Here is a 72,089-nt window from a genome sequence, read left to right as displayed (position 1 = left end):
TAGTGCAACAGTATCATTCCATGATTAAGGATATTTAGTATCAGGAGTGTTATGGCAACTAAAAAATAGCTACATTTATTCTTTAAAAAAATCAAACTGCCACACTTATTTACATTAATGGGGGCTGTACCAGCAGTCGACCTTGCCCTCCAGGATCTACAGCGGAGGCAGCAAGAAGACGAACATGTGGCCAGAGGGAGGAGGAGGGCCATCAGGGCTCTCAACAGGCCTTACCCTCTGAGGGTATTCCAAGAGCACTTCTCCTACCTCCAATTAAGCGATGAGCAGTGTATTAGAAGGTTCTGCTTCACCAAGGGGGTGGTCACAGAACTCTGCCACCTCCTGCAACCAGCCTCAGATCAGGGCGACCACGGCTCTCTCAGTGGCAGTCGAGGTCGCCGTCGCCCTCAATGTCTCCACCAGTGGATCCTTTCACTCTACAACAGGAGACATAGCTAACATCTCACAGTTCACCATCGATCGCTACATCCGGGAGGTCACTGAGGCTCTCTACAGTAGGAGAAGGGACCTTCCTCATCACCAGAGAGAAGCAGGTCGAGCGTGCATGTGGCTTTGCCAGGATAGCGGGATTCCCCATGGTGCAGGGCGCCATTGACTGCACCCATGTGGCTTTGCGGGCACTGCATAACAACCCTGGGATCCTCTGTAACTGCAAATGTGCAGTTGGTGTGCGACCACGGACAGCTAATCGTCAATGTCAATGCCCGCTATCCTGTCAGCAGCCACGATGCCTTCATCCTGCACTAGACCAGAGTGCCAACACTCTTCCAACCACCACGACAAGCTCGCGGCTGGCTGGACGGATACAAGGGCTATCCGCTCTCCACCTGGCTCATGACTCCCCTCCGCAACCCCAACACTCCTGCCCAACACTCATATAATGAGAGCCATGCTGCCACCAGGAACATCATCGAGCAGACCATCGGCCTGCTGAAGCAACAGTTCCACTGCCTTGACCGCTCAGGAGGAGCCCTCCAGTACTTGGCTGAGTGGGTGTCCCATTTCGTAGTGGTCTGCTGCATGCTCCACAACTTGGCCATTATGAGGGCTCAGCCCTTGCCACCAGGGATTGCGGGACCACCTCAGGAGGAGGAAGAGGGAGAAGAGGAGGAAGAAGATGAGGAGGAGGAAAAGGAACGAGGGAGGAGGCAGCCACTCAATCGGTCTTCCGGAAGGTTGGTCTGTGATCGCCTCATCAGACTGTGGTTCGAATAAATTAAACTCCAGATCCCCGTTGCTCACCACATCCCCATCATTCCATCCCTCTCACAGGCCATATCACAGTGCAAAGCTGAAATGAGAGACACCACAAAAGAATCCAAACTGAATTAATAAACTTATTAATAATCAGTGAATACATATTTACAACAAAAATATTAACTATTTACCCTTGTGCAATCCCTTAGTGCCTCTTGTTACTGTGCCTTTGCCTACTCTAGTGCTCCTATGAAGTGTTGGCCCAGTGGCTGCAGCAGGGCGGGTGGAAGGCTGCTGAGACTTCAGATGGCCTTGCAGGATGCCCTCGACCAGCTCTGGGCCTGGAAGGCCCAGCTGTAGACTACACCACCTCAGCATGGGCGGCAGCAGTTTAGGCTGGCTGGATGACAGGCAGTGACAAGGGCAATGACGGAGTGGCAGTGGTGGGAGCAAGAATGCTGTCATCCTGAGAGAGGACAGCAGGTTGCTGCTCCACTGACCCACTGCCACTCCCCCAGGGCAGCACCTCAGCATCCTTATCAATCTGTTGGATCATAGATTGCTGGCCTGCTGAGACATCGTGAAAGCCCCGGTCAATGGTGGTAGACCCAGCCACGATGGCAGCAGTCAGAGCTTGTGTGGCATCAAGCTGAGACTGCATGAGAGCAGTCTAAGATTGGATGCCACCAAGCATAGACTGCACTACAGCACTAAGATGTTGCATCACTTCCACCTGTGCTGCAATGGAAGCTGCCAGATCACCCATCACACGCAGCATCAGGTCTGGGTCGCCACGGTCTCTCTGGGAGTCTACCATCCTTTGCAGACTGGAAATGATGGGCTCCATGGTGTGTGCAGAGCATTGTGCAATGTTGGAGGCGGACTCCTCCATGCTCCTTATCTTTGTTGAGAGGCTCTCCGGCACCCTTGCCATTGTAACTATCATCCCCGTGTGCATGCCCATCACCCTTCTTCTAAACACCTCCCCATCGAGATCCTCATCTGCGTCCTGTGCAGCAGAACACGCGCGTGAACTTGCCCTCTGGGGAGCTGGCCTCCGAGCTACCCTTTCCCCCGGCCTTGCTGCAGCCCGCTCGTTCCTGGTGCATCACCCTGTGTAGATCCCGCTACTATACCAGCCTCTAAAAAAGGCGTAGTGCCAGTATCTGAGCTGGCGCCTGTGGGTGAGACACACAGTGACACAGTGTGATCTTCCTCCTCTTCTCTCACCTCACTCTCTACGGTGCCTTCAGGGACAGGCTGCTCAGGTACTTGCTTATTATCTGAAAGCATAAAGGCACAAGAGTCGGGTTAAGGTGAGGGGAGGGGGGCAGGAAAGGAGAAATGCATGCATACAGCATGATTAGCTGGAAAGTGCAAAACGCTTGTGGGGTGAGGGGAAGTGGGATGTGAGAAGAAGGAGTAGGGATGAACATACTGTTGTTGTCCCCAAGGGGGTCAACGTTGCCGGTGGCCAGGGCGCCTACCACCTGGCACCCAATAATCTGCAGCACTCTATTTTCCAGCGCAGACTGTGGTTGGATGTCAACTTGTCCCCTGCCTGTGCGCTCCTGCTCCCTCCTGTTGTGATCCACCTTGGCCTGCAAGAGATAGGAAAGTGTGTGAGTGAATGTGGAGCAATGTGATTGGGTGATGTGCCTGCCATAGTTGAATAGCTATCATTGTGTGCAAGGTGTGAGTTGTGGGTGTGAGTGTTGGTAGGTAGAGATTGTTGGTGGATGAATGCTGGGGGTGTGGTGCATTGAACAGTGTGTGAAGACTATGGTTCAGATAGTAGTATGTCGCATTTGTAGAAGCATTCACTCACTCTGACCACCGAATGAGGTCGTTAAATTTCTTCTGCACTGTTTTTGGGTCCCGGGGGCCATAGTGCTGCCCAAGATGTGCTGCACTACCTCTCTCCACATGGTGTGGAAGACTTGCGGCGAGGGCCTCCTGCCACTTGTCGGGTAGAGCACCACCCTCTGTCTCTCTACAGCGAACACCAACGCCTCCAGTGCTTGGTCGCAGAATCTGCAGGTTCTCTCCCTGGGGCATTGATCTGCCATGAGTACAGCTGCTTCACTCCTCTGGCTTCTTCGCATTGACCTGCTGCTGCTTGCTGATGCAGCTGCACAGCCAGCAATGCTGAGAATGAGGTTCTGCAGCATCAATGAACCTCCCCTTTAAGAACTGGAAAAAGCCTGTGCAATCATGACTTGCGATTAGACTGCACCTGATATTGGTCCACCCTAACGCCAATGAGCTTGGGCTTAAAGACTTGAATTAGGACTCCAATCATTTCTTTGAGCAGTGAGCATGAATTTTGCATGCAGGCTAAAGCATTAGTGCCTGGCGCTAATTCTCCAACTTTTCTAATTATACCGCCCATTCCTGGGCTATAAGAATGTCTAGCCCAGGGTTTCAAAAACTTCATTGCTGCCTAAAGATCTGCTCCCAAGTAGATCAGTGGGCATGCTGATGGAGTGCCCAGCAGTAGGGGCCTGTTTGGAGTAGACATGGATGGGGCTCCTGTCTCTCACAGGACACATCACTGGTCATCTTCCCTTTCTGACAGCCACCCTCCTCCCCCCCCCCACCCCTCACACTGCCCTATCCATTCAAATGGCAGAAGACGTGATAAAAAGTGGCAGCCAGCTACCACAACATTGCACATGGCTGGACCAGTTCCAGGGCCAGCTCATGACCCAGAACGAAGAGGTACAAGGCCACCTCAAATCCAATGGCAGCAAGCATGTTGCCATGTCACTTATGCCTCCCACTGATGCAGCACCTAGAAGGACCATTAGGATACATTCTAGAAAATCCCCAGTTCTGCTGGTGTCCAGACCAACATTAATCCCGCAACCAACCACCAAACACAGATTAACTGGTTATCATCTCATTGCTGTTTGTGAGACCTTGTTGCGTGCAAATTGGCTGCTGCTAATTTGCACACAACAAAACAACAGTGGCCACACTTCAAAAAGTGATTCAATGGCTCTAAAGCACTTTGGGATGGCCTAAGGAAATGAAAGTCAATATATAATTACAAGTTCTTTCTTTCTCTGAGTTCAAACAGTTCATGCTTACAGTACTCCGTTTGCATGGTAAAAAGCAGTAAGATAACAATATAAAATTAGTAAAAAGAATTTAACATTAGGCAGGGTTAATGCTCTGTCTCATCTTCTCTAACACTTTGGTGTGTTAGTGAAGGTCACAGAGATGGCCAATTACAGCTTTGGCAAAGCAAACCCTTCTGGCACAGAGCTCCGAAGTGAGGCTCTCATTGGACCTGTGCTGCCTGTAGATTCTTCAAGGGGTGGCGGGAGGGAGGAGATCTAGTAGGCTGCAGTTTTCTGCCATGCTACCTGATATGCCTTCTCTCCAAATACTGCTGCTCTTCTTCCTCCATAATAACAATAACATGGAGAGGTATGCTGATGGGGAAAGCTATACCTGCTCCTGAGTTGATCTGACGGGGGTGGTGAGGGGGGTTGGTGGGGGCAGAGATGAAAACATTGGGGACTCTTCAAAGCTCTCAAACTCCTTATTTCTTTCTGGATCAGGTGACAGGTGAAGCTGCTGCATTTCTTTTATCTGGGTGTAAGTTACCCATAGTACAATAGGCACACAAAAACAAGAAACTTGCCTCTGTCACGCCATTGGCTGACAGACGCTGATATGCAAATAACCCTCGTGAGTGCTGGATGTTCAGATTGTGGGAAGGGCCAAAAAAGATCAAGGAAACTTGGGGAAGCTATTTAAAAGTGCGTAAGCAGCGGAAATCGCTTGCACCTGAGTTTCCTTCTTTGAAATTGATCCTACACCGTTTTAGTGCCGTAGGTATACAGGAACCAGCAAGGGAATTCACCCCCAGTGAGAGGAACACAAATTTATCAACTTAAAATTGCACATAAACAAAAATGTTGTAGAAGCAATTTGTAACAAATTGTAACAATCTTTAAATTGGCACGGAAGCTTTGAATTAAAAAATAAAGTGCTGGAAAACACTCAATAGGTCAGGCAGCATCTATGGAGAGAGAAACAGTTAATTTTTCAGGTCGATGACCTTTCAGCAGAACTGTACCTTTGACAGCTGGCTTTAACATATAGAATATAGCATCAGTTGCAATTTTTACCCCCATGTAAATTTAATGGATTTTGTGTTGGCATCTAGAACATACTGTAATTGGTTTTCATTTAACTGCTGTTGAAGATACACCATATCAGAGTGCAGATTGTTGTGTGGGCCAAGTTCCATTTGATCTTGTTGGTAGACTGATGTTTGTAAATCTATTTGTTATACTTAGACAGAAAGCATATGTTATCAGTTAGCAGCAGTATCGTGTGTGCAGCAATTTTTGCGTTGCTTATGATTTTGCATGTGAATGAGAAAGGAATGACAGACAGAACCTTCAATAGACAGAGTGAGGACAAAGAGATATGAAGAAGAAGACAAAGAGATAGAAAGAAGGAGAAGACAAAGAGATAGAAACAAGGTGAAGACAGAGAGATAGAAACAAGGGAGGTGAAATTGATCCAGTTGTGCAAAACAAGCTCATAGTGAATCGGCAGCCCAATTTATACCGCGCCCGATTTTCTTTTCTATTGATGGTGTAGAAGAGGCTGCTGATTTGCAAGGGGCCCATTTGTGCTACTGCCATAGCCCAATTTCACCCCCAAGGAGTGGGCAAAAAGGAGACAGAAACAGGGAGAAAGAGTAAAACGAGCTGAGATAACAGATAGATCCAACAGAGTGAGGCAGAGACAAATAAGTGAAATAGAACCAGAGAGAACAGAGACAGAAACAGCACAAGGAAAAGCAAACATGGAAGCAGGGAGAGATGGAAAGAAACAGAGACACAAATACAGGGTGTAGAGCAGAGAAAGACAGAAAGGCCGTGATTTTGCCAGTGCTCAGAGGGCGGGTTTGGAGGCAGGTCTGGAGTTAAATCCAAGATGATTGACAGCGGATTGTGAACTCGCCGCGAATCCACCTCCACGCGACTTTCCAAGGTGTCGGGTCTGCAACTCCTGATCAGATCCAACACCAAGCGGCGGGAGATGCAGTTAAGGTAGTTAACAGCTTGTTATGTTAACTACCTGTTTAATCCTATTTTGAGAGGGCTTTTCAATTTTGCAACATTTTCAGCGTGTTCCACGGTGTTCCAGGAACACGCCAGCTGATTGAGTCAGGTGTTCCAACAAGCTCAATATTTCACAGCTGCAAGTGCAGCATTAAAGCTAACCTGCCACTTTAGCTGAATTTCAAAAGCCTGATGTTGAAGACATTGTTCAGGTGTTTTGAGGTTGTAGGTGTGTGTTGTGAGATCTATATACACTGTGACCTGCTTGGAATAACCTTTCTCCACTTTGACTGAGCGCTTATAATATTTCATCCTCAAGTGACATTTTCACAAGCATAATGGGAACAATTTATATTCTCTCATCATGGTCCTGAGATTTGCAGGACAAGCAGCCGCGGCAGCAGCAGAACCAGGCCACCAGCAGCACTAACAACAAGAGTGCCAACCTTCTCCTGAGTCACCTGATGCTGCACAGGACAGAGGCCGTCAGCGCAGTGCTGCACCGCGCCGCAGGAGATACCCGCAACACCGGGTTTACAGGCAGAGGATGAGCTTCCTCAACATGACTGAGCAGCAGTGCCAAAGGAGGCTGAGACTTTCACGAGAGGTGGTCGCTGACATCTGCGCAATGCTGCACCAAGACCTGCAGCCCAGAGGAGCGGGTGAGCACTCCTTACCAGTGGCTGTCAAAATCACCACCGCCTTCCTCTTCTTTGCGTCAGGGTCCTTCCGGGGATTGTCTACAGACATCAGCAGCATCTCCCAGTCGGCCGCACACAGATACATAATGCAGGTTACCGATGCCCTGTTTGGCAAGTCGGCCAATTACATCCACTTCTCAATGGATGGAGCAAGTGTAACGGCGTGGGTGGTTGGATTTGCCAATATGGCAGGCTTCCCTAGGGTGCAGAGTATCATCGACTGCACACATGTGGCCATCAGGGCACCCTATCACAACCCAGCTGTATTTGTGAACCGCAAGGGCACAACATTGCACTGCAGCGTGGCGTACCGCTTCCTGAGGAACAAGAGGCAAAACGCACAGCCTCCTCCTCCTCAGAGGAGGAGCTGAATATGCTACAGATGAGGAACACCTGGTGGAGGCAGCTGTCCCAGTGCCACCAGCACACGACCTCATTGCTGGCCGTCAGGCAAGGGATGGACTAATCCATGCCAGATTTGCCTAACTTTACGCTGTACATACATATGGCTGGCACTTGCACATGATGGTTGGCAGGACCTCCATTCCACACAATACAGCATCTGAACAATGAACTGTGCATTCCTATCACTCACCCCACCATCACTGAAGATGAAAGGCGCCCTCAACCCTCAATGCGACACTTACAATTCTGAGCATACATAGGTCAACGCATTGAATCATTCACATCGCATAACATTAATACATTGGAAATAAACATGACAAACGTAAAATGGTATACTATAAGAGCGTAAGAAATAGGAGCAGGTGTAGGCCATTCGGCCCTTTGAGCCTGCTCTGCCTTTCAACGAGATCATGGCTGATCTTCTGCCTCAACTCCATTCACCAGCCCTATCGCCATATCCCTTGATGCCCTTACTAGTCAGAAATCTATCGACTTCTGTTTTGAATATATCCAATGACTGAGCCTCCACAGCCCTCTGGGGTAGAGAATTCAAAAGATTCACCACCCTCTGTGTGAAGAAATTTCTTCTCATCTTAGTCCTGAATGGCCTACCCTTTATCCTGAGGCTGTGGCCCTGGTTCTAGACTCCCCAGCCAAGGGAACATTCTCCCAGCATCCACCCTATCTAGACCTGTAATAATTTTGTATGCTTCAATGAGATCCCCTCTCATTTTTCTGAATTCAAGAGAATACAGGCCTAGTTTACTCAATCTCTTCTCATACGACAGTCCTGCCATCCCAGGAATCAATCTCGTGAACCTTCGTTGCACTCCCTCTGTGGCAAGTATATCCTTCCTTAGTTAAGGAGACCAAAATTGTACACAGTACTCCAGGTGTGGTCTCACCAAAGCCCTATATAATTGGAGTAAGACTTCTTTATTCCTGTACTCAAATCCTCTTGTAATGAAGGCCTGCATACCATTTGCCTTCCTAATGGCTTTCTGCACCTGCACATTCACTTTCAGTGACTCACGTATAAGGACACCCAGGTCCCTTTGAGCATCTGCATTCTCCAACCTTTCACCATTTAGGAAATACTCTGCCTTTCTGTTTTTTCTACCAAAGTGGATAACTTCACATTTATCCACATTATAATCAATCTGCCATGTTCTCGCCCACTCACTGAGTCTGTCGAGATCCCCTTGAAGCCTCTTCACACCCTCTTTGCAACTGACACAGTCACCTAGCTTTGTATCATCAGCAAATTTGGAAATGTTACATTTAGTCCCCTCATCCAAATCATTGATATAGATTGTGAATAGCTGGAGCCCAAGCACCGATCCTTGGGGCATCCCACTAGCCACAGCTTGCCATCCTGAAAAAGACCCGTTTATCCCTACTTTTTGTTTTCTGTCTGTTAACCAATTCTCAATCCATGCCAGTATATTATCCCCAATTCCATGTGTCCTAATTTTATTCACCAGCCTCTTATGTGGGACCTTATCGAAGGCCTTCTGAAAATCCAAATACACCACATCTACTGGTTCCCCTTTGTCTACTCCACTAGTTACATGCTCAAAGAACTCCAATAGGTTTGTTAAACAGGATTTCCCTTTCATAAATCCATGTTGACTCTGCCCAATCATATTATTAGTTTCTAAGTGCCCAGTTATTGCATCCTTTATAATAGATTCCAGCATTTTCCCAACTACTGATGTGAGGCTAACAGTTCTGTAGTTCCCCGTTTTCTCTCTCCCTCCTTTCTTAAATAGTGGGGTTACATTTGTTATCCTCCAACCTGCAGGAACCATTCCAGAATCTATAGAATTTTAGAAGATGACAACCAATGTGTCCACTATCCCAATGGCCACCTCTTTCAAAACCCTAGGATGTAGGTCATCTGGTCCTTGGGCTTTATGGGCTTTTAGTCCCATTAATTTTGCTAGTACTGTTTTATTTACTACTAGCTGGGGGGGCCCGGCGTTGCCAGGGCAGTTTAGAGGGCCACGCGGTTGATGGCCGGCCGCTGCCGCTCCCCCGCTTTGTGTGTCGGGCCACGTGGTTGATGGCTGGCCGCTGTCGCTCCCCCGCTTTGTGTGTCGGGCCGCGGGGTTGACGGCCGGCCGCTGCTGGTCCCCCGCTGTGTGTCTCAGGCCGAGCGGTTGTGAGGCCTGGCCCGAGTGACCCCAACTCACCTGCCGCCCTGGCGGGCCGACGCAGCTGCCCCGCTCACTGTGGAGGAAAAGCAGGGGAAAAAATGGCGGCGAAGTTTCGGGAGGCTGCAGGATTAGGTGCCGCCCGTGATGCATCGATTGGTCAACCATCAGGTCACTGAACTGTAGGATTGGTCAACCATCACGTCACTCAACGCTAATGAGTGGTAGGATTGGTCAACCGCTAATGAGCGGATTTTTGAACGTTTTTTGTATACTGTCGGAACAATTTTTGTCTGACCAAAAAGTAAATATGCCTATGACACTCCCCTGATCATCAGCTTTCTTTTGATATAACATATGCGTAGGTACACTCTATAACTTTTGAGTGTATAGCGGACAGATGGACAGACAGACAGACAGACAGACGGACGGACCGCTTTATTTTATATATATAGATTAATAATTTCTTTAAGTTCCTCATTCTCGCCACACCCTTGGTTTTCTTGTATTTCTGGGAGGTTTTTTGTGTCTTCCTCCGTGAAGACAGAAACAAAGTATTTATTTAATTTCTCTGCCATTTCTTCATTCCCCATTATAAATTCCCCTGTCTCTGACTGTAAAGGACTTACATTTACCTTCACCAGTCTTTTCCTTTTCACATGCCTATAGAAGCTTTTACAATCTGTTTTTATATTTTTCGCTAGTTTGTGCTCATATTCCATTTTCCCTTTCTTTATCAATTTCTTGGTCCCCCTTTGCTGATTTCTAAAAAGATCCCAATCCTCAGGCTGACCGCTTTTTCTGGCAACTTTATAAGCTTCCTCCTTTGACTTAATACTAGCTTTAATTTTTTTTGTTAGCCATGGTTGGATCACTTTTTCTTTTGGGTTTTTATGCCCTAGAGGAATATATGTTTGTTGCAAATTATGCATTATTTCCTTGAATGTTAGCCATTGTACGTCCACCTTCATACCTTTTAGTGTAGTCTCCCAATCTACCATAGCCAACTTGTCCCTCATTTGTAGTTTCCTCTGTTTAGATTGAAGACCTTAGTTTCAGATTGGACTACATCACTCTCAAACTTAACGTAAAATTCAATCACCCAATTGACGACCCTTGTGACTATTTGTGCTTTAGCTTTCTCTTACGCATGCTTCTACATGGTGCTTCCCCTGTGGCTTCAGCTGATGTAGAGGCAGCATGCTCATTTCCCTGCTGCACCTGCTTAGATGCCTTTGGTGGGCATCCTCTGGGTTTGGAAGCCTTGGATGGCTCTACAACAGTCTGCTCCTCCTGGATATGTGCAGGGGCAGAGACAGCCATATCAGTTGGGTGAGGCATCTAGGGCTCTGACCAAGGGCTCCGTAGTGGCTTGGGAGTGTGAGCGCTTGGAGAGGAGTTCCCACTTCCTTGTTATTGATCACCATCCCTCTCATGGGTCACCCACACTTCACTGCTAGCAAGTAGCTAGAGAGCACCTTGCTGCTCATCAGTGGGGCCATGAGGACCCATTTCTGTGCTGAGATTCCTCATAACAAGGACATCCATGAACCTCTGGTTTCGCTCCTCAATAGATGTCCATCTATCTTCCATAGATGACCATCTATTTAGAAGTGTTACCTGAGTCTGGCAATTTATATCCTCCATGGAGGTTGCCATCCTTTCCATAGTGGCACCTACATTCGCTAGTGCTTGTACCATGGCATTGCTCATGTTTGAGATGGACTCCTCCATTCTCTGCACACTTGCAGTTACCGTGGATGCAAACCCTGTCAGAGACTCCTGCACTTGTTCCTGGAGCTCCAGCACCGCTCCCTTTTTGGATGGCCCCAGAGACACAGCGTCTACATGCAGCTGAGCAGAGCTAGGAGTGTCCAGTGCACTCTGACGAGGACTCTCCTCTGCTATCCATGTCTCCACCATCTGCTGCTGCTCATTTGTGAGCTGTGATGCACCAGGTGACAACACTACTCTATCTCGCATACGACCCACCGAGGTGTGCGTCTTTGCGCTGGTGCTGAGTGTGCTCATTTCTGCTGACGCCGCTCCCTCAGAGGCTGCAGGTTCCTCTGAGGTGTCCTCCAGCTCTTACTCATAGACAGTGGGGAGGGGGGCTCTTGATGGTCTTGTGGGGGAGTAAAGGAATGAGTTGGCCATGTTATATTTAGGTAGCAGAGACATCCCATTGTGCAGATGATCATAAAACTATTTCTTTGAGCATCAGATGCCATATCAGTCACTCATGAAAACAAAATGATAGGTTTGCAAATCAATTCTGTCACCAGCTTGCTGTACTGTGCCCGTCTCTCCGTCCCCCACTTCCAGCTCCTCTGCACCTCCCATGATCTCCAGAGTTGCCTCCTCAGTGGTCATTATATGCGCTAGGGATGGTAGGCCACTTCCTGTCCTCCCTCTCTCCCTCTTATTGTGGGCTCTCTTTTCCTGCAATGAGGGACACAAGTGGAGTTTCAGTGAGATTGATGGAGTCCGTGTTAAGAATGGATAACATAAATGTTTAGAGGGAGACAAAGATGGAGTGAGGTGCCAATGCCAAGGTCCCTCCCTGTGCGTTGTTAGTTGTTGTCATTGCATAACAGTGTGTAAGATCTTAATGATCTCTCAGAGTTCTTGGACAAGACACCAATAGGCAGCAGCCAGTATGCTAGAGCAATAGATCAAAATTGATTAAGCTTACAGTGTAATATACTTAACAACAGGCGATAGTTTAACGATTAGCTCGCAGCCCGCGGTCTCTGGAACCTCATGGACACAGGTGATGTCGTCTTCAGACTGTTCCTTCACTGTTGGGTCTTTGCGGTAGATCTGTGTAAAGTTGTTTTTCGAGTATCAAGGTTTTAACCAATTTCTTATCAAAAGTTTGTTTGGCCAGAGTCCATATATGGTCTTCAACAAAATCGCCTTTGGTTCTAATAGTCAAAATACAATTGTCACTCAGACTAAGGGTAGCATCTTGGCCCCACCTTTCCAGTATTTTTCCGACAACTTTACCCTGTTCATCGTTATGTTGTTTATACATTCTTCATCTCATTAGAATTTACCTTATCTCTCTCATTCTAGCTTCCCCGGTACAAGCAGGTGTCCAGACTATCTCACTTTAATCTACCAGATGGATACCTTGGGCTTGATTTTCCAAGCCCCGAGGAGGCGGGTTTGGAGGCAGGAGTGGTGGGAAAATTGCAGAATCGGGGGGCAGGAACCCATCCCGCCCCCAACCCGCCTCCGTGCCAATGTCCCAGGAGGCGGGTACCCGACCTGTGCTGGGAGCCGCCTCCCCGAGGCGGGAAGGGGATTAGTGCCAATTAACTGCCTGTTAGCAGGTGGTTAACAGGCAGTTTTTTGCCTAATCCCTATTTTTAGCCCTGAAGTGTGGGCTGTCCGATGGCTCCAAACCACGCCAAGTTAGCGAGGCGGACTGTCGGTCTGCAGAGGTTTGAGGGGCCGAGATGTCTGTTGTGCAGGTGAGTGATGGGTGCATGTGTGCAGAGGTAAGTGTGTGAGGTGTGTGTAAAGTGTTTTAATAAGTTTTACTTACCTTTACTTTCTCCTGCAGGCTTCCTCGCTTCAGTTCTCAGGAGTCCCTCAGCTCACCGGCACAGAAAGCAGAATGGCCGCTGAACTGTCAAAAGCTGCAGCCTCTGCTTTCTGGTCTGGAGAGCTCTCTAACTGAGTCTGAGTAGAAGGACTCAAGTTAGAGGAGAGATTGTCTGTGTTTGACAGCTTCACAGAGCTGTCAAACGCTGATTTTTCATCTGTCAAAAGCTCTTGACAGATGAAATGTCAATCACTGATGTCACCAGTAACCAGGTGTCCCTTAATTGGCCTGCTGAGCCCACTGGGCAGGCTTAACAAGGTCAATCAAGGGAAAATAGCGTGGGTTAGCCACAAGTCGATGGAGGCGGGACTACAACCCAAAAAGTGGGAGTCCCGCCTCCAAAAGCTCCCCATTGACAAAATCGAGCCCCTTAACTCCCATGATCTCTCACATTTTATGATCCGTTCCTTACACTAATTATATTTTATGTATTTTTGCAATTAGTTTTGTTAAGCGAACTCCAATTCCTACTTAGCATTATAATATGTTATTTAACAATTTAATCTTCACTCGCAGCCTGTGGCTGTTTGTTATCAAAGCTTAATCAAAACTGCTTTTGACTGTCCTCATGGCTACATTCGAACAGTCTTTAACATTTCCATACCCACAGGGTATCATGGGTAAGATTAGTTGGTCAATGGCTAGACTTGAATTTATACATATATGATTCCCATCTACTATATGGTCTCTAAATATCAGTCTTTTGTACAAGTGAAATCGAGTGTGAGGGGTGCATAGTAGGATGGTGAAGTGATTCTGTACATAGAGAGAGAGGGATGGGTGAGGGTGCAAGAGATGTTAGGGTAAGTTGGGATGTGCAGGAGTAGGTTATCACTGCAGAGTGATGGGGATGAGAAGAGATGGGAAGCAGACTGAAGGTAAATGTGATGTTATACTCACTTTTGCTGAGCGCATCAGATCATTGAACCATTTTCTGCACTGCACCCAAGTGCGTGTACACACAAACCATATACTAACCTCCTCAGCAATTTGCAGCCGGGCTGCCTTTGTGTGCTGAGGAGGCTTCCTCCATCCATCGGAGGAGAAGAGGACCTCCTTTTGTCCTCTTGCTCCCTCCACAAGTCATTATCGAAACGGGGAGCAGCCTTGGAGCGTTGTGCGGCCATTCCTGCAGCAACCAGCATTCAAATGCACAAGAAAGAGAGTGAAAAACAAACGGGACATGGCCCCTTTAAATACCTAGGCTCCCAGCGCGTCATCAAGCCCGGCCAGCCGACCCGCACCCACCGATTGGGCCGGCTAACGCGCACGTCAGCCTTAATGAGGCCAACCTAGGGAAAATCCTTAATGGAGGGTGGCTGCAACAGGGAGCAGGACCGGAACCCGCTGCGGACCGAACCTGCCACCATCCTGCATCTGGCCAGAAAATCCAGTCCAAATAGTGGGAGAGGGAGACAAAGAAACAGAGACAGACAAAAGAAGACAGGTGCAGAGAAATAGAAACAGAGAGCGAGAGAGAGAGAAAAATAAACTTGGAGAAAGCGAGGAACAGCCAGTGACAGAAAGAAGAGAAAGAGATAGATACAGAGAGAAAGAAAGAGCAAAAAAAAAAACAGACAGAATATCAGAGGCAAAAAAAAACAGCTACAGAAACACAGAGAGAGAAATACAGCTCTGGCAAGTCCCCTGTTATTTCCCCTCTCCAAGCTCTGACTGGGTCTCTGTTATTCTCACTTGCCCCCTGCTCCTGCAATCTGACCAGGTCCCCTTGAAGAGAGAATGAAACAGAGGAAGAGAAAGAGATAAGAAAGGATCGAGAGACAAAGAAGGAAAGAAAGAGTGAGAATAAAAAGTCAGAGAAAAAAGAAGAGAGATCAGAAAGGAAAGAGAAAAAGCACCGAGAGAGATAAGAAATGACAGAGAGAAGGAAAGATAGGGACTGAAGCAGTAAAAGAAAGGCATAGACATAGAGGGGCACAAATTCAACATTGTTCCAACTGATTTATGGTTATAAAATGGGCAAACCGAAGACAAATTTAGTAGTATGGCAGCTCATGCCCAATCTGCGTGTGCGTTCAGGCCTCTATTAAACTTGTCATGGCCTTTTTTAGGCAGCCCTGTGGCCAACTGAAATTTCAATATTGAAACGAGGGTCCTGAACCTGTTTTAGGACCATTTTTAAAATACGTGAAAAATGCATTTCCAGCAAGGGTTACTGGATACTGGTTACTGGAGGAATCCTGGCTAATTTTTCCTGTCTTTAGCTCAGGGCACTAAGGTCAGTTGTAGTACCGCTATGATCACCTTGCTGAGATCAACTAGCTCAGCATAGATCAGTGATTAAAGCAGGAGTTTTGTACTGATCCTCTTGTTTTGCACTACTGGCATTGATCAATTTTACTCCTCATATGCTTTGTGCATCAATGTACATTGCAGCATACTAAACACAAGTTTCCTGAATGGAATAAAAGTTGTCCATATTGCAAGTAGAATGATTCCAAAACATTCAACTATCTTTGGACAGTTTACCAATGCCTATGTCCCTACACCTCATTATTAAATTTAACTCCATCTCTTTATGTTTTAAAAATTGCATGACCAACAACCATGGATCTTATTTCATATCACACTAATTTAATTAAAACAAATATAAAGTATTTATAACGTTCAATCTTCCAACTGCTGACAGTATGTAAATGGAGAAAGACATCTGTAGACGATACCATTCTCTTTGGAAGAAAATAGCTAAATCATAATTTTGATATTCTATTATTCTTTTACACGTTAATAAATATTTTTAAAAACTAAGTAAATAACTATTGCAATTATTAAGAAAATTCAGTTGAAAAATGACTATATTTTCCTACATACTCAAGTAGACTATGGTAATGAGAAGTGGAACATCCCATGAGCATATAAATAGTGGATCTCCCTCCATTTTGTTATATGGTCACAATGGCTGGTCACATTAAACCTGTAGACAGTTACAAGGATGAAGTTACCTGTTCTATCTGCCTGCAGATATTTACATACCCGGTAACTCTTCACTGTAGCCATAGCTTCTGCTTAAGATGCATTCAAGATCACCTGAAGCACAAATCACCAGATGCCAATTATATATGTCCAGAATGTCATGTTGAATTTGCTGAAAAGCCAAGGTTGCTTAAAAATGCCAAGCTTGCTGAAAAAGTCGAGAAACTGTCAAACTGCCAGGAAAGGAAAACTGTCTGTGATTACTGCTTTGAGGAATCCGTACCTGCTGCAATGAGCTGTATCCAGTGTGAGACCTTCTTTTGCGTAACCCATCTTCGCCCACATAGTGAGAAAGCATCACTAAAGTATCATGTTTTGGTTGACCCCACAGAGGCACTGTTTTTGCGGAAGTGTGAAGAGCACAAGGAAACTCTCAAGCTCTATTGCAAACAAGATCATGCAAGCATTTGCAGTCTTTGCAGTATTATCGGGAAGCACAAGAAGCACTCGATCTTGACCATAGAAGAAGCAAAAAGTGAAATCCAGGTGAGTGTGAATTAAGCTCACTTAATACTGTGGTGACTGGTATGTGTTAGATCCGTGATTCTGAGAGTATGATGTTTTTCAATAACCACACGGATGCTGTAACTTAACAATCAACAGGTATTTACTGGAATAGGGTAGTCTCAAGACTGGGGGTACAGAGGCATGCTCAAGGCTTATATACAGGTGTGGTCACTGCCGGTACTACAGTATACAGGAGCTGTAAAAGTAGTTCTCTCTTAAAGGTACATACACTGCAGTATGAACACCCACATTGACTGACTCTAGATTGATCAGGCCACACGAGATGTCTTGTCAGTTGTTGTTTGAGCAGCAAGTTGCGGTGACATATGTTTTGTTTAATTAAAACAAAGGTGATGTCTTCAGCTAATTTGCCCTTCTCCAACTTAAGGAGGTCGCAGGATGGAGGTAAAATATAAATAGCACATAAGTGGAGCAAAAGGAATAAAAACTAGTGAAAATCATATTCCAGAACTGCACTTAGGCAAACTTGGCCAGTTCGCTAGAACTGAGATAAATAACTGATTTGACACATTTGGGTCAGGAAACTTGTATATTTTTCAGTTGCAAAATGGAAACTTGGGACTGAGCCAAGTTTCCACTGTGACATCAAGTAGATGGCAAAAAATACAAAAAAACACCCCCATGGGTGCGCTCCATAGCTCCTGCGAAATGTTCCTTTCAAAAGTGCTATAGAGAGGAAAAGGAGACCTTGATGTTGTCTTGGGATTTCTGGGGCTTTTCCAAGTGGCGTAGACTGCCCGTGCCTCCAGTAGATGCAGGCAAAACTTTTCTATGGAAATGAGATGGGAGTGTGCATTGGCAGTCCTTTTCCTCTCACGACCGAAGGGAACCCATTTTCAGGAGCATCTGAAGATGCCACCAGGGGGCCTTGTCCTTGGGATGCCTTCAGATTGGAGTGTCTGATGGGCCAAACAGTAAAGAAAGAGAGACTGGAAAGATAACTACTATCTCTTTCCCTGGAGGCTGTCTAGCTACTGTTTTCCAACAGTGGTCCATGCTCTTTTCCTGGCCCACCATATTTAGATGCTATGAGATCTGGGCCGATGCAGTGTAATTTGGGAGCCTCTCCAGCACCTGGCCAAGGAGTGGGGATGAATTTCAGAGCAATAGTTTTGAATTTGGCTTGAATTCAAACTTAAATTTGGCTTCAATGTCATGGGAGACCAGTCTGTTATTCTTGACAATGATACTCCCAAAATCCTGAAATCACATAGCTATGAAATTATAATTTATGCTGTTTTCAGTTTTCAGGACTGTGATACACATGATTTCCCCCTTTACTATACAATTTTCATATATACATATTTCAGCAGGAATCTGTGTTTACTGGCCTGGGTATTTCTGGAAGCTTATTCACAGTCATCAAACAGACAGCAGAGTGTGCAGCATACTCAGCTGGTGGCATGTTATCCTGGATTTCAACAGTTCGCACCCTACATTGTCTGAAGTTGCAAATCCGAGTAAAATGAATGGCTACAGGATGGGTCCTCTCCATCAGTCATGTCACCAGAGTGGCCTAGAGAAAAGGACACTTGAAATGATTGGTTACATAGGAACAGGAGTAGGCCTTCAGCCCCTCGAGCTTTTTCCACCATTCAGTTAGATCATGGCTGATTTGTACCTCAACTCTATTTACCCATCTTTGTTCCATATCCTTTAATATACTCACCCAGCAAAAATCTACCGATCTCAGTTTTGAAAATTTCCATTGACCCAGCATTCATAGCCTTTTGGGAGAGTGCGTTCCAGTTTTCCACCACCCTTTGTGTGAAAAAGTGCTTCCCGATTTCACTCCTAAATGACCTAGCTCTAACTTTAAGAATATGCCCTCTTGTTCTGGATTTCTCTCACCGGAGGAAATAGTTTCTCCATCTACCCTATTGAATCCCTTTATTATTTTAAACACCTTGATTAGATTAGATTAGAACCCTGAACCTTCTAAACTCAAGGGAATACAAGCCAAGTTTCTGGTGAATTTGCGCTGTACCCCTTCCAAGGCCAATATATCTTTCCTGAGGTTCGGTGCCCAAAACTGAATGCAATACTCCAGATGGGGTCTGATCAGGGCTCTGTACAAAGTTGTACAGAGCCTTGGTCAGATCCCATCTGGAATACTGCATTCAGTTAGGAAATCCATAGTTTACATTAAAACAATAACCAATATTTTTATAAGTACTTTGAACAGAAAGTACTCTCTACCCTTTCCCTTTAAGGATGATGAGGTACAAGTGGACATCAGTATAGAACATGATTGCTCTTTGCAGCAATAGATCCAAATGTTCACAGACCTTAGCAACTCCACCTAGAATGTTGGTGTAAACTCAGTTATGAACCGGTAAGGTATCTGAACAAGAAGACCAGTTCATGGTTTCATATATTTTTAACGTATTATAGCTTAAAAGTACAGCAGCTGGTGCACATAAAATATTTATGCTTCTCAATCCATGTACTCCTTTTCCTTTGCACCTCAACTGACATAAGATTGCTGTCTTTAACATACAAAAATAAACCAGCATTAGATGTTTCACTGAACCAACTTCTTTTTAATTCATACTCACATATCTATCAATCACAGATCTGTTGCACCAAAATGATTACTGGTTGGCACAAATCACCCTGACAAGTACAGCCAGTAAAACCATCAAGTAACCTCTACTGTTCTATGTTTCATTGCAAAACAACCTCTGAATAATTACCAGCATCAGACTCCTCGACAGAGGTCCCGAAGGACGCACAGTCAGTAGAGACTGTGCTAAAATATTTTGCCCATGTTAGTTGTCAGTGTGTCTTCTGCAAAGTATCTTTTGAATCAATGGGGTTATTTTTGACTTTGGATAATAGTGTAAAATGGGAGAAATCAATTCAACCGCCCATGATACATATCTCCCAATTTTAATTTCTATTGGTTTCAATGGAAATTCAAATCGGAAGAGATGTATAATGGACGGCTGAATCGATATCACCATTTTACACTATCACCCAAAGTCAAAATTACCCCCAATGATTTTCAAAAGTAAAGTTGTAGTAAACCATTATATTATTGATATATTATTAAAATAGGATGAAAATAAACCAACAATAAAAGATTTATAAGTAACTAGGTAGACCACACACTACGCTAGTCAACAAGCATTTCAGATTTGAATGGAGGCACAGTAAGATGTTAGCAATTCTTTCCACTCCATCATGCTAATCCTGTGCCTCTGCCCCTAGCTCAGCGCATCTGTCATTGAAACCCTCATCCATGCCTTTGTCACCTCCAAACTCAACTATTCCAATGTCTTCCTGGCCAATTTCTCATTCTCCACTTTCTCCACTTTCTGCCTCGCCCCTCCCTTTCTCTGTAACTTCCTCTAAGGCAAAACCCCCTGAACTCTCCATTCTTCTGACTGCCCTTTTTCTATTGCCCCATCATTGGTGGTTGTGCCATCAGTTGTCTAGGCCCCGTGCTCTGGCATACACATCTTAAACCCATCCACCTTTACACCTCCTTCTCCTACAACAACAACAACCTGTATTTATATAGTGCCTTTAACGTAGTAAACGTCCCAAGGAGCTTCACAGGAGTGTTATAAGACAAAAATTTGGCACTGAGCCACATAAGAAGAAATTAGGGCAGATGCTTGGTCAAAGAGGTAGGTTTTAAGGAGCGTCTTAAAGGAGTAAAGAGCGGTAGAGAGGCAGAGAGGTTTGGGGAGGGAGTTCCAGCGCTTAGGGCCAAGGCAGCTGAAGGCACGGCCACCGATGGTTGAGCGATTATAGTCAAGAATGCTCAAGAGGGCAGAAATTGAGGAGCGCAGATGTCTCGGAGGTGTTGCGGGGCTGAAGGACATGGAGGGATTTGAAAACAAGGATGAGAATTTTAAAAACTGAGGCGTTGCTTAACCGGGAGCCAGTGGAGGTCAGCGAGTACAGGGGTGATGGGTGAACGGGAGTTGATGCGAGTTAGGACACGGGCTGCCGAGTTTTGGATGACCTCAAGTTTACGTAGGGTAGAATGTGGGAGGCCAGCCAGGAGTGCGTTGGGATAGTCAAGTCCAGAGGTAACAAAGGCATGGATGAAGGTTTCAGCAGCGGATGAGCTGAGGTGGGGCGGAGACGGGCGATGTTACGGAGGTGGAAATAGGCGGTCTTTGTTATGCTGCGGAAATGTGATCGGAAGTTCATTTCAGGATCAAATATGACACCAAGTTTGCGAACAGTCTGGTTCAGCCTCAGACAGATGTTGGGGAGAGGGATGGAGTCAGTGACTAGGGAACGGAGTTTGTGGCGGGGACCGAAGACAATGGCTTCGGTCTTCCCAATATTTAATTGGAGAAAATTTCTGCTCTTAAATCCCAGATCTTAGACAAAGTTTTTGATCACCCTCCTAATATCTCCTTCTTTATCTCAACATCCATTTTTTTCCCTTACACCTCTGTGAAGCACCTTGGGATGTTTTATTGTTAAAGGCACTATAATGCCCACTTCTGATCTTGGGATTACCCATTGCTTTCCCCTCTGCCTAACTCTGTCATTCATTTAGATAGATGTCTCTGGGCTGGTGCTTGAGAAGGAAAGTGTGTGACAATGTGTGCTTTGATGTCCTGTCAGGGCTGGATGCATTGGTGCCTTGTTCTACTTTGTCTGGTACGTCTAGAGGAGGAGAAAAGAAGAGAGGATTGCTGAGGAGCTGAATTTCCATGTCACTTACGTAGAAGGAATGACATGAGGGTATCATGATCCAGCTTACTGACAGATAATACAGAACATAGTAACAGAGAAGGAGATGTCCTGATGAACCAATAGCTGACACATGCCTGCTGAGTTCCCTAACTCCCACTCTCTAGTACCTGCCTTTCCAGGTGTTCCACAGCATTCTCCTTGTGGCGGGTTAGAGGACATTGGTCAGGGACCACCAACCATGGCCTTTCTTGCCCTGGTATATGGGCTTTCTTCTCCTTGAAAACAAATGGAAAATTTTAGAATTACTTGAGAATCTGCCAAATCATGGTATTAGTAAGCAGCCCATAATTGATGTGTTGATGGGCACATTTGTTATGCAATTAGAGTCCGTGTTAGGGTATTAATGAAGTGATTACATTTAAAGCGGTGAGGGAGGTGACTGTAAAGCCCCAGTTTTAACTAGGGGCAAGTGGCAAATGTGGGGCCGGTGGGCCAGGCGCCAAGCCCGCTCCGGCTCTCCAAGGTGATTCCTGGGCTATGTAACACCCAAGTGGGGAAAATGCTAGAGTCCATTATAAAAGATGTAATAGCAGAGCACTTGGAAAGCAGTGACAGGATCGGACAAAGTCAACATGGATTTACAAAAGGTAAATCATGCTTGACTAATCTACTGGAATTTTTTGAGGATGTAACTGGTAAAATAGATAAGGGAGAACCAGTGGATGTAGTGTATTTGGACTTTCAGAAGGCTTTCGATAAGGTCCCGCATAAGAGATTAGCGTGCAAAATTAAGGCACATGGGATTGGGGGCAAGGTATTGACTTGGATAGAGAACTGGTTGACAGATAGAAAGCAAAGAGTTGGAATAAACGGCTCGTTTTCCAAGTGGCAGACAGTGACTAGTGGGGTACCGCAAGGATCGGTCCTAGGACCCCAGCTGTTCACAATATATATTAATGATCTGGACGAGGGAACTGGATGTAATATCTCCAAATTTGTAGACAACACAAAGCTGGGTGGGAGGGTATGCTGTGAGGAGGATGTCGTGAAACTCCAGTACGATTTGGACAGGTTGGGTGATTGGGCAGAAACATGGCAAATGCACTATAATGTGGATAAATGTGAGGTTATCCACTTTGGTGGCAAAAACAGGAAGGCAGATTATTATTTGAACGGCAATAGATTGGGAGAAGGGGAAGTGCAAAGAGACCTGGGCGTTCTTGTGCACCAGTCGCTGAAGGTAAGCATGCAGGTGCAGCAGGCGGTTAAGAAGGCAAATGGTATGTTGGCCTTGGTAGCAAGAGGGTTCGAGTACAGGAACAAAGATGTCTTGCTGCAGTTGTACAGGGCCTTGGTGAGGCCGCACCTTGAGTATTGTGTGCAGTTTTGGTCGCCTTATCTGAGGAAGGATGTTCTTGCCATGGAAGGAGTGCAGCAAAGATTCACCAGGCTGATACCTGGGATGGCAGGAATGACGTATGAGGAGAGATTGTGTCGATTGGGCTTATACTCACTGGAGTTTAGAAGATTGAGAGGGGATCGCATCGAAACCTATAAAATTCTGTCAGGCCTGGACAGACTAGGTGCAGGAAGGATGTTCCCAATGGCCGGGGTGTCCAGAACCAGGGGTCATAGTCTAAGGATAAGGGGTAAGCCATTTAGGACTGAAATGAGGAGGAATTTCTTCACCCAGAGAGTGGTGAACCTGTGGAATTCTCTGCCACAGAGGGCGGTGGAGGCCAGTTCATTAAATATATTCAAGAAGGAGTTGGATATATTTCTTAAGGCTAAAGGGATCAAGGGATATGGGGAGAAAGCAGGGACAGGGTACTGAATTTGGATGATCAGCCATGATCTCATTGAATGGTGGAGCAGGCTCGAGGGGCCGAATGGCCTACTCCTGCTCCTATCTTCTATGTTTCTATGTTTCTAAGCCTCATTTAAATACACCAGGCCTGACTCCTGCCATCAATGACGCCAAGTCGGTGGGCGGGAGTCGGGCATGCCTCCTGGCAGGAGGCCGCGGCCGAGGCATTTATTTGTAGTTTAAAAAAAACAAATATCTAGATGAAACAATTTTTGAGATGATAGTAAATAGTCTGCTCAGCTTCCACCAGGTGGAAAATTGGGTTTTGAATGGCAAACAGATCTTTTGACTGATTTTCTGGCTTTGATGATTTGGACCGTAATTGATTGTTTTAATACAGTATCTAAAACCACCAACTGTTAGCAGCATATCGAATGAGCTTTGGACTTATTGTGATTCCCTGAGCTTTGACCTAACTGTAAAATTCAGATTTAATCAGAATAGGTCTGAAAAACACATAGAATTAAATCTCTGCTTGCTTTCTTGGTGCTTTGCAAAATGATTGGGTTAGTTGTATGGATCCAACCACATTGGAGGTTCAAGGCCTACTTTTTATGTTACTTTAGGTAAACACTTTAGCAAGATATCGCCATAGACAATTCATTGGCATCTTCCTCAATGCCCTGCCTGTGTTGCCCCAGGCTTTGATCCATTTTGATTTACAGTTGCTTACAGCTGTCATTCAGCTGGCTGAAACTAAATAGTTTAAAATCCACTAAAAATACTTTTCCATTTATCTCCTGAAGCCAAATTGTTCAGAAGTGCCAGTTTTTCATTTATTTTTCCCTTCTCCTACTTTTGGTCCCTTGATGCATACATTATTTCTACCCAGTAGGGTCGATGGCAAAACCTGCTCTAGAACCCTGTTGAGACCAGTTTTAGAGCCAGTGACTGAGTGGCCAGCAAGATGGCCTAGAAGACTTGCAATTTGATTTTCTTTACTGTGTAGATGAGAGATTCATTAAGGCCTTGACATTAATTGACTACTTATCTCCCTAGGCTGCCTTCCCTCATCCACATTCTTATTTTTGAAGACACTATCACATGAATAATGTAACACCCTTATTTAAAAAGGGCAGTAGACAGAAGGCTGGAAACTATAGACCGGTTAGCCTAACATCTGTGGTAGGTAAAATTTTGGAGTCCATTATTAAGGAGACAGTAACAGGACATTTGGATAATCATAATTTAATAAGACAAAGTCAGCATGGTTTTATGAAGGGGAAGTCATGTTTGACAAATTTGCTGGAGTTCTTTGAGGAAGTAACATATAGGGTGGATAAAGGGGAACCAGTGGACATCGTGTATTTAGACTTCCAAAAGGCATTTGACAAGGTGCCACACAAAAGATTATTGCTTAAGATAAAAAAAATCACGGGATTGGGGGTAATATTCTGGCATGGATAGAGGATTGGCTATCTAACAGAAGGCAGAGAGTTGGGATAAATGGTTCATTCTCAGACTGGCAATCAGTAACTAGTGGTGTTCCGCAGGGGTCAGTGCTGGGTCCCCAACTCTTTACAATCTATATTAACAATTTGGAGGAGGGGACCGAGTGTAACACATCAAAGTTTGCAGATGATACTAAGATGGGAGGGAAAGTAGTGAGTGAGGAGGACATAAAAAACCTGCAAGGGGACATAGACAGGCTAAGTAAGTAGGCAGAGATTTGGCAGATGGAATACAATACTGGAAAGTGTGAGGTTATGCACTTTGGCAGGAAAAATCGTAGAGCAAGTTACTATCTTAATGGCAAGAAACTGGAAAGTACTGAAGTACAAAGGGATCTGGGGGTCCTGGTGCACGAAACTCAAAAGGTTGGTATGCAGGTGCAGCAAGTGATTAAGAAGGCCAATGGAATGTTGGCTTTCATTGCTAGGGGGATAGAATATAAAAATAGGGAGGTATTGCTTCAGTTGTACAAGGTATTGGTGAGACCGCACCTGGAATACTGCATACAGTTTTGGTGTCCATACTTAAGAAAGGACATACTTGCTCTCGAGTCAGTACAAAGAAGGTTCACTCGGTTGATCCCGGGGATGAGGGGATGGACATATGAGGAGAGGTTGAGTAGATTGGGACTCTACTCATTGGAGTTCAGAAGAATGAGAGGCGATCTTATTGAAACATATAAGATTATGAAGGGGTTGGATCGGGTGGATGCAGGGAGGATGTTCCAGATGATGGGTGAAACTAGAACTAGGGGGCATAGTCTTAGAATAAGGGGCTGCTCTTTCAAAACTGAGATGAGGAGGAACTACTTCACTCAGAGGGTGGTAGGTCCATGGAATATGCTGCCCCAAAAAGCTGTCGAAGCTACATCATTACATAAATTTAAAACAGAAATAGACAGTTTCCTAGAAGAAAAGGGAATTAAGGGTTACAGGGAGCGGGCAGGAATTTGGACATGAGTCTAGGTTCGGATCGGTCATGGCCCTGTGGGTAGCGGAGCGGGCCCAGGGGCCGTGTAGCCTGATCCTGCTCCTGTTTCGTGTGTCTAATCCTATTAGATTCAGGAGATAGTCCTGTCATAGTGGATTGGCGGTTAGGATCAGATCAGCCATGATCTTATTGAATGGCGGAGCAGGCTCGAGGGGCCAATTGGCCTACTCCTGCTCCTATTTCTTATGTTCTTATGTTCTTATGAACAAGACTTTGGAAAAATGCAAAACAAGCACTGTAAATCTTCAACCATTCAGTCTAGCTGACTAACCTCACAGCTCCCCTGGGCATGATGAGAACTTAACTAACTAACTCAAGATACTGCAGGATGGGGTTGCCATAGCAGCTAAAAGAGCATTTACCAGGTTTGAACAAATGACTGAGTGCTCTTTTGAAAATCTCTTCTATGACTGTGCACTTCATAAAGACATTATCATGAAGCAATTTGCCCTATGATGAGACACAATATAATACTTCTCAGGACCTGTATCAATAACAGGTTACTGGTGAGTACAGTAATTAATTCCCTTTGCTTTCTTATCAGCTGTCTTTCACGGAAAAAATGAAAGAGCTTAATATGAAGAGGACAAAAACAGAAGAAGCTATCAAACGGCTGCGGGAACTGAATTCCCATGTGTTAGTAAGTCTTATTTTTAAAGCTAATTGTATTTTTAAAGAAAAGAGCCTTTTTGTTTAAGAAGTGAAGTTAGATATATTAATAAGACAATATTATAGAAATGTACATAGGGGATAAGATGTAAGGTTGTGTACCATATGAGTAACATGTATGGGGTTCATTTGGGTGAAGATAAAGCTTAAGTAGTTATTAGTGTCTTTTGAATCCTGAGACATATTACTGCTTTGAAGCACATATGCACTTATTTTTCTGACAAAGTGGAAGTGAAAAAGTTGCTCGTGAGTGCAGAGGAAGTAGGTCCATTACAATGTGGGGTGGGGTGGTGGGGGGTGGTGGGGAGAAGGGCAGGCTCCAGAAATTGCATCACATAATTCAAAGTGACATGTGATTCCTACTGTAGTGCCATTCTATGATATTGAGTTTAATTTCATGGAATTTCATCAATCTCAGTGTTGTGTTCCCAAGATGAGTAATCACAATATTTAACCTGCCTGCTTCATTTTTATATAATGAATATATGTTATGATGTGATATGACTGAAGTCTTTAATTGCCCCTTATTACGCGTTCATAATTGTCAGCTTGTCTTGTCTTCTATTGCGGTTTTAAAGTAAGTTAAAATGGATATTAAAAATGTTCATATCTGTAATACGGAGGGGAAATCAAATCTAAAAATAATTAATGGAGTAAGAAATGTGACTGACAGAACATATTTTTCCACCAGCCCCTGGAACATTTTTGTGACTGAATAAAATAAGTGAAAGCTGCAAAAACTCAAAACTAGACACAACAAAACTGAGGAGTCATGAATATAACTGTGAAGTCACAAATGTTTTATATATTATGTGAACAAAATAGAGTTCACCTCAGACTATATAAATTTAAAATATACTCCATGTTTGGAGCAGACTTTTCAGAGTTAGGATTAAAGGGTAGTGTTGCATTAATTATTTTTCATGATTCCCCTGATTCTTTATTTTCCTTTATACAGAAAATCATAAATTGATTTAAAAGGAGTGGTCCTTGAATTAAAATATAAATATTTAAATATGAGTATTTCCAAGAAAGGAATCTAAAGTGTCTTCCTTTTTGGATTATTCATGTAGGCAGCATACTCTGGATATCTGGAAAAAGCTATACAGCATTATAAGGGGATTAAAGCACTTATTGAAGATGATGAGCAGCAGACCATGCGGTTCATTGAAGCTGAACGACAGGCTGCCGCTCTGTACATTGAAACACAGACCAAAGACTGGGTGGAAGAGCTTGATGACCTAAAACGAACTATTCAGCAGATACATACCATTTTAAACCAGAGTGACTCATTCAGGTTTCTAAAGGTAACTTACTTTAAAAAAAAAATTCTTGTTGAATTATTCACTGTTATTCTTAATGCATTAACATCAAAATATGGGTAATGTTCTCTTTGAACAGATTTGTTGGAGAGAAATTATAATAAGTATATAGAGGCACTGGAGAGCTGGGACCACTGCTGTTCACAATTTACATTAACGATTTAGACTTAGGAATCAAAAACACAATTTCTAAATTTGCAGATGACACCAAATTGTCAATACTGAGGAGGACTGCAACAAATTGCAGGAGGACATTAATAAACTTGCAGAATGGGCATATAATTGGCAAATGAAGTTCAACACAGATAAATGTGAGGTATTACATTTTGGTAGGAAGAATAGGGAGGTCACTTATTACTTGGAGGGTGCGAGTCTAGGTGGGGTAGAGGAACAAAGGAATCTCGGAGTACAAATACACAAATCACAAAAAGTTGCGACACAGGTTAGCAAGGCCATAAAAAAGCAAACCAAGCACTAGGGTTTATTTCTAGAGGGATAGAATTGAAAAGTAGGGAAGCTATGCTAAACTTGTATCGATCCTTGGTTAGACCAAGCGTAGAGTACTACGTACAGTTCTGGTCGCCATATTATAAAAAGGATATAGAGGCACTGGAGAGGGTGCAGAGAAGATTTACAAGGATGATTCCAGAAATGCGAGAGTATGCATATCAGGAAAGGATGAACAGGCTGGGTCTCTTTTCTCTTGAAAAAAGAAGGCTGAGGGGTGACCTAATAGAGGTCTTTAAAATTATGAAAAATTTTGATAGAGTGGATACAGAGAGAATGTTTCCACTTGTGGGGAAGAGCATAACCATCAATATAAGATAGTCACCAAGAAATCCAATAGGGAATTTAGAAGAAACTTCTTTACCCAAAGAGTGGTGAGAATGTGGAACTCGCTACCACAGGGAGTGGTTGAAGCAAATAGTATGGCTGCATTTAAGGGGAGGCTAGACAAGCATATGAGGGAAAAGGGAATAGAGGGTTACACTGATAGATTTAGATGAGGAAAGACGGGAGGAGGATCGCATGGAGCATAAACGCCGAAATGGACTGGTTGGGCCGAATGGCCTGTTTCTGTGCTGTATATCCCATGTAATCCTACGTATACCAGAAATGAGACGTTATACCTATCAGGAAAGGATGAACAGCCTGGGCCTCTTTTCTTTTGGCTGAGGGATGACCTAATAGAGTTCTTTAAAATTATGAAAGGTTTTGATAGAGTAGACACAGAGAGAGTGTTTCTACTTGTGGGGAAGAGCAAAACTAGAGGCCATCAATATAAGATAGTCACCAACAAATCAAATAGGGAATTCAACAACAACAAGAACTCAAATTTATATAGTGGCTTTCACATAGTAAAATATCCCAAGGCACGTCAGCGGAATGTTATCAATCAAGATTTGACACCAAGCCACATAAGGAGATATTAGGGTAGATGACCAAATGCTTGGTCAAAGAGGTAGGCTTTAAGGAGTGTCTTAAAGGAGGCAAGAGAGATAGAGAGCTGGAGAGGTTTAGGGAGAGAATTCCAGAGCTTAGGGCCTTGGCAATTGAAGGCACGGTCGCCAATGGTAGAGTGATTAAAATTGGGGATGAGCAAGAGGCCCGAATTAGAGGATTGCAGATATCTCTGAGGGTTGTAAGGCTGAAGGAGGTTACAGAGATAGGGAGGGCTGAGGCTATGGAGGGATTTGAAAACAAGGATGAGAATTTTATAATCGAGGCGTTGCTTAACCAGGAGCCAATGTAGGTCAGCGAGCACAGGGGTGATGGGTAAACGGGACTTGGTGTGAGTTAGGACACGGGTAGCAGAGTTTTGGATGACCTCAAGTTTATGGAGGGTGGAAGATGGGAGGCCGGCCAAGAGTGCAATCAGAAGAAACTTCTTTACCCAGAGAGTGGTGAGAACTCGCTACCACGGGGAATAGTTGAGGTGAATAGTATAGATGCATTTAAGGGGAAGCTAGCTAATTATATGATGGAGAAGGGAATAGAGGGTTTTGCTGATAGAGTTAGATGAGGAAGGATGGGAGGAGGCTCGAGTGGAGCATAAACGCTGGCACGGACTGGTTGGGCCAAATGGCCTGTTTCTGAATTGTATATTCTATGTAATTCTATGTAATTGAAATGTTTTTTGCTTTGTTTTTCCTATAGGGAGCAAACTGCAATGAATATCGGTAAGTAAGAAATTCAATAAATCACTTGGTTTTACTAAATATGATTATAAGGGCTGCACAATTAAAAGTAAATTTTTCAAACCTTTGTGATTTATTAATTGAATGGCAAAGTGTTGTATATTTAAGAGTTTTTTCCCCCTACAATTTGCACGGGTTTGGAAGATGGTCTTGCCCAACTTGCCTGGGTCAATTTGAGGTTCCTGTCGGCCAATCTTAGAGTGGCTTTGTTGGCCATTTTGTAGATGTTAGTGGCCCAGGTGCCATCCCTCTCATGTAGCCAAAGGAGGTTGTTAGGCAGTGAACAGGCAACAGGGGCAAAACGCAAATGCTAAAAACATAAAGACAAATGTTACTGAAAATTGTGAGGCCCTCAATGTACTGCAGCCATTCTGTCCTTCTGGCTGCATGTATGGGGTAGATACTGACTTTGTGTGATAGTGTAAAACAGGTGCTAGTGAGTCGGCAGCCCGCTTCACATCTCTCCCCATTTTTATTTCCATTGACTTCAATGGAAGGAAGGCAACATAGAAACATAGAAACATAGAAGATAGGAGCAGGAGTAGGCCATTCGGCCCGTCGAGCCTGCTCCACCATTCAATACGATCATGGCTGATCATCCAAATTCAGTACCCTGTCCCTGCTTTCTCCCCATATCCCTTGATGCCTTTAGCCTTAAGAAATATATCCAACTCCTTCTTGAATATATTTAATGAATTGGCCTCTACTGCCTTCTGTGGTAGAGAATTCCACAGGTTCACCACTCTCTGGGTGAAGAAATTCCTCCTCATCTCTGTCTTAAATGGCCTACTCCTTATCCTTAGACTGTGACCCCTGGTTCTGGACTCCCTGACCATCGGGAACATCCTTCCTGCATCTAGTCTGTCCAGTCCTGTCAGAATTTTATAAGTTTCAATGAGATCCCCTCTCATTCCTCTAAACTCCAGCGAGTATAAGCCCAATCGACCCAATCTCTCCTGCCATCCCAGGTATCAGCCTGGTGAATCTTCGCTGAACTCCTTCCATGGCAAGAACATCCTTCCTCAGATAAGGCAACCAAAACTACACACAATACTCAAGATGTGGTCTCACCAAGGCCCTGTACAACTGCAGCAAGACATCCTTGTTCCTGTACTCAAACCCTCTCGCTACGAAGGCCAACATACCATTTGCCTTCTTAACCGCCTGCTGCACCTGCATGCTTACCTTCAGCGACTGGTGCACAAGGACACCCAGGTCTCGTTGCACTTCCCCTTCTCCCAATCTATTGCCATTCAGATAATAATCTGCCTTCCTGTTTTTGCCACCAAAGTGGATAACCTCACATTTATCCACGTTATATTGCATCTGCCCTGCTTCTGCCCAATCACCCAACCTGTCCAAATCGTACTGGAGTTTCTCGGCATCCTCCTCACAGCACACACGCCCACCCAGCTTTGTGTCGTCTGCAAATTTGGAGATATTACATTTAGTTCCCTTGTCTAGATCATTAATATATATTGTGAATAGCTGGGGTCCAAGGACTGATCCCTGCGGTACCTCACTAGTCACTGCCTGCCACTCGGAAAAAGACCCGTTTATTCCAACTCTTTGCTTTCTGTCTGCCAACCAGTTTTCTATCCAAGTCAATACCTTGCCCCCAATCCCAATGCATCTAGGAATGGCAATCTGGGCTGCAAAAGATCAATCCCTCTAACTATCGAATCCTCTATCACTTCTGCATTTCTAGCTGTGTTGCTAATCTCCCGTCCTTGAGAAATCTCCTGTTTTTTGGTGTTAGTGCCATTGATATTTATTTGGCATTTCTTACATTACATGAGTCTCCACACTTCAAAGGTACTTAATTGGCTGTAAAGTGGTTTGGGACGTCCGCAGGTCATGAAAGGCGCGATATAAATGCAAGCCTTTCTTGCTTGCTTTCTTCTTTATGAAACTCTCATGTTACTCCTTATACTGGAAGCCACATCTGAACACTGATCCTCAGCAACCTATTCTATCTTCCTTTTGATGTGCCCAAAGATGAAGATCCAGGTTCCATTGCATTTGGTCTTAGCAATACTTCACAGCATACGCCATCACTCACCCTCTCTCTCCCAAGCACCAGCTCAGAGATATCCACCATGGGGAATGCATTCCATGTCCAACTACTCTCTGCATAAAAAAAATTCCCCTAACTTCCCTCCTCACTCTCTTAGTTACAATTTTAAATTGATAACCCCTTGTTACTGAGTTCACAATCAGAGGAAATAGTATTTCTTCATTCAACCTAATAGAAGTCTTCATAATTGTAAAAAAAAATCTAGTCATAGCCGCCTCAGCTCCAGTGGAAATATTCCAGTATGTCAAGGAAGAATAGGCAAATCTCCAAAAAGATAAAGTTTTGTGAAATTTTTACTCAATCTGAAGTCTCAATGAAACAAATGGCAAATTATTAATCCAACTGTATAATCCATACTTACAACCTCTGGACCTTATAAGATACCAAGAAATATTTTGTGTTTTTTCTTTAACATTTATATATGTTTTTTCCCTTTTCTAATCACATTAGGAATTCTTTTTTAAAGTAATTTTAAAACCTTTTCAATGATCTCTGTAACCTTCTCCAGCCCTACAACCCTCTAAGATCTCTGCACTCCTTCAATTCTGGCCTTTTACGCATCCCCAATTTTCATCGCTCCACCATTGGCGGCCTTGCCTCCAACTGCCGAGGCCCTCAGCTCTGGAATTCCCTCCCTAAACCTCTCCGCCTCTCTACCTCGCTCTCCTCCTTTAAGTCTCTCCTTAAAACCTACTTTTTTGACAAAGCTTTTGTAAACTTTCCTAATATTTCTTTATGTGGCTTGGTGTCAAATTATGTTGGACAACGCTCCTGTGAAGCACCTTGGGACATTTTTACTAAGTTAAAGGTGCTATATAAATGCAAGTTGTTGTTGTTTTTGTTGATCATTCTACTCAAACAGTTTTCTCCATCCAGTGAAATAAAGTCCAACCAAATTTAACATCCTATAAATGATTTGTATGTGTGAATAGTGTTTCTGGCCCTGGTGCTTCCCCTTGGTGACAATGTATGTTTTGTGTGGTTTAGAATCTCGTGCTTTCCCCATTGCAGGAGGTAACTGGGTACTGAGTATCGGTGACAATAATGTCCTCTGCCTCCCTGGTGTGATTCATGAGGTGGCCTTAGAGCTTGCTCCATCACGCTCACTGCTTAGTGGAAGCCTAGTCTTGCTTGCTTTCTGATAATATCATTTTAGTCGGGAGATGGGTGCAGGGTTGGATGTGGCATTGCTCAGAGAGGCAGCAGCCCCATCCATGCCCACTCCAGTCGTGCTGTTGCTACTGGGCACTGCTTCACCATGTCAGCTGATCTGTGTGCGAGCAGATCTATGAGCAGCAAAGGAGGCACAGTGGTTCTCCCCATCTAATCCCCCAACATGTTAAAACCAGACGAGACACTCTGATGTAGATTGAAACTAAAGGCCTCAGCAGCCTAAGCCTAATAAGAGACACTGTGGAGAATTTTAACCCCTCCATGACGGGCAGGACAAGGGCAGGGTGGGGGTGTTAAAATTTCACAAATCTGAAACCTGATCCCAACCCGCCTCAAACTTGTCTAAGTCCAGTTTTAATGGAGATGGATTCAGACTAACATACTCACGAGAAGCAGGTCAGTTATTTAAATATTTTAATAAGGCTACGTGCCTCATATTTTAACAGACTTTCAGTTTTAACTGTTGTGGGCTGGGTTTCCCAGGGCTTGGGAAACCCAACAGCTGAAGGTAGCAGAGATAGGCCAGATCCAGCAGATAAGTGGGCCAGGGGGAGCAGAGGTGCCTCCCTCGGCCTCTCAAACAAACCGTTTCCCTCTCCGCGATTACCCCCCACCCCCGCGATCCGAACCCATATCACCCACAAACTGAAGCCCCCTCACCTGCAGTCTGAAGCCCCCAGCAACCCACAATCTGTTCAACTGCGCACCCCCCCCCACCTGCCCCAGTCAGGATCTCACCCTGACCCACAAACTGTTCGCCCCCCACCCCCTGCCAACCTCGGCCCCAACCCTCTGACACTTTGTTCCCTGGCTGCGGCTTTTCAGTGCAGGCCTTCCCACCCAACAGCCAGCCAGCCTCTCAATCTGACTGGCTGCCAGCCATGAAATGGAGCAAAAAATTTACGACAAGACCTCAGTGTTACCTGCATTTCTGGGTTCCCCGGCTCCCCCCCGCCCCCTACTCCCTTCTTGCCTCCTTGTAAATATCGAGGCAACTGTGACTGGGCTTCAGACTACAATCACTAGAGCTCTGTTGCAGAAAGTCCCTGACGTGCTGCACACAGCGTGGTGGACTGTAGTTAGCATGCAGTCACCAGCGATTGCACAGACATGATTACTAGGCTCGTCCACACTGGCTCTCAGACCTTGCAGGGTGCTTGGCACATCTAATGACTGCAAAAAACATTGGTGTTCAGGTGATGTTTGTCTTTTAAAAGCAGACCCTGTGAGATTTGGATCCCAGGGTTCTACGGTTGAGGAAGGACTCAAGCTGATCCATCAGCCTGCAGGTACCTGCCATGTGAAGTGCTTTTGGATATGGAGTGACACAGAGTTGAGGCTGGAGTACAAATTTTCTGATTGTGCACTCCTGGAGTAGACCCTAACTCATCAGAAGCACACTTCAGCAAACTGCAGGCATGCAGCAACTGATTTTTCAATCCACCATGGAAGCAAAGCCTTGGCAGTATGTGCATGATTTCCCAATGTGCAGACGAGGCTTGGTGCCGGAGTGCGCAATCATAAAAGTGATGAGTAGAGTCACAATGAAATCGAGATCTGATAAAAACACCAAAAATATCTGTATGCTTGCAAAGATCATACATTTTCCAGTGAATGTCCTCTGCTCTCCAAACTATAAAATGTGCCACCTTAAGACTTGGGAGCTGGAGTTGGTATAAAAAAAAATGGACATTCATTTGGTCACAATTGGCATTCATTTTGAAAATGCAAAGTATATTTTCCAAGCCCAGTTACAAAGTACGGCAAGCTACATATTCTATTTTACAAAATAATCTTTATTAATGTATACATGTAATATTTAAGATTGTTTATTGTTATGATTTTAAATTGATGCTATAAAAAGTATTCATCTATGTCCATTTTTCATTCTTTATTTACTTGGAGCTATTACATATTTTGTGGCAACTTGGCTTAGTTGGTAGTGCTCTTGACTCTAGGTCAGAAGATTGTGGGTTCAAAGTTCACACTAGGATTTTAGCTCCTGATCGATGGTGACACTACAATGCAGTACTGAGGGAGTGTTGCAGTTTTGGAGGTGCCTGCACTCCTATTTGTACATGTAAAAGTTAAAGACTCCATGATACCAGTTGAAACAAAGTAGAGAATTCTCCAAGTGCCTTTGCCAACTTTCCTCCCTCAACCAATGCTCGCCAAAACAACAAAGTAACACATTAATCTCATTGTCGTCTATGGGTAGATTTCATTGGGGTAGATTTTGATCTGTACTGCCTGGGCATGAATTATCATCTGGCGGAGAGCAAGGAGGAAAATTGGGGGAGGGGAGTTGCATGGCTGTAATGGTGCCCACTTCCCTTGATTTAAAGTAAAATCGGGATGGATCTGTTACGGGCACATGATCTTTTCCTCTATGATTTTCCATTCTGCGCTCTGCCTATACAGTGTTTACAGATGAAAATCTAATTGTGTGAAGTGCTTTGAGACACAAACAGAAGAGATGGAGATAATTTTAAATAGAATAATTTATACCTCAAATGCAGACACAGTAATAATTGCTTAGCAGTAGTTGTGTGACATTTGCTAGGAATGTTAGTTTTAATTAATAGCAGCTGTATCAGACAACAGAACATGACTGCCTCCCATCAAGCACCCACAGTTCCCATGGGAGTTCTGTATTCGATCTCTGCAATGCACAAACACTCGTATATAGAAGATGAGAAATTAGTTTAGAGAAGTTCACTTAAGCTGTAGAAAACATTAAGGGGGAAAAGAGGGAGCTAATGGGGCGCAAAGCAACTGGCGCCTGGGCGCGGCAACGTTTGAGTCGCTAAAATTGACCAGACATTTTGCGGCGGTGCTAAACACTACTGCCACGATCTCCTGCTCCCGCAGATCGTGACGTCAGTCGAGCATGCAACGCCCCGGTAGCGCCCCGGACCGGATATTGGGTGGCGCCCCCTGCCTTACCGCCTGCCACTAGCAACAACAGGTAGAGGGGAATGTTTTGCAGTCGGGAAGGGACTGGGGGAGCGATGTTTAAAGGCGACCGCTTCCTGCCTTTTTTTGTCGGCGACATTTTTGCACCACGCATTCTGAGAGAGAGAGAGAGACTTCTGGAGAGATTCAACGCTGTGTGAAGGAGTTTTGGGTACTGAGCAGGTTCATTTGATTTGACATTCCTTGCATCAATTTAGAAGAGACTATGGGGGCTGCACTCTGAGCTCTTTCCCTGGCTCTCTCCATTGTTCTTTCCAACAGATTTGATGTACAGGTCTCTCCAGGCCGAGATTCAAAGCTGCAATGAGCAGAATGTGGATGGAGAGCAAAATCAACCCTCCCCTTTAAGAACTGGCTGGTGCCATTGTGTCTGTGTTCCATTGCTGACTGACATCACATGAGCTTCGCCAGCGCTCTGAGGTAGCGCCTTGCTCCTCGGCGTTAGCGCCTTAAGAGAGGTGTCTAGCACCTGATTTAGCGCTCCAATCATCTCCAGGGGTGATAGAAGCCAAGTTTGCAGTCAGAGGCGATAATTAGCGCCAGGCGCTAAACTTTGCGTCCGGCCGATAATTGTGCCACAAATGGGGCGGTACCGAATTTCTCCCCCAAACATTTTATTTTAAAAGAAATCATTTATTGGCGATTCCCACCAATAAATAGTTGTGTAATAATTACTGAATCCTTCCCTAAAAGATATGAATTGCCTCAACCATGATGTCTGCTATCCAGAAATATTAATAAACCATTCATCCCCTCCCCCTTCCAGCAGCAATGGAATCATGGCCCATCAAATCCAAATTTAAATGCTTAACAAAATAAAACACAGAAGAGCCAATGACATGCCATCAGTTCAGCATATTCTTGGGGTTTTGATCAACTTAGGAGCCACTCAATCTTCAACGTCATAAACCGTACCCTCTCCATATGAAATGCTGAATATGGTTTGTCAAGCTGGCCAAGTATGGTCTGGAAAGGAAATAAAACATGGACTTCTTGTCATTGCAAAACAGGCAATTAAAGTGCCCCATTTTAGGCAGGCAGATGGGACTGTGGGATTGGATGTAGCCTTTAAGTGCCTCCATAAAAATTAGATGGAGGGATGCCTTTCCAGATTAGCTTAAGCAAAACAAAACTAACAAAAATAACTGAATCAATCAAAACAGTAAAATCAGGAGAAATCAAAAAACGAAAGTCATGTGGTGCCTATCAGCCACAAAGGGAAATGAAAGGATTGTGGCGTACCGATCACAGAAAGGACACAATCCGCTTTTCGGTCTGTAGACTATAAATCAGGCGTCATGCCTTTAAGAAGGATCACACCTTTAAGAAACTCGATCTGCAACATAGTTAAGCCCAGAGCGGGGGAGGGGCAGTCGAAGCTGGGGACTGAAAAAGGCAGTCGGACTTGGTGTAGGCTCTGACGCCATTTTTGTGTTCAACATGTGGTCTCAACAATTAAACCTTTTCTGTTGAACCTCTCCGAGTTCAGTATATTTTGTTAGGAGTACGTAGACTCCTACATTGGTGACCCCGACGCTCAGGACGACTCCTAAGCGTAACCATGGCTGACACAAACGCAGTTTCTGTGAAGCTGCCGGAGTTCTGGGAGAACCTAGCCACCGCCTGGTTCCTTCAAGCCGAATCACAATTCCGACTCCGCGGCATCACCGCCGACGCAACGATGTACGACTACCTCCTCGCCTCCCTGGGCAGCTCCACAATCACGAATGTCTGGACAACACTACAAAACCCTTCGGAGGAAGGCAAGTACGCACATCTCAAGGCCACGCTCCTTAAAAAATTCACAGCCTCCCAATTCGTGCGCAACTGCCAACTCCTCGACCTCCCGGGCCTCGGTGACTCCACGCCGTCAGACTTGCTCTCACACATGTTTGCTCTGACCGATGAGAAACCGCCCGGCTCCCTCTTCCGCACGCTCTTTATCCGCCAACTACCCCCCAGCATCCGCCCGGCGATCGTGGCGTCCAGCCTCACGGACCTCGAGGACCTGGCCGACGAAGCCGATAAGCTCCTGTCCGCCGGCTCCAACCACGCCATCACCCCCGACCTGGCCTCCGCAGCATCGGCGCGCGCTCCACCCTCTATTGCACGGCCACACAGCTCGGCCACGAGGCCCCCCAGGCCCCCACGTCCCCCAAGCCCTCCGACCCAGGGCTACTGCTACTTCCATACCCGGTTCGGCGCACGGGCACGCCGCTGCAGCCATCCCTGCACGTTTCCAACCGCCCCCACACCGGCCTACACAATGGCCTTGGGGCAAGCAGGCGCGCTGCTGTACGTTACGGACAGCGCCTCCGGACGCCGTTTCCTATGTGACACGGGCGCGCAGCGCAGCATCATCCCCGTGTCCGCCCTCGAGATCCAGCGAGGCGGCCGCGGCCCTGCGCTGGCTGCCGCCAACGGCACCGACATCTGGACGTACGGCACCCGCACCGTCACCATCGACCTCGCAGGCCGCCGCTACCACTGGGAGTTTATCACCGCCAAGGTGCTCTCCCCGCTCCTCGGTGCGGATTTCCTGTGCGCCCACGGCCTGTTGGTCGACGTGCCTCGGCGCCGCCTCGTGGACATGAACACCATGTCACCTATCCCGGGCGCCATGGCACCCCCCCAACCCGCCGAAATGGTGTGGCAGTGCCGCGCCCGCTCAACGGACGACTACTCAGCACCCCTGGCTGAGTTCCCAGCCCTCACCAACCCGACCTTCTCCACGAAAGTTGCTAAGCACGGGGTAGAACACTTCATCCCCACCACAGGCCCACCGGTGTATGCCCACGCCCGCAGGCTGGACCCGGCCAAGCTGGAGATCGCGCGGGCCGAGTTCGCCACAATGGAACAGCTCGGCATCATCCGCCGCTCCAACAACCCCTGGGCCTCCCCACTCCACATCGTCACCAAACCCGACGGGGGATGGCGCCCCTGCGGGGACTACCGGCGCCTAAACAACGCCACCACGCCGGATCGGTACCCCATACCGCACATTCAAGACTTCTCGGCTAGACTGGCCGGCCGCTCAGTCTTCTCCAAAGTCGACCTGGTGCGCGGTTACCATCAGGTGCCAGTCCACCCCACGGACGTTCTCAAGACGGCCATAATCACCCCTTTTGGGCTATTTGAGTTCCTCCGAATGCCCTTCGGCCTCAAAAATGCGGCCCAGGCCTTCCAGCGGCTCATGGACTCGGTCCTCCGGGACCTGAAGTTCCTCTTTGTCTACCTGGATGACATCCTGGTAGCTAGTTCCTCCAAGCAGGAACACATCGAGCACCTCCGCACCCTGTTCCAGTGGCTCAGTGAGCACGGGCTCATCATCAGCCCAGCCAAGTGCCAATTCGGCCTCAGCAGGATCGAATTCCTCAGCCACCACATCACGCAGGACGGAGCCATTCCCCTGCCCGCCAAGGTGCAAGCCGTCCAGCAGTTCCCCCGGCCTACCACCATCAAAGGCCTCCAGGAGTTCTTGGGGATGATCAACTTTTACAACAGCTTCATTCCCGGAGCGGCCTCCCTCATGCGGCCCCTATACGAAGCCCTCCGGGGTAAGAAAGACAGAATGGCGATCGAGTGGTCGGCGGACATGTTGACCGCTTTCGACTCGACCAAAAAGGCGCTCGCCGACGCCACCATGCTCGCTCACCCACAGCCCAACGCCAGGGTGGCCCTCACCACGGACGCTTCCGACCACGCGGTCGGCGCCGTGTACGAACAGTGCGTCGACGGGGCCTGGCAACCGCTGGCCTTTTTCAGCCGCCAACTGCGCCCCCCGGAGGCCAAATACAGCGCCTTTGACCGCGAGCTCCTCGCACTGTACCTGGCAGTCCGCCATTTTAGATTTCTTCTGGAGGGCCGCCCCTTCACCGCGTTTGTCGACCACAAACCCCTGACATTCGCGATGGCAAAATCTGCGGACCCGTGGTCAGCCAGGCAACAACGCCAGCTCGCCGCGGTGTCCGAATTCACCACAGACATCCGGCACATCTCCAGTCGAGACAACGTGGTGGCCGACTGCCTATCCCGCCCCGCCGTCCACGGCGCCCACCTGGCAGTGGACTATGCTCAACTGGCAGCGGAGCAACGCACCGACCCTGATCTGCTCTCCACGCCCACAACCCTCCCAGGGCTGCGACTGACCGACGTCGCCTGCGGCCCGTCCGCCGTCACAGTCAAATGTGACACCTCCTTGGCGCAACCCCGCCCCGTAGTCCCGGCGTCCTGGCGAAAACGGGTGTTCGACATCGTCCACTGCCTCTCACACCCCGGCACCCGCGCGTCCATTAGACTGGTGGCCAACCGATTTGTCTGGCGCGGCCTGCGCAAAGATGTGCACGTCTGGTCCAGATCCTGCATAGCTTGCCAGCGTGCCAAAATCCACCAGCACGTCAAAGCCCCACTTGAGGAGTTCACCATGCCAGAAAGAAGGTTTGACCACGTCCACATCGACCTCGTCGGCCCCCTGCCGCCATCACAAGGTCACACGCACCTGCTGACAATCGTGGACCGTACCACCCGCTGGCCCGAGGCCATTCCACTGACGTCCACCACCACCGCCGACATCGCGAGGGCGTTCATCGGGACCTGAGTCACTCGGTTCGGCGTCCCCTCCAACATGACGTCGGATAGAGGCCCGCAGTTCACCTCTGATCTGTGGGCCGCCATCGCCCGAAACCTCGGGGTGGCCGTTCACCGCACCATGGCTTACCACCCCCAAGCCAACGGACTGTGCGAGCGATTCCACAGGTCCATGAAAGCGTCCCTCCGCGCCAGCCTCGAGGACGAGGCTTGGCTCGACCGCCTCCCGTGGGTGCTACTTGGCCTACGCTCCGCGGTCAAGGAAGACCTGCAAGCCTCGGCGGCGGAACTCATGTACGGCCAGCCGCTGCGCGTACCCGGAGAGTTCCTGCCCACCTCCACGACCCCCTGGTCGGCTGACCAGCAACGCTGCGCTTTCGCCAACCGAGCACAACAGTTCGCTCCGGTACCCACCGGCCGGCACGGCGAACCAGCAGCCCGCGTACTACCTAGCCTGCACATGGCCAAATTTGTTTTCGTGCGCCATGACGCCCACCGAGGACCTCTACGGCCCCCATACGACGGACCCTACAAGGTACTCCAGACGGGGAACAAGTTCTTCCTCCTCCAAGTGGGCGGCAGAACTGACAAGGTGTCGGTCGACCGGCTCAAGCTGGCACACCTAGAGCCCGACGAACCCGTTCAAGTGGGCCAACCCCCACCGCGGTGCAGACCGCCTAAGAGCCCGACGCGTCCGACCGACCCACTCCTGACACCAACCGCCAAGAGCCATTTCGGCCATGCCATCAAGCCGCCACGCCGGTTCGTACACTCCCTACTAGCGGATTCTGGGGGGAGCTGTGTGGCGTACCGATCACAGAAAGGACACAATCCGCTTTTCGGTCCGTAGACTATAAATCAGGCGTCATGCCTTTAAGAAGGATCACACCTTTAAGAAACTCGATCTGCAACGTAGTTAAGCCCAGAGCGGGGGAGGGGCAGTCGAAGCTGGGGACTGAAAAAGGCAGTCGGACTTGGTGTAGTCTCTGACGCCATTTTTGTGTTCAACATGTGGTCTCAACAATTAAACCTTTTCTGTTGAACCTCTCCGAGTTCAGTATATTTTGTTAGGAGTACGTAGACTCCTACAGGATACTTTTTGAAGGACTGGGACTGGGTAAATCTCATGGGGACGCAACAAGTGCCTCCCCTTAAAGAAGGCATCACTATAGTTTCAAGGCGGGGTGATCCACTGACTTTTAAAAATAAAATAGACAAACAAAAATAAATTAAAATTAAATTAAAGTGGTACGGTTGCAGCAAATGCAGAAGCTAATTGTGGATACAGTTACCAAGTAATTGCTGATCAGCTGCCTCTGTTTAGGTCAACAAGCATACAAATTCCACTGAGCCTTCAAGGAAACATGTACCACTAACAGCTCCTAAAATAGGTCAATGGGAAGGCAATGAAGAGACCCTATTTGGCAGTAAACCAGTAGAATTGTGGAACTAGTCAAATCTAACACCAGTGTAATTCATATAAGTGCCTCCCCTAAATTGAACAATGTTTTTCGGGACTTGGTTGGCTATCAAGTTAGTTTGAAACAAAAACACAATGAAAAGGTACTATTTTCTAGTGGGCCAGTGACTATATAGGGCTAGGCAGGCAAGATCCTCAATTGCCGATGGTGAAAAAGGAAAAGGATTTGGGAGTGATAATTGATCATGTACTATAAGCATCTGGTCAGTGTAGAGCACGTATGAATATTGATGCATTTACACCGCAGCTACTGTCCTCAGACAGTACCATTTGGCTCCTGTCTGGCTGTAACTCCAATTTTTCTGCCTAGGAGAGAGCTCTGTGCATGCATGGCTTCACACATGTGCCGAGCTCTCTCCCAGCAGTACAATTATTAAATGTTTAGGCAGTGCATGTAGCAGCATCTGTATTGTCTAATCCATTAATATTAATTGTAGAACCCCCTTGGATGTTTTTTAAACCTTGTTTGACACCATGCTGGATGTACACTCCATGCAGTATCAAACCGAAGTGGTGTGAGACTACCCCCTGCAGGAAGTCTCGCATCACTTCTCTGTTGAGTCAGATCGGCCATGGCTAGATTTACAGTACAACCTCAGCATGGCGCGGAGCAGAAACTGTTTCACAACAAAACTAAAGTTGTAGTGTAAAAGCACCCTGAGGCAAACCAGGTGCTGGGGTGTATCTAGAAGGAATTAAATTATGAGTCAGGACAAATTTTACTGACAATGTACAGATCACTGATTAGGTTAATTCTAGAGCATGGCATGCAGTTTCAGTCATCCTATCTCAAAAAGGATATAGATGTATTAGAAAGGACTCAGAGAAGTGATTTGGATGATTACAGGTTTTAGAGTGCAGACATCTCTTCTAGCTCCCGGTTCAGGGACTTCTTCTGCCACTGGTTAAGGCAGGCTCTCTTCTTTGCCATAATCCATGACAATAGCCCTTCACAGAGCCAAGTTGTATAAAACACAGTAGGCTGTAATAATCTGCGATATCTTGTTCCGACTGTGCAGGAAAACTCCTGAACTTTTGTTTCAGCATCCCAATGATCTGCTCCACCAAGTGCCTGGTAGCTTCATGTGTCCCATTGTATCCCTCTTTAGGCCTAGCTCCTGGTTTTGTGAAAGGGCTCCAGTGGTTATCCTCTGTTTCACAGCAACCAATCCATGGGGAAAATAATGAAATCCTTGGCCTGGCAAACAATGCATGTGTCACCTGCATGTTGAAGCTTATATATTTTCGAAGATTAGTCAGATATGCCTTGCTATTGCTTGGAAAGGTTCAGTAACTTAAAAGTGTCATGGCAGCAGTCACCTTGACAACCACTGACCCTGTCCTTGAAGTGGTTTCAAAGTCTGGCTAAAGGAGGCTGCACAGTTCTATTACAGCCTCTCGAGTAAATCATTGTTTCCATATGCAGATCTCCTCAGAAATGTGGAAATATGAATGGCTTGGCTAATATACTTGGGTGCCAATGTATGGGTGGCTTGTTCTTGAGCTCAAAGGTGTGAAGATAGTATAGTCACTGATCCTACTTTTCCTCCCCTAGATAGAGAGATGGTGGTGGGATACCCATAGGTGCTATGTAGGCTCTGTGAAATTGCAGTTCCCTTCCAAACACCCCAGATAGGTAACGGAGATGTAGCTTTACGAAGGCGGGCATGGCTTCAGTAGGGAAAGCAAAATAAAAAATTCAATGAAATATACAAATTACTGTGTCAAAATATTGCTACTTCATACAACTACCAAGCAGACTGCTCTTTAAGTAAAGGCCCTGACATGACTAACTGGGGCCTACTATCCAGCATCTGTTTCATATAGGCAATGAGCAGCTGCAGTGCTGTTCAGGTACTGAGGATTAATGTAAATTGTGGCTCGTTAGCAATCCTAGCACACACCTGGTGCACAGGCCCTCAGGGTCACAGGCTCGTCTCCACTGTATTACACAGTGCTATGCACAATGGGTACTCCGAAGACCTCAGCACCCTTTCAATTCCTCACTGAATACACTGACATATGTTTAATTTTATCTTTTTTTAGTTTAAAATGTTTTTGTTTCTGCGGTCAGTGTTATAATATTCCCATGACGCAAACAGCATATTAATTTATTTTTTCTTTTAGCATCAATTCATTACTAGATAAAGAGACACTGGTTATCCATGATACTGTGGTTGATGACAGCAAACTTTCTTCTTTGATTAAGTCAATCAGCAAGCTCTTCAACAGCTTGTCCAAGAATGATACCTCGGTCAGAAAAGCCCTACTGGCATGTGAGTCGAAGCATTTCATTTTGCAATACAGCAATAGCCCTAATTCTTCTACAATGAAAAAAAAAACTACAGTAATATGATTTAAATAAGAAATGAAATGTTAGTAATACTACTGAAAGTAATGCTATATTTATACATAGATACATAGAAGATAGGAGCAGGGGTAGGCCATTCGGCCCCTCGAGTCTGCTCCGCCATTCAACGAGATCATGGCTGATCATCCAAATTCAGTACCCTGTCCCTGCTTTCTCCCCATATCCCTTGATCCCTTAGCCTTAAGAAATATATCCAACTCCTTCTTGAATATATTTAATGAATTGGCCTCCACTGCCTTCTGTGGTAGAGAATTCCACAGTTTTACCACTCTCTGGGCGAAGAAATTCCTCCTCATCGCTGTCCTAAATGGCTTACCCCTTATCCTTAGACTGTGACCCCTGGTTCTGGACTCCCCGACCATTGGGAACATCCTTCCTGCATCTAGTCTGTCTAGTTCTGTTAGAATTTTATAAGTTTCAATGAGATCCCCCTCTCATTCTTCTAAACTCCAGCGAGTATAAGCCCAATCGACCCAATCTCTCCTCATACGTCATTCCTGCCATCCCAGGTATCAGCCTGGTGAATCTTCGCTGCACTCCCTCCATGGCAAGAACATCCTCCCTCAGATAAGGCGACCAAAACTGCACATAATACTCAAGGTGTGGTCTCACCAAGGCCCTGTACAACTGCAGCAAGACATCCTTGTTCCTGTACTCGAACCCTCTTATCCTGTCTACGTCCTATTTCTGAGTTTCTAATGCTGAGAGTTAAGGTCCAACACATGGAATAAGGGGGGTCCTAAAGAAAGGCATATTTTCATTTAATAGAACTTCTTATTTTTTACTGCAAGCTTTGTGTGCTCTTTTCACATTATCCTTCTGTGTACAGTAGTTACATTTCACTGAAAAGAAAAATTTCAGCGATAAATTACATCACAAATCCTGCAGGATTACATCGTTGATCAATAGCAGCTGCTTAGTAATATCATGCTACCACAAGAGGTTCTGAGATTTTTAAAGTATAGATATACCTCAGTTCAAAATATGATTGCATTAATAATAGCATATCTTTTCCTCAATATTGAAGTTATATTTCTTGTCTCTTATTAATCCCGTCACTGTTGCTCCCAGGCCTCTGCCAGTGGCACTCTCGACTGGCTTGTAGGAAATATATGCAATGACTTAGTGAGAGCTACTTATGAGTGTTCCCTATCTGCCTTTGGGGAGGTTTCTGATCTCTTGTCACTTCTGTCTGAGATTGAAGCACTCCATGCAGGAAGCTGTAGGCCTGCTCCTTGATTCCTCAGCCAACACTGCTGTCTGACTGCTTAGCCGATATCAAATCCTGGATTAGCAAGAACTTCCCTCAACTCAACACTGGCAAGGCCAAAGCCATCTTGTTAGTACCCCACTAAAAGCTCAGTACCTTGTCCTCCGACTCCACCTCTCCCTGGTTCCTCGCTTGGGCTGTGCCTGATGGCACACAACCTCGGTTCTTGTTTAACTCTGAGCTGAGTTTCAAACCCCAAACCCTGGTCACCACCAAGCCTGTCTATTTGCACTCCGCAACATTGTCTCTCTCTGCCTCTACCTCACATTTACTGTGACATTTATTTATCACCTCCAAACCCAGTTAGGGTGGACAGGTCGCATGATTCGCAAATTGCAACTTCACCGAAACTCTGCCGCCTGCATTCTATTCAGAATTAAGTTCCCGATCCCCTATCACCCCTGTTGTTTCTAACCTTCATTGGCTCACGATGCTCCAGCACATCAAGTTCAAAATTCTTGTCTTCAGCTACCAAGTCCTCCATGGCTTTGTCACTCCCTGCATCTACAACTTTCTTCAGCCCTATTTTCCTGCATGCACCAATTGCTCATGACTCTGGCCTCCTTTGCATTTCCCCCTACTCCACCTTTGGTCTCAGAGCCTTTAGCTTTCTTAGCATCACACTCTGGAGCTTTCCCCTTAAACCCTACCTCTCTCCTCTCCTTTAAAAGCATCCTCAAAACCTAATATTTTTGATTATGCCTTCATTCACCTCCCCTAACTCCTCTTCCAGAACTGCTCAGTGTTCTGTTATTTTTGTCTCTGTGAAGCACTTTTGGATGTTTAATTACATTCAAGACACTATTTAAGTTTAAGTTCTTGTCGTAGAATGTACTGAAAGAACTGTGCTGCACCACGGCACTACCTAACTTAACATTCTGTTGTTGATGAACAAGAATTAAATTATTACAGTTAGAATATAATGCAATATAGTGTTGTTAAATATGTTTATTTTAATGGGCTTATTTTTGGATAACCTTTTCTTTTTTAAAAACACAGATGCGACTACTGTTACTTTTGACCCTCTAACTGCAAATGAAAACCTTATCCTTTCAGAAGACCGAACAATCGTACGCTACACCGATGAGATTATAAAGGCTCCATACAGCCCCAAACGATTTGATGACACTTTGTATGTGCTTGGCTCGCAAGGCTTTACATTTGGCAATCATTACTGGGAGGTGGTGGTGAAGAGCAAGTCTGATTGGGAGATTGGGGTTGCTTATTCATCCATACCCAGGAAAGGCAAATGTTGGTTGGGCAGGAACAATGTGTCATGGTCTCTGGAATGCAGCTGTGAGCAGTATACTGCGTGGCACAATAACATACCCCTAAAAATTACTGTCAGGGGAAAACTGGAACGGGTTGGAGTTTATTTAAATTACACTGGGGGAGTGCTAGCATTTTATGATGCTGAGAAAATGACCCTTTTAGTTTCCTTTTATCACAAATTTACTGAAGCACTTTACCCTATTCTAAATCCCTGCAACAGCAAAGGAGGAAATTTTGCACCTTTAACCGTTTTGCAACTGAAAGGAATTGGCCAGATTTAGCCACTGACTGTAGCTTCAAAAATCTGTTCATATAATTTCGGTGACAAAAAAAACAAAAGGAAAGCGCTTTCAAGTGGGGGTAATTCTAACCTACTAGCCGAGCAGGAAACCCATAGGATTGGGTAGAACGCCAGTTTTACACCCCACCCAATGTTATTCTCCATTGACTTTAGTGGAGAGTAAAATTGGGCAGGGTGTAAATCCAGCCTTGCACCCAACCCCATCAATTTCCCGACAGGTGGATTAGGTTAAAATTGACCTCACAGTAGTTCTGGCTACCTCTCTTTTGGTAAGCTGCATTGAATTCCTCAAACTGAACTTCAAAAATACTGGGTTGTATATTTATTTTCAGCCTTTGCTGGTAAATTCCTAGTCTGGGAGGCAAGACTTCAGATTAAAACATGTAAACCTATAAAATACTGTTGTGATATTAAGAAAGCTTAACACATTTGTATGACATTTCTGTCAGCTATGTGAATGTAAGTGGTTGTCGGTTTTTTAAATGTGTTAACATTTGAACAGGGCTAGAAAGTAGGGCAGTGGAATTCGTTTTGTATTTCTGTAGCAAAGAGCTAGCAAAGAAATGATGGGCCATAGAAATGGGGTTCTATAGATCCCCTAAAATAACAGACAGAGGAACGTAACAGGAACCTGTTAAGTGTTGATGTGATAATAATAATAGTAATTTCCAGGTTATTTTGACCTTTCTCCGTGGCTCGATGGCAGATGTGATAAATTACTATTCCTGTCAATCTTTTTTTTTCTTTCCAATTTTCTTGCCTCCCCATCTCTCCTGAAGGCATTGACTCCATGCTGGGATATGGCTTCGCTACTGCCCGTTGTCCTCCAGTACTTCATCCAAATAGTCACTATGTAAGTCTTGGAGTTGAGTGCAGCAAGCTATGTCACTGCTGAGAGCATCACAGCCAAACCTGATCCCCTGACATTGGCATACATACACTTCAAGCAGAAATCATTGGATAGTGATCAGATGCAACATACTGGATAGTTTTTCTCTACATAACACAGGGCGCTAGGGCCAATTCTACTGCTCCGACAACAGGCCAGCTGAGATAAATCATAACCGAAGAAGAACTTCAAAGGAAAAAAAATCTCTATAATATTGTACCATAACTTTTACTTATTTTAAGCGAGGTAGCTTAGGGCATTAAGGACTGTTTATTAACTATGCAACATGTTATACTGGGTGGAAATTTTGCAGTTGGAGGCGTACCTCTGGAGTACGCCTCCGACTCAGAAAAAAATACGAAAGTACCTGGTGGCTCCAGAGCTTCGGAGTCTCCGGGCCCTGGGACTGCAGGCATACGTCTGCGTAAAGGCCCATGGATCCCAGAGATGCAGGTGATTTGGAAGCTTCCCGGGGTTCATGTGGGCCAGGTCTTCCAATTGGAAAGGGGGGGATTCCTCATAAGCTTATGGGGATTCCATTTACGAACGGAATCTCCATAAGCATATTAGGAATCTGCAAATAAATAAATAATTAACAGAATTCTAATAAAAATAAATATTCCCATGTTCAAAATTAATTAAAAGCCCCTTTGATTGAGCATTTAAAATAAAAATTTAAGTTTTTGAAATATAATAAAAACATTTCATTCTGGCCCAAAATTTACATGAACTAATTCTAAATGTTTTTGTATGCTTTAATCATTTTTTAAATTTAAATTTAACATTTATTTTAATACTTACGCTGGTACAGCAGGCCTTACGCCTGCTTTTACCAGGTATAAGGGTTTCATGAACAGTAGTTCTGCGCCAGCTAAAGTGTTTTTGGGGCGCATGAAGACGATCTGGCAAGGAGAAACTTGCAGGGCCATTCTGAGGACTTACGACGGCGTATAGTGTACATACGCCGTCATCGGCCTCACAAAATCCAGGCCATTGTGTTTGACAAAATAGTGAGGTTAGAGTATCAGATCTCATTGGGGCACACGTGCTTATTATATGATTAAAACGCTGTGCTAATTATGCATATTCATGCTATGCAGAGAATTTGAAACTAGCTTCTCTTTGAACTGGGTGTTTATACCAGCCTTTATACAAAAAGGCAAGTTTATAACTCAGTTAAATATGAGTGATAGTGAACTTATTATAAACTTAGTCACTTACACGGGCAGTTTATTGGAAATAGTTCTGGGGTCACATGAAAGGAACAATCTCAATGAAACCAAATCCTTTAGATTGTAATTTAGAAAATTATATTGGATTGAGGGTTTCTTATTGTTCTGTCATGTTGCTTCATGTACTGTTATGTTTTACCTTGTAGCCCATTTAAATTCTATGCTTCTGTGCAAAACTTCTGTTATTTCCTCCACTTTGCCATGAACAGGGCCACTCAGCCCTGTACAATTCTTAGTCTGGATTTTCCTTAAAAAGGAGTGTCCATATTATCACCTGAAAAATAAGATCTATAGTGCGACTTGCTCCCCTACTGGCTTAGTGAGTTCATCTAGTGAATAGATCAGGAAGGTGCCAGGCTAGCCCTCCAACCTGAGGTCAATTAGCTGATCTCTGCCAGGTGAGCACCCCTGACTTAGGGAGAGGAATAATTTTTAAACCAGGATTCCTACTCCTGATAGCAACCTAGCAACCCCTGCCTGAAGTCTGCTTGAATGAATGTTGGGTGAAGATAGGACTGGGCTCGGCTGTGATGCCCACGGTTAATGCATAGTCTGCTGCCATTCACTGTGAAGGCTCACACATGGATAATGGCCAGTTACCAGAGGGCAACCAGTACAATATAGAATGATTGAATGAGCTTCCGACCTCATATCCGCAGCATAACAAAGACCGCCTACTTCCACCTCTGTAACATCGCTTGGCTCCGCCCTTGCCTCAGCTCATCCGCCGCTGACACCCTCATCCATGCCTTTGTTACCTCTAGACTTGACTATTCCAATGCACTCCTGCCTGGCCTCCCACATTCCACCCTATGTAAACTTGAGGTCATCCAAAACTAGGCTGTCTGTGTCCTAACTCGCACCAAGTCCCGTTCGCCCATTACCCCTGTGCTCGCTGACCTACATCGGCTCCTGGTTAAGCAGCGCCTCAATTTCAAAATTCTCATCCTTGTTTTCAAATCCCTCCATGGCCTCACCCCTTCCTATTTCTGTAATCTCCTTCAGCCCCACAACCTCCCAAGATGTCTGCGCTCCTCTAATTCTGCCCTCCTGAGCATCCCTGATTATAACCGCTCAATCTTTGATGGCCGTGCCTTCTGTTGCCTAGGCCCTAAGCTCTGGAATTCCCTGCTTAAACCTGTCTGCCTCGCTACCTCTCTTTCCTCCTTTAAAACGCTCCTTAAAACCTACCTCTTTGACCAAGTTTTTGGTCATCTGCCCTAATTTATCCTTATGTGGATTGATATCAAATTTTTTGCCTTAAAGTACTCCTGTGCAGCGCCTTGGGATGTTTTACTACATTAAAGGTGCTATATAAATACAAGTTGTTGTTGTTGATACACCGGCAAGGAAGACATGCCTTCAGGTGGGGAGGAGAAAAGAAAATGGTGAGTGAAAAAAAATACAATGTACAACATGCATCAAAAAGTAAAACATGCACAAGATAATTACTTTATATTTGAACAGCTGTTGAGAAAAACAGTTAGTGGAATCAGCCTGTTTGCAATGTTAGCACCTGTTAGGTGCTCACAGTTGAATGGTTATTTAGCTGCTAATTCTAGTTTTTTTGTAATTACTACAGACTTTCATTTTTGAGCAGTTATTGAACAGATGTAGTGCATTATTGTACTAAGTCACTAAATAATCTGATATTAAGAGCAACACCTGATAAAGAAAGAACTTGCATTTATATATCTCTTATCATAGCCTCAAGATCTCCCAAAGCACTTCACGCCCAATGAGGTGCTCTTGAAATGCAGTCACTTTTGTTATGTAGACCAACGCAACAGCAATTTCTGCACAGCAAGGTCCCACAGACAGCAATGAGGGCAGTAATGGGATGAAAATTACGTTGGCTCACCTACCACCCCATTGATGCTGGCACTCCAGCTGCCACCATCTTTGGTAGATACTAAGAAGGGCAGCTAGAACACCTACAGGAAGCAACTTATAATATAAAAATTGGGGTCCGATGATTGTAATTTTGAGGCTCAAGTGGACGATGTGTGCACCGCCGACGCTCTGCTCATTTGTACCGGCATTGAGCGACTCAACCAATGGTCCTTAAAGGGATCACTGGAGGCTGCTCAAAAAACAGCCCAAAGATATTTTCACCAGGAGGATGGCCCACATAATTACTCTGACCGGCAGCCCGCTGTCAATTTGCACTGCAGCAATTCACCAAGCTTACTTCGACAGCACCTCCTCGGTCTGAGATCTCTACCCTGAGAAGGGAAAGAGCAGCTATATCATGGGAACACCATGGGAAAATGCTAGAATCTATTATTAAGGATGTGGTAACAGGGCACTTAGAAAATGACAATAGGATTGGGCAGAGTCAACACGGATTTATGAAAGGGAAATGATCTTATTGAATGGTGGAGCAGGCTCGAGGGGCCGAATGGTCTACTCCTGCTCCTAATTCTTATGTTCTTATGTTACCTCCAAGCTCCCCTCTAAGTCACACACCACCCTGACTTGGACCTATATCACTGTTCCTTCAGTGTTGCTGGGTCAAAAACCTGGAATTCACTACCTAACATTGTTGTGGAAACCATTACAATAATAGATGTAGCGGTTTGTGAAGAAGGCCCACCACCACCACCTTCGAGCAACTTGGACAATAAATACCCTAGTGTTACCCACAACCTGTGACCAAATAAAAAGAAAGCAATGTATGATATTTATAAACTAGCTGTAATGATTAATTTCCCTTCAAGTAAATTGTATAATGTAATACAACAGTAAAACACTAATGGAGACTGCACTCTTTCTAACTATGTAAATGATTTCCTCAATGTGTAAATGACTTCCTCAATGTAAGGCCAGCCAAATTCTAGATGTATACAGTAAATACATGAGGACACAGCATATTAAGGCACAACGGCCTAGAAATTCAGTATAGCCACTTTTGGGGCGGTAAAGTCGGGCGGCCGCTAAAGTTTGCGCCCGGCGCAAAGTCGAGCCCCCTTCGCCGATATTCAGTTGCATCGCCCTAAGAGGTTGCTGCTGCGCTAAAACAGGCGATGCACGACTATCATTAGGCGCTAAGCCGGCAGCCCGCGGCGCTAACACCGGAAGTTGGGCGCAGGGCAGGTGCAGCGAGCTGCTGATTGCCGGCAGACACTCTGGCTCCGGTGAGCTCTTAAAGGGGGAGGGTGGATTTGTTTTTTTGAAAGGCCGAGACTAGTGTATTTGTGTTTTTTGGGGAGGGCTTCTCTCCATCAGTTTGTTCCTCCTCCTCCTCCTCCTCCTCCTCCTCCTCCTCCTCTTCCTCCTCCTCCTGGAGTGTTGCAAAATGGCTGCCTTTTCTACTGCAGGAGTGCCCTTTAATTTGCGCTCCCCGCGGCCCGCATCGGCTGAGCACCGTTCGACTCAACAGTCGCTAGGGCCGCCAGGCGCACAATGGGCCGGCGCGAGTGAAGTTCCGGTTCCGGGCGCACAAAGGGCGTTGCACGAGGAAATGACGTCATGATCTGCGCACGCAGATGAGCGCGCGCAAAGACTTTGCGCCGGCGCTAAATGTCTACTGAAGTTGGGGCGAGGCGCAGATCGCGCTGCGCCCGGGCGCTAAGCGCCTAGCGCTCGAGATCTACTCCTCCTAAGGCGCTAACGGCTGGCGCAGCCAACTGAATTTCTAGGCCAACATATTTTCCAGAACGCTCTAGGAAGTGACAGTTCGGGACACAGGGCCATCTCAAAGCACTGCCTTAACCTTGCCACCTTTTTGAGATCATTAAAGTATTCCACTAGGCTTGCTGCTCCTTTTCAATTTTTTAGGCTTTGTTTATTTTTCTTTGGTAAAGTTAACCACAGTTATACCAATGGCCACTTACTTTAAGGTGAGAGACCTTTTCAATCCATAATACGCTTTCTCCTTAGTCTTTGACTAAAATCAGAAATTCACATTCTGCGAAAAGCAGCTTAAGTCTCAATGGCATTTGGTACATGATAATTGCTTCATACCCAATTTATAATACAAGTAAGGAAGGATACATGCAGAGAAATCCACACCACCTAAGCTGCACCTAAAGGCAAAGTGCTGCTCGTGACTAGCATGTCAAGGCTGCAATTTTATTCAGACTCCTGGCAGACTGACCTCTCGGCTCACATACAAGCTAGCAGTCCTGTTTTCACTTTGCTGACCTGTATGCCCTTCCCCTGACATCACAGCTGGAATCATAAGTCTAGTTTGTTAATTTTGAGATTCTGTGGCACAGTTGTTCCAGTGTTTCCACCAGTCTCCCGAAAGCCAACTCACACAATCATGATGTGGCTGCCCGTGTTTGGAACACAGGCAGTTGCATCGGTGGAAACCGCTTCACAGTACAAGAGTTACATAGCATTTACAGCCAGCACAAATTAACTCAGTCATGAACAAAGGACAAATAGTTCATTTACAGTAGTTAAATGGCATAATTTACATAATTTTCATTGGCTATCTTAATTTGCCTTAAAATAAGTGAATTAACATCTTTCTTAAAGTAGAGGACAAAGGAACCATGCTAATCCGGTAACACGTTTCTTCCTAATATTGCACAGCATCATTTCTGATCACGAGAATCGTTTCACCTTAAGTTATTTCCTGCACATTTCTAGTGTTATCTGAAGTAAAACAAAAAGATGTGTCGCTCTAAGGTAGCTCATGATTAGAGTTTTATTTGTTACATTTTCTGTGTAAATATTTTTCTAGCTTTTATGTCTTCGAAGTATTTTATATTTTTGATCCTGCACTGGAAAGGAAGTGAGAGGAAGTGCAACAGAGCACAACAGATATTTTCCCACGTAGGGTTGAAAGAGGTTTCTGGAACCAAATCTTGTGAGATTCAGAAAAACAACAAGACATTGAGAAATTGCAAAGGGCTGGGAAATATGTGAATTTTCAGCTGCGTATCAGCAAAAATCTAGAAATTATTTTAAAATACACTTAAATATCAGTAAAAACTGAAAATGAGAAACCTTATTCGTGTTTTTCACTAGATAAACGAGAGATGACAAAGAGTGTGGTCCTCAAAGGGTTTTAATAATGAATATATAAGGGATGTGAGTTGCCTATTAAAAGAAAATAAAGGTAAAATTTGTTTTGCAACAAAATGGTCGTCATGGTCTCAAAATCTTCTTCTTCTCAGGCAGTCCCTCGGAACCGAGGATGACTTGCTTCCACATTAAAAATGAGTTCTCAGGTGACTGATGAGTCCAATGTGGGACCTACAGTCTCTGTCACAGGTGGGGCAGACGGTGGTTGAAGGGGCGGGTGGGTGGGGTGCTTGGGTTGATGTGCGCTCCTTGCGCTGCCTGCGCTTGGCTTCCGCTTGCTCCCGGCGAAGTGACGCGAGGTGTTCGGCACCTTCCCGGGTGCTTCTCCTCCACTTTGTGCGGTCTTGGGCCAGGGATTCCCAGGTGTCGATGGGGATGTTACACTTTTTCAAGGAGGCTTTGAGGGTGTCCGTGAAGCATTTCCTCTTCCCACATTGGGCTCTCTTGCCATGCTGGAGCTCCGAGTAGAGCGCTTGTTTTGGGAGCCTCGTATCGGGCATGCAGACAATGTGACCCGTCCATCGGAGCTGATTGAGCATGGTCAAAGCTTCGATGCTGGGGATGTTGGCCTGAGCAGGAACACTGACGTTGGTGTATCTATCCTGCCAATGGATTTGCAGGATCTTGCGGAGGCAGCGTTGGTGGTAACTCTCCAGTGCTTTGAGGTGCCTGCTGTACATGGTCCATGTCTCTGAGGTATACAGCAGGGCGGGTATCACTGCTGCTCTGTAGACCATGAGCTTAGTGCCGGGTTTGAGGTCCTGGTCTTCAAACACTCTCTTCCTCAGGCGACCGAAGGCTGCACTGGCACACTGAAGGCGGTGTTGGACTTCATCGGCGACGTCTGCCCTTGTTGACAGTAGGCTCCCGAGGTATGGAAAGTGGTCCACGTTGTCCAAGGCCTTGCCGTGGATTTTGATAATCGGGGGGCAGTACTGTGTGGCGGGGGCAGGTTGGTCTCAAAATACCAAAGTCAGAGTTATCTAACTGGTTGCATGGGTTTACCCCCAACCCTATAGCCCCTTACATAGACTATTGATGTCCTTTTGTGACAAGCACTCTTCAACATGTTTTTTTATATCTGCTATTAGCCTTCACTGCTACTTCGAAGAAATTAATGGAGTTTGGCATTTTCTAATGGTGTCGCATGTTCAAATTTAAATCTTTAATCACAAAGGCTATAAGTTTGTCTCAGAATAACATTATTTCAAATGTTATTTTCTTCACGACATATAAAATACAACTCACAAAGGAAAGAGTAGAACTGTTGTCAGGAAGAGCTCACCTGTAATTGCTGCTACCAACTGTAATTTTGCCCACCAAGCTGCAAGCACAGCCAGGCTAGCTGCAAGAGCTATTCTGAGATGAAAGTAAATAATGGCAGGTCAGTCAGCTCGTACCTCACTTGTGCTCCTACTGGTAGCATTGTTAGAGAGCAGGGAAAAAGTTGTCAACCTGCCATCTCAGTTACAGAAACACCCTAAAAGTAGGAAGAAAAATAAAAATGAAAAATAGGGGAAAACAAATGAATAAAAATAACAGGCGGGTGAGCACCAACGTTTCTAGCTGTCATGGGGCAGGTGAGCACCAGAGATGCGCACAAAGTTGAGCTTGTGCCCACCTGCCCCGTGGTACTGAGGCGGCTTTCCACTGGCCTCACGAATTCGGCGGGAGGGCACCACCAGGCACAATCCCAACAGTTATATTCAGATTGTGAGCCGTGGATTTTTGGGCCTCTATATTTTTTAATAGACTCGATGATGAAGAGAATTCACATCCACATTTATGGCTGGAAATACTGTAAGGGGTTGGTCTGCTTTTTAATAGGGCTGGTCATCTTGACTGTTTTGATTGTTTATTTATTCACCTCAGGCCTATGGTAGTGTATTATGCGTCTGGATGTCATGGGTACACATCATCGTCCCCAGTGGCTGGGCTATCAGAGCCGCTTTGTTCTGCAAAAAAACACCCAGGCGCCAATATATCTTTTGCTTGAAGAATAGCAATCTTGAATGCCTGTGAAACTTGAAGTTAAGTAACCTGGTTCTCATGGGAGGGGTGTCCACAGGATATTATGGGGAAGGGGACTGATTAATAGTACCATGTCCAGGCAGAGGAATATATATTTGGCAGCCTTTGGCCAACTCAGCAGTTCTGCCTGTTTTATCATTGGCAAATGAACATGTGAAGACTTTATGTGGTGGACCCAACCTTGTGTGTATGTTTTGTTTTGCTGATGCTCGTCCAGGTTCAGTGTTATTAGGATAGTTAATGAAGCGTCGCTTTGTTTATTGCTTTGCGAAGCATCACTTCGTTAATTGTTTTGCAATTCTGAGTTTTAAGTTGTAAGTTTTAATGAACTTTGCTGTTCAAACTTCTTGCTACTATTTGCCTTTTTCTGATTCATAGGATATAACTAAAAATCACAAATAAAGCCTGGATTCATTTGATTTTGTTTCTTGGTATTTCCGTATGCACTGTACTAACTGATTTGCTTAATTAGCAGCTGCATTGCTCACACGATGATGCCATTGCTACAAACAGGAGTATTTAATTTAAAACAATGGATATTTAAAAAAAAAAGCTTTTACTTCATGACCCACTATCCTCTAAGGTTTTGCTTTGAAACAAGTTGTGAGTACTCCCTGCTAGCATATATTCTTTGTGCAGCTAAATCATCAACAGGCTTTGTTCATGCATTACACAAACAGCAGATGTAAGAGACTGTCTCCATTTTGCTTAATGTACAGCTGCCTCCACCAGTTCCTGCTGCTGCACCAGTTAGTAAAGATTACACAATAGTGCACCCTGAACTTCACGAATGAATGAATGCTCCCAGCAGTGATGTGATAATTACAGAAATCCATTACGAATTCAGGCTTGCATGTCTCACATTGATTTATTCACACATGACAAAGCTACATAGCTCTCAAAACAACATGAGAAGTGGTGAAGAATGAACAAGATTTTTATTTTATAATTTCACGTAGCATTCGACATTTTGTTAAATAAATCTAAAATGCTTGCACAAGTGGAACAGGACACTAACACGAATTAGTTATTTCCAGTCTGATACAATTCAGTGAAGATGCTATATCTTTTATTTATGAAAGGAATATTAAAAATTGCCTGCATTTGAGAGGAGATGGCTGGTTATTTGCATCAATGCATCTTCCATTTTCCAAAGGCTTCAGGGTTGGAACATTTTTTATCACAACAGGACTGAACTAGATGCAAACCAAATTTTAAAAGTGGATGCCATATTAAGGTAAACATCCATTAATATAATTGCTCAAATAGCTTTTAATCAATATTATAGCTCTGTTTGGCATTAAGCCTAAAACCTTCTCTTGCTGCTGGACTCAGCGCAGTCAAAAGCCATGTGATGCGGTGGACCTGCTAATGAATGTTTTTCCAATCTTCTGAATCCATTCACTTCATCATCAGAGACATGTGGCTGGGCTGTCAGTCCTCTATCAGATTATGATTGGAGAAATACCAGAGAAGTTGCTTTCATTTAAGCTAGTTTTATTCACTATTTTTTGTTAAGGACTAGAATCCCAAGCAGTGGCTTACTTGAGGGCCACTCTCGCAAACGTTCCAACGTGTTGTCCTACAGATGCAGATCTGTGAAATGAGAAAAATGACCAGATAATCTGTTCTGGTGGTGTTGGTTGAGGGATAAATATTGACCAGGACACATCAGGAATAGAATGATATGCTAATAGAGTTAGATAAAGTAGGATGGGAGGAGGCTCATATGGAGCATAAACACCGGCATAGACCAGTTGGGCCAAATGGCCTGTTTCTGTGCTGTAAGTTCTATGTAATCCTCTGTGCAGTGAGCTTGTGATTTCATAATGCCATATGGGCAGTTGCTGAGGAGAGGCCAGGCAATTCTCCACAGGAAATCAGGAATAAAGTAAAATTATAGGACCAACAATTGTATTTAAACTGAAGGTATTACAGTTTATTGCAGTCCTACTATAGATGCTTGAAAAGCCTGCCTCCTAATACAGCAGCATGCTTTTGTTTTTAAAAGAATCCTTTTTAGTCTTTAGGCTATTTTGATTGCCTTATTCAGTTGATGCTGTCTTGATAATTTGCTCTTTTTCTCATAGGGTTATACTTCAATACTACACTCCTTTAACGATAGTTTTATGAAATCAAATTTTCTTGTGTGCGTTTTATTTTCGAATTCCCCTTCCCAAGTAATTCTTCCCAGATCTCTCTGCACTTACCTGGAGGACTTCTTTGTCCTTCCCACCAGCTGTCAACCTGCTACAGCCTGGCAGGAAATCTGCTGCGTTTTCCCCACTCAGCCCCCAGTTAAAATGTCATAGGGGTTTTATTGGTGCCACAGGACCTCGATCAGCATTTTTCCACGAGGCTCCCGCCCAAGCCCGGTGGGTATCTGATCCGCCACGTTAGAAACTAGGGGTGCCTAAAAATGTATATGGCTTTTAAATAATATAAGTTTCATTTTCCTGGGAAGCTTGCATTAGAATTTGAGACAGTCTTTTTAATCAGTTAGATTAGGTGAAACATAAACATTCCACACGGGGGCCCATGGATGGCCCTGCCAGGCTAGTTATCTGTTGCTTGTAAGTTAGGGTTTTGACTTTGTTAATGTACCTTTAATTTGGCCAGTAAAGGCCCAGCCTATGTTTCGTCCATTATTACTAATAACTGTGGCGACACGCCACCACTGGACATAATCCGCTCACGGCGGCACGGACAGTTTAAGCAGATGCCCCCAGTCGGGGGCCCTTTCCTCCAGCAACTTGTTTCCCGCAGGGACAGGCTGCCGGGAGCACTTCCTGTCTGGGAAGTATCTAAGTGGATGCGCGGGCTTTTCCAGTTCCTCTTTGCCATGAGGTAGAATAAAAGCAGTTGTGTTTTACTAGCTCAGGTCTCGACTCCCACGTTTGCCGCGGTATCTCAACATAACCATATTATAATCTCCACAGATAGAATTTGGAGTTTGTTTAGCAGAACTGCTTGTGAAGATAATTAAAAGTTAATTCGGAAAAGACATAGAATGAAAGAAATTTGAGGAGGATAAGGTATCCACCTTAGAATGGGCCGTTTGCTAGATGAAGGTGAGATAGCGACTGATTAATGTGCGACAGCTCTGGCTGGGGCCATGATTAAGAGGGACAGGGCCGGGCCTTGTACTTGCTGGGAAAAAGGGGGAGAGAGTAAAAAGAGATAAGATGGATTCCAATGGAGGAACCTTCAATTTGTAAAAACAAGGATGAAGTAATGAGACCTTCTTTTGTGGAGGGCTTTCATCCAAACACCAAGACAAAGAACTTAAGCTGTCATTGGTTGATGAAGTTTTGGAGGAACCTCTATAGGTTAAATGGTCTTGTCAATAAATTGGCCTCAGGCCCACCCCTAAAAAGAGAATAAAAAGTGACACCCCAAGGGCTTGCACACAGACAGTAGAAGGAAGAGCCGAACAGCTGGTCGAACGTTCTTTTAAGAGTGATCCCATGCTCACCGTCGAAGGCCCGAGAGAGAGAGAAAGAGAGAGAGAGACCAGAAGCCAGAGAACTGTTTACGCACGCCAGCCGTCTGTCCGATTGGGTCCGATGTCAGCTGCTTGTCACGGTCGTATGTTTTTGCTGTATTACTAGTGTGTTATATTCCGTCCTAAACTCTGATTAAACACAATATACCCACCATATTGGTTTACACTTGATCCTGTTTATCAGAGATATGTGAATCTCAACAGCCATTAAAACCAGCAGTGTTCAAATCGCAGATCAGCAGGATGGGAGAGGGAAATGGAGCCGCTCCATTTTAACTGCCAGCCAGCTCCATTCTTGCCCCACGGGGAGAGTTTAAAGCTTTCCGCCCCCTAGAAATACATAGCAGGTTAACATTTTGGTTGGAAAATTCATCAGCTTTGATAAAGAGCCCCACCCTAAAACATTCACCGTTCTTTCAACTTCAAATTAATATTTTATACCTCACCTGTATGGGCCACGTATGACTGGACTCTCCGTATTTTAAACCCGTGTCTCCCATTCGTTCTGATATTGCTGCTCAATGCTCTTACTGTCAGACACATTCTAGCGGCCATTCGAACTCGCAGGAGACTCAGGGCCCACAGCAATGGGGAGAATCAGAGTGGTCCAGAGATGGAGACCCGGAAAAAGTCCATCGTTTTACTCTTCTGTATCTCGGGTAGTTTCATCATGTTATGGTTGTTGTTTCTTATAACTTTTCTCTTTGTCCAGATTGTGGGCGTTACTTATTTCTCAGGTTTAAATGACAGTCAATCAAATTTTATTCTGGAGGAAAGCGGAGTTATGCTTCAGCTTTTGAGTTCCTGCATCAACCCGTTTATTTATGCCGGAACCCAGAGAAAATTCACAGAGGAGTTAAAGAATGGGGTGAAATACCCACTGAGTCTGATTGTCAAATTATTTAAATGATGAAAATAGTCAAGTATAGCATGAATTGTACCTTGTATGCCATGCTGCGCTCTTCTTGTCGACTAGGCCTGTATTCACTAGAGTTTAGAAGAATGAGAGCGGATCTCCTTGAAACATATAAAATTCTGACAGGGTTGGACAGACTGGCTGCAGGGTGGATGTTTCCCCTGGCTGGGGGGTCTAGAAGGAGGGGTCACAGTCTCAGGATACGGGGTAGGATATTTAGGACTGAGATGAGGAGAAAGTTCTTCACTCAGAGGGTGGCGAACTTGTGGAATTAACTACCACATAAGGCTGTGGAGGTCAAGTCACTGAATATATTTAAGAAGGAGACAGATTTTTTTTGATTTCTAGGCACAAAAGGCGTCAAGGGGTATGGGGAGAGAGCAAGAATATGGTATTGAGATAGAGGATCAGCCATGATCATATTGAATGGTGGGGCAGGCTCGAAGGGCTGAATGGCCTACTCCTGCTCCTATTTTCTATATTTCTATGTTTCTCTTTCATACGCTGCCAGACCTTCTTTGTATTTCCAGTCTTTTCTGCTTTTATTGCAGATTTCCACCATTTACAATTTTTCTTTTTTATCTCGACAGAGGCTTAGTACGTCTAGTAATTCCACCGAGAGATATAGGACTCCCACTATTCAGACATTCACCCACATTATTTGCAACACAGACAGTGAAGCAGGTCGTCATTCCCATTGGGACTACAGCTGTCTGTTAAATCACACTTCACAGTTATAATTAGGAAATCCTGAGAAATGTGGGAGTAACGTCAAAGTAGATAAGCCAGTGGAAGCAGAAATCTCACATGTCTAGTCTCAAGTGTATTATTATCCCTCGAATGCTTCTCTCTTCAGCCACAGTTTCCTGACACACCATGGGCAGAAGTCTTCTACAAAAGGAGTCTTCTCTATTTAACAAGGACAGATGCGTATAGCAAACACATATAACAGATATTCTTTCTAACCCAGAGATTGCCACTGGAACACATAAATTAAATGGCACTATAATACAATATATTTAATGGACAGGCAAGAGTGCACTCATTAATTCTACTACCACAGTAGAAGTACCAAATTAGAGAGCAACTAAAACCAGAAACCTCAGCCAATCCAAACTTAGTTGGTTTGTTTGGGTCTTGCAAACAGAGCTGTTCTTAGTTTAGGTTTCGTAAGAGGCAGAATTCTTGCTTTTCACCCAGAAAATTTTTTTTTTTCACAAAAAAATGTAGAAAGTTAGATGCTAAAAGAATCAATGAATAATGAAAGAACATAAGAATAAAAGGAAAAATGGTCATTCAGCCCATCTAGTTCAGTGCATCATTAACCGCTCATTTTCCAGCTGCCTTCTGTTCTTAGTTTGAAACATATATCTATATATAAGTGAGTTGCCATTTAGAACTCCATGGAATCCTGTGAAAGGATTGTCGGGGCAGTTGCAATTCCTCATATAATCGAAATAAAAACAGAAAATGCTGGAGATACTCAGCAGGTCCAGCAGCATCTGTGGAGAGAGAAACAGAAGTAACGTTTCAGGTCGATGAACCTTTGTCAGAACTGGAAAAAGCTGGAGATCGGACAGGTTTTTAAGCAAGTGCAGGGGTAGGGAAAGGGGGGAGGGGAGGAAGGAACAAAAGGGAAGGTCTGTGATAGGATGGAAGGCTGGAGAGATTAAGAGACAATAAGAGAGATTAAGAGATGGTGCAAGGCAAAAGGAGATGGTAATGGGACAAGTTAAGAAATAAAAGATGGCTCTAGGTGAAGTGTAAATGGCACTGGCAGAAAGAAAGACAGCTGCCATGTGGGAGAGAGAGAAAAAAAATGGAAAAAAAAGGATAGGGGGAAAGGTTTTGGTCTGAAATTGTTGAACTCTATGTTGAGTCCAGAAAGCTGTAAAGTGCCTAATCGAAAGATGAGGTGCTGTTCCTCGAGCTTACATTGAGCTTCATTGGAACAGTGTAAGCGGCCAAGGACGGTGAGGTCAGAGTGGGAGTGGAGTGGAGAATTAAAGTGACAGGCGACCGGAAGCTAAGGGTCCCCTTACAGACTGAACGGAGGTGTTCCGCAAAGCGGTCACCCAATCTGCGTTTGGTCTCCCCAATGTAGAGCAGACCGCATCATGAACAGCGAATACAGTTTTATAAATTGCAAGAAGTACAAGTAAATCGCTTTTTTATCTGGAAGGAGTGTTTGGGGCCCTGGACAGTGGGAAGGGTGGAGGTAAAAGGGCATGTGTTGCATCTCCTGTGCTTGCACGTGAAGGTGCCGGGCGAAGGGGTGTTGGGGGTGATAGAGAAGTGGACCAGGGTGTCGCAGAGGGAGCGTTCCCTTCGGAATGCTGAAAGGGGAGGTGAGGGGAAGATGTGTTTGGTTGTGGGATCACGCTGGAGGTGGCAGAAATGGTGGAGGATGATCCGTTGAATGTGGAGGCTGGTGGGGTGAAAGGTGAGGACAAGGGGAACCCTATTGTGGTTCCGGGAGGGAGGGGGAGGGGTGAGAGCAGAAGTGCAGGAAATAGAATGGACACGGTCAAGGGCCATGTCAACCACAGTAGAGGGGAATCCTCGGTTGAGGAAAAAGGAAGACATGTCGGAAGCACAAGTATGGAAGGTAGCATCATCAGAGCAGATGCGGCGGAGATGGAGAAACTGGAAGAATGGAATAGAGTCCTTGCAGGAAGCAGGGTGGGAGGAAGTATAGTCCAGGTAGCTGTGGGAGTCAGTGGGTTTGTAGTGAATGTTTGTCAATAGCCTATCCCCAGAGATGGAGACAGAGAAGTCGAGGAAGGGAAGAGAAGAGTCGGAGATGGACCATGTGAAGGTGAGGGAAAGGTGGAAATTGGAAGCAATTTTGCCAGTGCCATTTACACTTCATCTAGAGCCATCTTTTGTTTCTTAACTTGTCCAATTACCATCTCCTTTTGCCTTGCACCATCTCTTAATGTCTCTTAATCTCTCCTGCCTTCCACCCTATCACAGACCTTCCCTTTTGTTCTTTCCTCCCCTCCCCCCTTTCCCTGCCCCTGCACTTACATAGAAACATAGAAACATAGAAGATAGGAGCAGGAGTAGGCCATTCGGCCCCTCTAGCCTACTCCACCATGCAATGCGATCATGGCTGATCATCCAAGTTCAGTACCCAGTCCCTGCTTTCTCCCCATACCCCTTGATCCCTTTAGCCTTAAGAAATATATCCAACTCCTTCTTGAATATATTTAATGAATTGGCCTCTACTGCCTTCTGTGGTAGAGAATTCCACAGGTTCACCACTCTCTGGGTGAAGAAATTCCTCCTCATTTCTGTCCTAAAAGGCCTACCCCTTATCCTTAGACTGTGACCCCTGGTTCTGGATTCCCCAACCATCGGGAACATCCTCCCTGCATCTAGTCTGTCCAGTCCTGCCAGAATTTTATAAGTTTCAATGAGATCCCCTCTCATTCTTCTAAACTCCAGCGAGTACAAGCCCAATCGACCCAATCTCTCCTTATACGTCATTCCTGCCATCCCAGGTATCAGCCTGGTGAATCTTCGCTGAACTCCTTCCATGGCAAGAATATCCTTCCTCAGATAAGCCGACCAAAACTGCACACAATGCTCAAGATGTGGTCTCACCAAGGCCCTGTACAACTGCAGCAAGACATCCTTGTTCTTGTACTCAAACCCTCTCGCTATGAAGCCCAATATACCATTTGCCTTCTTAATCGCCTGCTGCATCTGCTCCTACTTCTTGTGTTCTAATTCTGTTAGATTTCAGGAGATGGTTTTATTGCTGTTCCTGGCTGGGGTGGAGATCGCCTTTACAGAAGGTAAGTATTGTAGAAAATATAGGGACAGAGTGATCTCCTGGACGAGTTTCAATCGCCTAGATGGGTCGGAGAGGAATTTCCCAGATTTTTTCTCCCAAATTGGCCTTTGGGTTTTTAAAAATCTGGTTTTTCGCCTCTCCCGGGAGGTCACATGGGTCCGGGTGGGATGGAGAGTGATAGTACATTTGAGGTTAGGATCAGATCAGCCATGATCTTATTGAATGGTGGAGCAGGCTCGAGGGGCCGATTGGCCTACTCCTGCTCCTATTTCTTCTGTTCTTATGTTCTTATGCTTACCTTCAGCGACTAGTGCACAAGGACACCCAGGTCTCGTTGCGCTTCCCCTTCTCCCAATCTATTGCCATTCAGATAATAACCTGCCTCCCTGTTTTTGACACCAAAGTGAATAACCTCACATTTATCCACATTATATTGCATCTGCCATGCTTCTGCCCAATCACCCAACCTGTCCAAATCATCCTGTAGTTTCTCGGCATCCTCCTCACAGCACACATGCCCACCCAGCTTTGTGTCGTCTGCAAATTTGGAGATATTACATCTAGTTCCCTTGTCTAGATCATCTATATATATAAATCGGTACTTCTGTCATTCTGTCTATCTGTCATTCTGTCTGTCATCGCCTGTGCGTCTGTTGGGCTATGCGCTCGAAAGTTACAGGGCGTACCTACGCGCGCGTTACCTCCAAAGAAAGCTTACGCTTCTTAGACGGTTTTAAGCGTATTTACTTTTCGGTCGGACGAAAATTGTTCGCGCCTTATGCAAAAAACCTTCAAAATTAAACTCATTATCTGCTAGCATTGATTGACTGACGTCAAGGTTCCACCAATCCTGTTCCGTCACGATTGACCAATCCTACAGTACGGTCCCCTGATGGTTGGCCAATCGGTGTGTGTGTGGGCGGGACTATTCGTTTTCATCTCGGGGATGTGGCAGCCATTGTTTCACTACCAGCTCTGTTCAGCTTCCAGCTCAAATGACTTCAGCTTCCAGCTAAAACTACTTTGAAAGTTAGTATCTCTTTTAAAAATAACATAAGATTTACCAAAAACGTTTTATAAGTACTTTCACTTTCATTTTTCAAGCTTTTAAAAGGTAAACAGACAGGGACACAGACAGGGCCCTAGACAGGGACACAGACAGGGCCCTAAAGCCTGGCACTCGATTTAAAATGTTGCCCAGCACCAGATTCACAAAGGGTCACAGACAGGGCCCCAAAGCCTGGCACTCGATTTAAACCGCCTGCCCCAAAACAGCCCTGGCAACGCCGGGCTCTCCAGCTAGTTAATATATATTGTGAATAGCTGGGGTCCAAGGACTGATCCCTGCAGTACACCACTAGTCACTGCCTGCCAATCGGAAAAAGACCCGTTTATTCCAACTCTTTGCTTTCTATCTGCCAACCAGTTCTCTATCCAAGTCAATACCTTGCCCCCAATACCTTGCCTTAACTTTACACGCTAATCTCTTATGTGGGACCTTATCGAAAGTCCAAATACACCACATCCACTGGTTCTCCCTTAGCTATTTTACTAGTTACATCCTCAAAAAATTCCAGTAGATTAGTCAAGCACGATTTACCTTTTGTAAATCCATGTTGACTTTGTCCGATCCTGTCATTGTTTTCCAAGTGCTCTGCTATTACATCTTTTATAATGGACTCTAGCATTTTCCCCACTACCGATGTCAGGCTTACCGGTCTGTAATTCCCCATTTTCTCTCTACCACCTTTTTTGAATAGTGGGGTAACATTAGCTACCCTCCAATCCATGGGTACTGTTCCAGATTCCATCGAATGTTGGAAGATGATCAGCAATGCATCTACTATTTCTAGGGCCAGTTCCTTAAGTACCCTAAGATGTGGATTATCAGGCCCTGGGGATTTATCAGCCTTCAATCCCATCAATTTCCCTAACACCATTTCCCTACAAATACTGATTTCTTTCAGTTCCTCCCTTTCATCAGACCCTATGTTCCCCGACATTTCCGGGAGGCTATTTGTGTCCTCCTTTGTGAAGGCAGAACCAAAATATGTATTTAATTGGTCTGCTAATTCTTTGTTCCCCATTATAAATTCCCCTGATTCTGACTGCAAGGGACCTATGCTTGACTTCACCAATCTTTTTCTCTTCACATATCTATAAAAGCTTTTACAGTCAGTTTTTATGTTCCCTGCAAGCTTACTCTCATTCTATTTTCCCTTTCTTAATTAATCCCTTTGTCCTCCTTTGTTGAATCCTAAACTGCTCCCAATCCTCTGGATTACTGCTTTTTTTGGCCAATTTATATGTCCTCTTCTTGGATTTATGCTATCCCTAATTTCCCTCATTAGCCACGGTTGAGTCACCTTTTTTGTTTTATTTTTATGCCAAACTGGGATGAACAAATTCTGTAGTTCATCCATGCGGTCTTTGAATGTTTGCCATTGCCTATCCACCGTTAACCCTTTGAGTGACATTCCCCAATCAATCCTACCCAAATTGCGCCTCAGGCCATCGTAGTTTCCTTTATTTAAATTCAGGACCCTAGTCTCTGAGTCAACTACTTCATTCTCCATCTTAATGAAGAATTCAATCATGTTATGATCGCTCCAACCCAAGGGGTCTCGTACAACAAGATTGCTAATTAATCCTTTCTCGTTACATAATACCCAGTCTAAGATGGCCTGATCTCTGGTTGGTTCCTTGACATATTGGTCCAGGAAACCATCCCGTAAACACTCCAGGAATTCCTCCTCCACAGTATTGTTACTAATTTGGTTAGCCCAATCTATATGTAGATTAAAGTCACCCATGATGACTGCTGTGCCCTTTTTGCACACCTCTCTAATTTCCCTGTTAATGCCATCCCCAACCTGTGCATTACTGTTTGGAGGTCTATATGCCACTCCCACTAATGTTTTCTGCCCCTTGGTATTTCTCAGTTCTACCCATACAGATTCCACATCATCAGAGCTAATATCCTTCCTTACAATTGTGTTAATCCCTTCTTTAACCAGTAATGCTACCCCACCTCCCTTTCCTTTTTGCCTATCTTTCCTGAATATTGAATACCCCTGGATGTTGCGTTCCCAGCCTTGGCCACCCTGGAGCCATGTTTCCGTAATCCCAATCAAATCATATTCATTTACCTTTATTTGCGCAGCTAATTCATCCACCTTTTTACGAATGCTCCTCACATTAAGACGCAAAGCCTTCAGGCTTGTTTTTTTAACGCTCTTAGACCTATTAGAATTATTATTTACTGTGGCCATGTTTGATTTAAACCGTTGATTTCTCTGACTGCCACTTTTGTTTTTCTCCTTCCTATCTTTTGCTTTTATCCTTGTTTCCCTTTCCTCTGTCCCCCTGCTCAGGTTCCCAACCCACTGCCATTTTAGTTTAAACCCTCCCCCAGAGCACAAGCAAACACTCCCCCTAGGACATCGGTCCCGGCCCTGCCCAGGTGCAAACCATCCAGTTTGAACTGATCCCACCTCCCCCAGAACTGGTTCCAATGTCCCAGGAATTTGAATCCCTCCCCCTGGCACCATTCCTCCAGCCACGTATTCTTCTGAAATATTCTTCTATTTCTACTCTGACTAGCACGTGGCACTGGTAGCAATCCTGAGATTACTACCTTTGAGGTCCTATTTTTTAATTTACCTCCTAACTCCCTATATTTAGCTTTTAGGACCTCATCCCGTTTTTTACCTATATCGTTGGTACCTATATGCACCACGACAACTGGCTGTTCACCCTCCCCTTCCAAGATGTTCTGCAGCCGCTTTGAGACATCCTTGACCCTTGCACCAGGGAGGCAACACACCATCCTGGAGTATCGTTTGCGGCCGCAGAAACGCCTATCTATTTCCCTTACAGTAGAATCCCCTATTACTATAGCTCTACCCCTCTTTTTCCTCCCGTCCTGTGCAGCAGAGCCACCCCTGGTGCCAGGAAGTTGGCTGCTGCTGCCTTCCCCTGGTAAGTCACCCCCCCCCCATCAGTATCCAAAGTGGTATATCTGTTTGAGAGGGGGATGGCCACAGGGGACCCCTGTACTACCTGCCTGCGCCTACTACTCTGCCTGTTGGTCACCCGTTCCCTTTCTGCCTGTGCCACCTTTACCTGCGATGTGACCAACTGATTAAATGTGCTATTCACGAGGTCCTCAGCATCGTGAATGGTCCAGTATGTATCCAATCGCTGCTCCAGCACCGCAATGTGGTCTGCCAGTAGCTGCAACTGGACACACTTCCTGTACACATGGTTGTCAGGGACACAGGAAGTGTCCCTGAGTTCCCACATAGCATAGGAGGAGCATACCATGGCACCGGGCTGTCCTGCCACGAATTACCCCTTTAATTAATTGCAATTAAATTAAATCAAATCAATCCCACCAATTACACTACAGTTAAATGGTATATTTAAGGGCCCTGGTTTACAAACAGTCCCCGCTACACCACAGAGACTTTAGAAACTATAAACCACAGAGTTTAAGTTTAAAAAAGAGAGTAATACTCACCAACCAATCACTTACCTGCTTTCTGGTGACGTCACACTTCGATTACTTTTTACTTCTCTCCTTCCCTCCGAGTTCGGAGTTTGGAGATTAGTACGCCTACCTGGTCTCTGGGAGCCTCTTGTACTGTAAAAAAAAAAAGAGGTGATGTCAACGAATAGCTAAGTAAAGAGCAGTGGGTGAGATAGTGTTGTAATCTCTCGTCAACTCCAAGCTCCAGAGTCTTTCAGATGAGACGTTAAACTATCTGCTCTCTCAGGTGGACATAAAAGACCCCATGGCACAATTTCAAAGAGCAGGGGGAGTTCTTCCAGAGGCCAATATTTATCCCTCAACCAACATCACTTAAAAACAGATTATCTGGTCATTCTCACACTGCTGTTTGTGGGAGCTTACTGTGCGCAAATTGTCTGCCGCGTTTCCCACATTACAACAGTGACTGCACTTCAAAAAGTAGCTCATTGGCTGTAAAGTGCTTTGAGACGTCCGGTGGTCGTGAAAGGCTCTGTAGAAAGGCAAGTCTTTTTTCTACACAGCCGGAGTTTCCCTGAAACAGAACAAAACCTCTTGACGCTCACTGCTGTCTAATGTCTATCTCCACTGCTACGAGACATCGTGGGACGCTCCAGATCCATGAACAGTTTCCATATTACTTTCAGCACAAAGTACTATTCATTTTAATGTTAAACAATCTCTCATGGTATTGCTGGCAGATAAAAGTTAAAAAGAAATTAACCCAGCAAATGCAGGAGATAAAGGAGGAAATGATTGGCCCTCAAGTACGACAGTCATTCATAAATTAATCTGCGCACCCGCTGGGCTCAAGTTCCATCTCTTAGCTGAGAATGGAATAAAAACAGTGCGTGTAGTGCACGGGTCTGGTCCCTCATACTCGCTCTTCAATCTGTTGCACTTCAAAAATGATAAACAACAATGCCTTTCATGTGGAATCTACAGCCAAACTCTCCAGGCAGAAATCTGGAGAGGTCACAGCATGGACACAGGCCAATCGCCTCAATCAGTCCGTGTCTGGGTTACTCTCCACGCTTAAAAACCTGTTCCATCTCCAGCTTTTTCCAGTTCTGACGAAGGGTCATCGACTTGAAACGTTAACTCTGTTTCTCTCTCCACAGATGCTGCCTGACCTGCTGAGTATTTCCAGCATTTTCTGTTTTTATTTCAGATTTCCAGCATCCATAGTATTTTGCTTTTGTACCTCATATAACCGATGTGTTCTGGATCAAGAGTTCAACCTTGCAGACCATCCACTTGCAGAGGATCACTCTGAAGCTCTGTGAACAGTTCTTTGTAAATTCTGCTAATAAATAATAAAAAAATATATTGTTATTTATTACATTGCAAATAAACGACTTTGCTGTTCATTTGTATACATATAAGTATTTGGCAGGTGACCATGACTGCTGTTTATTTTGCATAATGTATAGAGATCAATAGATTCATTTTACATAAATAGTGCTGTGATGATTTAACTACACTTTCATTTTATACAATGTGTAAAACTAGAATTAATGAATTTACCTGTGCAACCATTCCCTAGTCTCTTTCTCTCTGCCCTGAGCCCCCATTTTGACACCCTATTCCTTAGACTCCCTCTCTCTCCCTAAACTCCCATCTCCTGACCCCATATTCCTCAGTCTGCCTCTTTTCCCCCTGGCCCCCCATATTAACTCCCCCCTTTCTTCAGTCTCCCTATTTCCCCCTGAGTCCCCATCCCCTGGCCCCGACTTTCATGTCTCCCTCTCTCCCTGAGCCCCCATCCCTAACCGCCTTTTCTCTAGTCTCCCTCTCTCCCATGAGCCCCATCTTCAAACCCCCCCATTCCCTAGTCTCCCTCTCCCCACCTGAGCCCCATCCCCAAACATACCATTCCTTAGTCTCCTTCTTCCCACTTGAGCTCCCACCCCTGATCCTTCGGCCACAACCTCGCTCTCTCCCTACTGAGCCTCCATCTCACAAACACCTCCCCACCCTGAGTTCCCATCCCCTGTCTTCTCCTCAGACCCCGAGTCCGCTGTCACTCTCTCCACCTGTCCAGAGCTCCAATCCCTGGTCACCCTAGCTCCGCACCTCTCCCTGCTCTTTCTGTCTCCCCTCCCTGACCCGACTCAACCCATGTCTCTCTTTCTCCACCATCTGGTCCTGTGTCCAATCAATTCTAAGCTAATCCCAGCACTCTGCAGTGCCGAGGGGGTGATGTCACCAAGTTGGATCCTTCTCTGAGTGGTAGCCGGTAACATCACGTGATTGGGTGGGGCAGGAAATTTAAAAGGCGACTATTTCCCAAACAGCAAGCAGCAGGGTCATGAAACCCATGCCCATTCCGGGAAACTCCCATGTAATGCAGGAGGGTTGGCAACCCTATTCTGACGTGGCTTAGGAAGCCGCTCGGTCAAGGCAACTGATGACGCGCAATAAATGCTGGCCTTGCCAGCGATGCCCACATCCTGAGAATGAATTAAAAAAACTTATCACTTCCGTGGAATAAAGGTTTCAAAGATGGCATTTTGGCTAATTCAAATGAGGTATATCCCAAAACTTTGATGTTAATTGGCAATTAAAGCAATGGTAGTGAGTTGTTATGGTCCTTGATAGCAAACTAGAGGTCAAGAATTCAAATCCTACAATGATTAGTTGTGAAATGAATTTAAAAAACAGACAAATGAACACGACAGTTGCCAGTTTGTTGTAATGACCTCTACCTGATCTGGCCTATCTGTGATTCCAGTTCTACACTATGGCCGGAATCTTTACCTTGGAGTCGG

The 72,089-nt window shown here is 45.2% G+C and overlaps 1 protein-coding gene across 1 annotated transcript; it reads left to right on the top strand.

The window, feature by feature from the left end:
* Nucleotides 1-16,099: 16,099 nt before the first annotated feature.
* On the top strand, nt 16,100-47,355 carry LOC147111941 (E3 ubiquitin-protein ligase TRIM62-like). Its single transcript, XM_085998303.1, has 6 exons — nt 16,100-16,663; nt 26,224-26,319; nt 27,422-27,655; nt 29,828-29,850; nt 44,289-44,437; nt 46,802-47,355. The coding sequence occupies exons 1-6, from the start codon at nt 16,100-16,102 to the stop codon at nt 47,353-47,355; spliced, it is 1,620 nt and encodes a 539-aa protein (XP_085854429.1).
* The last annotated feature ends 24,734 nt before the right edge of the window (nt 47,356-72,089 follow it).

Source organism: Somniosus microcephalus, chromosome 10 (genome assembly GCF_052327205.1).
Source record: "Somniosus microcephalus isolate GS21.2 chromosome 10, FLI_Smic_1.0, whole genome shotgun sequence".
NCBI classification, from domain to species: domain Eukaryota; kingdom Metazoa; phylum Chordata; class Chondrichthyes; order Squaliformes; family Somniosidae; genus Somniosus; species Somniosus microcephalus.
The sequence above is the reverse complement of the archived record's forward strand: the minus strand, read 5'-3'. Positions and strand labels throughout refer to the sequence as shown.

What these genes read in the sequence shown, in the direction of transcription:
- LOC147111941 (XM_085998303.1), top strand. Translation starts at nt 16,100, where the DNA reads ATGGCTGGTCACATTAAACCTGTAGACAGTTACAAGGATGAAGTTACC. An exon ending in AACTGAATTCCCATGTGTTA is followed by an intron (nt 26,320 to 27,421) that starts GTAAGTCTTATT and finishes TTATTCATGTAG; the next exon opens with GCAGCATACTCTGGATATCT. An exon ending in CAGAAAAGCCCTACTGGCAT is followed by an intron (nt 44,438 to 46,801) that starts GTGAGTCGAAGC and finishes TTAAAAACACAG; the next exon opens with ATGCGACTACTGTTACTTTT.